The sequence below is a fragment of the Solanum lycopersicum genome, chromosome 1, assembly GCF_036512215.1.
Source record: "Solanum lycopersicum chromosome 1, SLM_r2.1".
Taxonomy (NCBI): Eukaryota; Viridiplantae; Streptophyta; class Magnoliopsida; order Solanales; family Solanaceae; genus Solanum; species Solanum lycopersicum.
The window spans coordinates 9,923,266-9,995,354 of NC_090800.1; the positions used below are offsets into that span (position 1 = coordinate 9,923,266).

The 72,089-nt window shown below is 33.9% G+C and overlaps 1 protein-coding gene and 1 long non-coding RNA gene across 5 annotated transcripts; one reads left to right on the top strand and one right to left on the bottom strand.

Moving 5' to 3' along the window:
* The first annotated feature begins 10,206 nt into the window (after positions 1-10,206).
* LOC104647268 (uncharacterized) lies at positions 10,207-13,037 on the top strand. 2 transcript variants are annotated; one of them, XR_003244980.2, is made up of 4 exons: positions 10,207-10,411; positions 11,445-11,848; positions 12,227-12,559; positions 12,649-13,037. It is a non-coding gene; the product is annotated as an uncharacterized lncRNA (long non-coding RNA). The 2 variants fall into 2 exon arrangements; XR_003244979.2 differs by lacking the exon at positions 11,445-11,848.
* Positions 13,038-14,207: 1,170 nt separating this feature from the next.
* On the bottom strand, positions 14,208-48,257 carry LOC138348249 (uncharacterized). Of its 3 annotated transcripts, none has more exons than XR_011220541.1 (5): positions 48,013-48,257; positions 40,327-40,423; positions 34,908-34,950; positions 34,715-34,811; positions 14,208-14,648 (listed from the first exon to the last, which is right to left on the bottom strand). XR_011220541.1 is itself a non-coding variant. In XM_069296987.1 (5 exons), exons 4-5 carry the CDS (start codon positions 34,764-34,766, stop codon positions 21,191-21,193), a joined length of 573 nt encoding a protein of 190 aa, XP_069153088.1. In that variant the 5' UTR covers positions 34,767-34,811; positions 34,908-34,950; positions 40,327-40,423; positions 48,013-48,257; the 3' UTR covers positions 20,414-21,190. The 3 variants fall into 3 exon arrangements, 2 of the variants coding, with proteins under 2 accessions (XP_069153088.1, XP_069153090.1); XM_069296987.1 differs by lacking the exon at positions 14,208-14,648 and adding an exon at positions 20,414-21,711; XM_069296989.1 differs by lacking the exons at positions 14,208-14,648; positions 40,327-40,423 and adding an exon at positions 20,414-21,711.
* Positions 48,258-72,089: the final 23,832 nt, after the last annotated feature.

Consider the following 72,089-nt stretch of genomic DNA (forward strand, 5'->3'; position numbering starts at 1 on the left):
AAAATGCCCACTGGTAGTTGTTGTTTCCTTCCGAATTGCTAAGCATTGTTTTATGTCTCGTTATCTGTGAGTTTGCAACTTTATCGTACACTAAGAGGGAGATTTGTTTATTAATGTTGTTCTGTTTGCTCCTAATTGCCTTTCGACTAAGGACCAGTTACCTTATAGATGCCCCTAGATTTTTTGCCATTTTCGCTTAGCCCTATGAGAACATAAAGTGCATCTTTCTATAGTATTTGGAGTTCACTGTTGGTTAGGAAGAAAGGGATTTTTATTTTTGGCTATCTTGTGTAATTTCAAATTAGCGCTTGTTCATTTGGCCTAATTTCTTATGTTTCAACCCTCTCCTATCACATTTGTTCATGTTGGTTAGGAAGAAAATCATTGTTTTAGGAAGAAAAGCATTGTAGGATAAATTGAATATCCATGATTGTTAACGTTAATCTAGTGCCTCTTTTTTCTTCCTTCTCTTACTTGTTGTGAAAGCATTGTAGGATAAATTGAATATCCATGTGAAACGCGCGTTGAGTTTGCCATGAACACCCATCTTCTCTCCTTGCATTTCTCGTTGGGACAAAGGCCCGACTTTACCTTTTATCGAGTCAGCCAAAGCAATAGGATGAAGATATAGGGGCTGAAAATAAAAAACGTGGTTCCAGAAAGCTGTAAACAGTTTGTATACACTAAATATACACTAGTATACAGATTCAGTGCAATAAATACTAGGCAAAAACAAAGATACAGATTTACGGTGTCAAGTTGGACTATATATAATCGATATATGGGTCTATATGTAGGAAATGGTCCTGATTTGCAAGTTGTAAACACTGATATACGGTCTTTGTATACAAAAACCGATTTTGGGTTAAACCCCAAAAGTAGCAGTGAATTCGGCCTAAATAGGTCAAATTGAACTCCTTTCCCTTGCTCTTAAATTATTTCATTGTGATTATTCATCTTTTTGTCTATTAACTCTAACCTTTATTTTGTTTTGGCTTAACTTAATTAAATTCCCTAAAAGATCAACTAATTTCTTTTATGTTAGTTTGTCTGACTAAATAAAATTTTCATTTCATCAACTCTTGAATATATTTAGCCAAGAACTTTTATTTATTATTCAATTAATTCAAAATAGTTTGTGTCTTAATTAATCAAATTGGTTCAATTGTTATAAAATGATTAAAAAATGACTTTTAATTAATCTAGTTTTGCCAAAATTATAATTAATTGCAATTTGATTAAGAGATTTCAACTAATATCTCATTTTCTTAAAAATAAAAATTGCTCTATGTTTAACAATGGCTTCAAGTTAATATTGTTAACTATTGTTTCTTTTACGGTAAATCATTATCCTATAAAATAGTCAAAATAATAATTAATCTAAGTCGTCGGATAATCGAGTGTTAGCGGACGGTTCAAATGCCTTAAAAACCTTCTTAAAGCATAAATGAGAACCTCTTATCCATTTTCTCTAAATTTTTAAGATTTAATCTGCTAATTTTTTTTTAAAATTAAGTTTTCTTAATTTCTTTAAAAAATAAAGTCGCAACTCTTTTCTAAGTATTTTCCAAAATTGTTTTATACTTAGAACATTTCAAAAAGTAATTTTTCTAAAGATAGATAAATTACGGCATAACAATTGTCTCTAGTTCTATATATTAAACACATACATATAGTAGCTATATTGATTGTACAAAAAAAATTATTCTACTCAGTCTTAAATGTGTTTTTTTTTACGAAATGCCTTTGTATATATATTTTTATTTTCTTCTTTGTTTTTCTTTTAATTTTTATTAAAGAACCAATGATTTATTATTTCGTAATTAATTCATTCATTAGAAGTTTTTGAGTTATGTGATATGAAAAATAGTCAACTTCATGTTGTAAACACTATCTTTCATTATTTTTAATGTATAGATATTAGTAAAGGATTATTTGCAAGTTCAATGCAATTATCATTTTTGCGCGGTCAAATTACCTAATATATAAGCACACACGTGTTAGTTAAATAATTGAAATTAATGTGACAAAACACATTGATTTTCTAGGTTTACCGTTACCAAGTATTAGTAAATTAAAATACATTGATTAATATTTATTTTTTTTTGTGTAAAATGTTACGTAGGAATTAGTAAGTTAAAAATAATACATTAATAGATATTTAAATTTGCCGCTTGATATGTTATGTAGGTATTTGTACATCAAAAAAATATATTAACTGATATTTAAATTTACCGTGTGAAATATTAGATAAGTATTAGTGAGTTAAAATATATTAGCATATGAAAGAGTTGGTTTTGGTTCTTGTGGAATCAAACTAAATGGAAGATGAATTAATATGAATATTTGGTAGGAAGATAATTAGTAGGAAATACAAGTCAAAGATTGTATCTTGGTAGGTGAAAGTTAGGCAAACCATATAATGATTTGCTATCTTAACCTTGACAATTTTGACACATAGCAATGTCATGGATGACATCAATAGGATGAATTTATTCCTATAAATAGGTAGCTCTTAATTCATTTTCAAACCATCCTTTCACTTGCCTTCTCACCTTCTAAGGCATTGTGTTCTCTCTCTTGTAGTATTTCACTTATATTCTTTGTATAGTGAAATAAATATTGGTGCAGTTGTTCTTTGGTGGACGTAGGATCATTTTGATCCGAACCACATTAAATATTGTTGTTCTTCCTTGTTCTTTAGTTTCACGTTTCCGCTAACAATTGGTATCAGAGCAAGGTTCTGTCTGAGTATGCTCTGTGGTTGCAGCACAGTCTGAACTTCCACATCAGAAAAGGATTACTTTGGTTTTCTGTAGTTCCAAATACATTGTAGTAGAAAAGGAAGAACAAGTAAAAAAAATGAGTTCCATGAAGTTTGAAATTGATAGATTTAGTGGGCGCAACAACTTCAATATCTGGAAAATCCAGATGATAGCGTTACTGCGGAGGGAAGGTTCAATCCATGCTATTGACGGAAAGTATCCTGATAAGATATCGGAATCCGACAAGGAAAAGATTGAAGGAGATGCATTGAGTGCAATCCAACTGTCCCTTGCACCTAACGTACTTTGTAAAGTGAGTACAAGTACCGAAGAGACGGCCAAAGAGTTATGGGAAAAGCTGGAAGGGCTTTACCAGGACCAGTCAGTGACAACAAGGATGTTGTTACAACGGCGTCTTCATACATTTAAGATAGATTCAGGTACTTTGTTGCAAGACCATCTAGATGCGTTCAATAAACTTGTGATGGACTTACAAACTGCTGGAATTAAAAAGGATGAGGAGACACTTGCATGTTCTTTACTATTTTCATTGACTTCAAAATATCGTGATATTGAGAATTCAATGATGTATAGCAAACAACCTATTAAACTTGAGCAAGTGCGGCAAGCACAAAACTCTTGTGATGTGCGGATGCATTTTGAAGGAGACAAAAGTGACGAAGCTAGTGGACTCTTTGTAAGGGGTCGTACTAGCCAAAAGGGAAGGAGCAAATCGAAGTACAGAAAAAGTCTCGTGTGAACAAAAAGAATGCGGAGTGTTGGGGCTGTCACAAGAAGGGGCACTTTGAACGAGATTGCCCTATGTCGAAGTCCAAAGAAAAGGCGAGTGCATCCATTGTTGAGAAAGTACATGATAATGATGATGATTATGTACTAACAACATCATGCAATAATGGAGTCTATAACAACAAATGGATCTTAGACTCTGGTTGTACTCTGCATATGACATTCCGAAAAGATTGGTTCAACAGCTATGAAACAAGTAGAGGAACTGTATTAATGGCCAATAATGCAACTTGTAAAATAGTTGGCATTGGTTCAGTTCATGTTCGCTGCCATGATGGAATCATGAGGACTATTACAGAAGTCCGTCATGTTCCCGATCTAAAGAAGAATTTGATCTCCCTGGGTACTTTAGATAAACAAGGCTATAAGTACATGAGTGAAGGAGGAACTATGAAAGTGATTAAAGGGTCTTTAGTCATGTTGAAGGCCAAGCTGGAGGATGGCCTCTACACACTTGCGGGAAGCACCATTATTGGCTCTGTAAATGCATCTACAGTGCAGTTATCTAATGATGACAAGACAAAATTATGGCACATGAGACTAGGCCATATGAGCGCACGAGGATTGGAGATGTTGAGCAACCACAACCTTTTAAATGGTGAGAAGATCAACACACTTGAATTTTGTGAGTACTGCGCCTTAGGGAAGCAGAAAAAGGTCAGCTTCAACACTGGCAAGCACAAGACGGGACGGGTGCTAGACTACATCCATTCAGATTTATGGGGTCCCTCTAAGCTTCCATCAAAGGGAGGAAAGAGGTATCTTCTCACATTCATTGATGATTTTTCACGAAAGGTTTGGGTGCATTTCCTGAAGACCAAAGGTGATGCTTTTGAAGCATTTAAAGAGTGGAAGATTTTGGTTGAAAATCAAATTGAGAGGAAAATCAAGTATCTTCGCACGGACAATGGCTTGGAGTTTTGCAGTGAAGAGTTCAATGATTTCTGCAAGGTTCATGGGATCGCAAGACATAAGACGGTCAGGCACACACCACAGCAGAATGGAGTTGCCGAGAGAATGAACAGAACTCTTCTTGAGAAGGCTTGTTGTATGCTCTTACAAGCTAAGATATCCAAAGTATTTTGGGCTGAAGCAGTTCATACTACTTCTCATATTGTCAATCGGTCTCCAGCATCAGCGATTGACTTTAAGACTCCGAATGAGGTCTGGTCAGGTGAACCCTCTAACTATTCATACTTGCGAATATTTGGGTGTCCAACTTATTATCATGTTAATGAAGGTAAGCTTGAACCAAGGGCTAAAAAGGCCATATTCGTAGGGTATGTTGATGGAGTAAAAGGGTACAAACTATGGTGTTTGTCTTTACTCAAATTTGTAGTTAGTAGAGATGTTACCTTTGATGAATCCTCTATACTTGATCCTCGTAAAGTTTCTGTGGAGTCATCTAGAAACGAGAACAACGAGCAGGTGGAGCTACCGGTGGAGCTTACCGAGAAATGGGATCAAGAGACTCAAAGTGATGAGTCAAAAGATGCAGAAGAACTTGCTTCCAATGAACCATACACAATTCGAAGGGAAGGGACAAAAGGCGGATACAGAAACCGGAACGTCTTATAGAGCAAGAAAATCTGATTGCACAAGCGTTCGTAGTTGCAGAAGAAGAGATTAAGGATCTCAAGCCCTCTTCGTATATTGAAGCAGCTTCTTGCAAAGATGCCGCACAATGGCAGTTGGCCATGATGGAAGAGATGGAGTCTCTTCACAGAAATGAGACATGGGTCTTAGTTAAAAGGCCAAAGGGGATAAGGACAGTTGGATGCAAATGGGTCTACAGAAAGAAAGAAGGTATTCCAGAAGTGGAAGCTGCTAGGTTCAAGGCGAGATTGGTTGCAAAGGGTTTCAGTCAGAAGGAGAGATTTGACTACAATGATATCTTTTCTCCAGTCGTGAAACATAGCTCAATTCGCGTGCTCCTAGCATTGGTTGCACAGTTTGATTTAGAGCTTCAACAGCTTGATGTCAAAACTGCTTTTTTACATGGTGATATAGAAGAGACAATCTATATGGATCAGCCTGAAGGTTTCCTAGCTGAAGGAAAAGAAGACCATTTATGCTAACTGAAGAAGCCTTTGTATGGTTTGAAGCAATCCCCTAGACAGTGGTACAAGAGGTTTGATGCATTCATGACTACACATGGATTTTCGAGGAGTGCATTTGATAGTTGTGTGTATCACAAGAAGATGTCTGGTAACTCTATGATTTATCTTTTGTTGTATGTTGATGATATGCTTATTGCTGCTAACAACATCACAGAGATAAATATTTTGAAGAAACTGTTGAGCAAGCAAGAAATTTGACATGAAGGATCTAGGAGTTGCAAAGAAAATCCTTGGAATGGAAATTTCAAGAGAAAATGGTGTTGTACATCTTTCTCAGAAGAGTTACATCCGAAAAGTTCTTGAAAGATTCAATATGGATACAAGCAAGCCTGTAAGTACACCTTTAGCTTCTCATTTCAAGCTTTCAGAGTTACAAATGCCTCAATCTATGGATGAGGTGGAGCATATGTCAAAGGTTCCTTATGCGAGTGCAGTTGGTAGCATTATGTATGCTATGGTATGCACACGTCCAGATATTGCCCAATCTGTAAGTGTAGTAAGCAAGTACATGGCAAATCCAGGAAAAAGGCATTGGGAAGATGTCAACTGGATATTGAGATATCTCAAAGGAGATCCTGATGTTGGCCTAACCTTTCGGAAAAGTGAAGGTATTTCAATTCTCGGTAATGTTGATTCTGACTATGCAGGGGATCTTGATCGAAGGAGGTCCACAACTGGATACATCTTTACTCTCGTTGGCAGTGTCGTTAGTTGGAAATCGACTTTACAGTCGATTGTCGCTTTGTCTACAACAGAGGCAGAATATATGACAGCAACGGAGGCAGTGAAAGAAGCTATCTGGTTGAAAGGTTTGGTGGCAGAATTGAGTTCAGCTCAGTTTAAATCAATTCTAAAATGTGATAGTCAAAGTGCTATTCATTTGATTAAAAATCAAAGATTTCATGAGCGCACCAAACACATTGATGTCAAATTTCATTTTATTCGAGATGTCGTAGAAAAGGGAGCTATCAAGGTTGAGAAGGTTATCACAGACGATAACGCTGCAGACATGTTGACCAAAATAGTCCAGCTTGCCAAGTTTGCACACTGCAAGGACTTGGTGGGAGTATGCATCAATTGATGCAACTCTAAGAGAACAACTGCTAGGTGGAGCTGGTATGTTCAACAAAGATTTGATTCTTCTTGTTTCTTACAATGGGATTGCCCAGTAAGCTTAGAAGTTTTGGCCGGAGTTGTTTATACGCATGCTTGGAACACAAACCAAGGTGGAGATTGAAAGAGTTGGTTTTGGTTCTTGTGGAATCAAACTAAATGGAAGATGAATTAATATGAATATTTGTTAGGAAGATAACTAGTAGGAAATACAAGTCAAAGATTGTATCTTGGTAGGTGAAAGTTAGGCAAACCATATAATGGTTTGCTATCTTAACCTTGACAATTTTGACACATAGCAATGTCATGGATGACATCAATAGGACGAATTTATTCCTATAAATAGGTAGCTCTTAATTCATTTTCAAATCATCCTTTCACTTGCCTTCTTACCTTCTAAGGCATTGTGTTCTCTCTCTTGTAGTATTTCACTTATATTCTTTGTATAGTGAAATAAATATTGGTGCAGTTGTTCTTTGGTGGACGTAGGATCATTTTGATCCGAACCACGTTAAATATTGTTGTTTTTCCTTGTTCTTTAGTTTCACGTTTCTGCTAACAGTATATATTTAAACTTGCCAAGTGGAGTCTTATTTTTACCTAATATAGAATTGAGCGATAAGACGGAAAAACGATCTTGTGTCAAGAACCAAGTTTAGTTATGAGTTTACAAAACCGTCAATGTATTATACTAATAAGCTTTAATATAATACAAGGTTTTGAAAAATTTACTTATCTGATACCATGGATCATTTGTGTTTAATCTTCAATTACTTGAGATACTTTTGGTCTCTTTACTTATAATATAGACGAATTTTCAGAATGTTTGTTTTATTATTTTATTATTCATGTGAAATAGTATACTCCTAATACTACTCCATTATTCAGGGCAATATCCAGATGAAAGACAGAAATTGATGAGTAAAAGAGTATGATTGCCCACCCGCCTGACTTATATTTATAATATTGAATAATCAAAAAAACAATCCTATTACAACTACAATACATAGAGATCAACTCTAACACGAACTCTAACATATCCTTCTAAAAATAATCTAAATATAACATATTTCTCATATAAAGTAATCAAAAAGACATATTTTAATTGAAGGTTAAATGTTTTGAATCAAATTTCTCAATGTGAAGAAATGAATTTAAGGTCCCTCAAAAGTCAAATCCTTTTCTTTTAAATAAGTAGGAAAATATTTTTATAAATAAATAACTATTCAATGTCCATAAATTTTAATAATAAAAAAAATAACAAGATAACTAATTTCATTATAATTAAATCCATTATATATTGTGCTCAATTTAGCATATGCCAACAAATAAACACTTCAAACTAAAGGTGAAAGGGCCATTATCTAGTTCTTGTTAAGTTTAATATCTATTTTCCCAGTAATGTATTTTTTTCTTGTTTCTTATTAATATTTTTGGAGATTAGGGTTTTACAATTTGGTCTGTGTGTGTTTGGTGGTGGTGCTGGGGGGGGGGGGAGGAGGAGCTAATAGCTGCTTGTGAGGTGTGCGGAGGGTACAATGTAAGTAGACCTTTACTTTATGGGGGTGTGAGATAAAAAGGCTGTTTTTTCATAGATTGAGGTGGAACCATGATTTTTACTAGCTAAGGGGTTCAAAATGTGAATAACTATATACATGATTTAGCTAAAGAGGGGTCCGAATATATTCTATATACATAAAAATAATTTTAGCCATGTATATATAGCATAATTTTTTATTGAAGGATTCATATGAATCACCTTGGCCAAAGTTAGCTCCTCCCATACCAATAGACCCTTAGCTCGTAAAAAAGGACTAATTTCTTAATGAAATTGACCTATTGAATAGAAGTATATCCAATGCAATTCCACTAGTAGGGTCTTGGGAGGGTAAGATACCCCTACCTTTGTTTGGGGTAGAAAAGGCTGATTTGGTAGATTCTCGAATGGATAATGAAGACGATGAATTTGAATCATGGTAGTAAAAAAATATGACAACAGAATAATAAGATACGAGCAACATATAGTAGTTTTATATTGAAGAAAAACAAACAAATGGGACAACATTCTCGATCGACTCTACTAAACTTCTAGCCTAATGACAGATCCTCGACCTCCATACCTTATTGTGTAGATACCTCTACTAAAATGTTTGAGATTCTTTGGAATTTTAATTCGAATAACAAATCTGTTTATTCTATTTATTTGTAAAGAATGCAACTTTTCATGCTAAGAGAAGATGGATGATTGATTTAATTTGAACGAGACACGCCCTTCCAGCTCTTCTTACATTTATCACTTGTTAATTTTACAATGTGACCAATGTTTTATCCAGATAGTTTGGAGATGTAGTATATTTCCATGCTTCTTAAATCATCAATAAGCTGAAAAAGTAAAGTTTTGATACATCGTTCTTAGGTGGAGTGCGATGATAATAATATACCAGACCTTAAATCTCTGGAAGTGGAACACTTCTCTGATGTGACGTTTAATCACCTTAGGGAAATTAAGCTACTGCAAACTAATGGCACAATCCCTGAGATACATCTTATTAAGCTTCTGTTAGCCAAGTCTCCCCAGCTGACAAAAGTTTTAATCGAGCGATGTCTAGTTGAAGATAGCGCAATTGTCAAAATACTTACTGAGATAATACAGTTTCAGCGGGCATCAACCAAGGCTAAAGTTGTCTATAAGTCGGATAAGCATCCAAGTCATGGTCCTGTTGGATTTTCACGCGTCTTTCGTCGATAGAACCAAGTGTTGATACAGTAGCATAACACTACGTTTTGGGGATATACACTAATATGGATGGATATATTGTTTCTTCAACTTTTTTGTTATAGTAACTTCTTTACTTCCATTGTTTTCTCGAACTGCTTTGTTATACATTTATTTGAACGAGAATGAAACAACCTCTCTACTTCCCAAGGTAGGGATGAGGTTTGCGTACATACAACCAACCCTCTTCAGACCTCACTTATATGATGACGCTGAGTATGTTTTTGTTTCTTATGCTTGAAATGAGACTTGCAACAAGAATTACTATTGTTTGCTTATTTCATACTTCAAAGTTTGCAATTAAACACTAAAAACTTCCTTACCCTTTTTGCCGAAGCCCAAAGCATCATGCCCCTACTTTTTAGAGAAGATTTGGTATTGTATCCATCTTTATAACTTAATTTACTCTATACCCACTTAATTTATTTTTGCTTTATTTTCTAGCGTTGGGTTTTTTCAAAAGGAAAAAAGTGGGGTCATGGATGTCTTTGGCCTTTAAAACTTGGGATATATTTGTGAATATGGGGTCATTGGCTTGTTTATTATTTTTAAAACTTGGGAAAAAGATATAACTTTAGAAAAATATATTATAATCCAATACATTTTTAAAAATATTATTTATTGATGAAAATTGAGGCACCTTTTCTGAATATTTGTTTCGACGTTTCTTCTCCAAGTGCAAGGGCTTTTAATCTTCCTTATACACTTCTGTCCCATGGTAATCAAACCATACTCTTCCCCATACACTTCTCTTCCATTAGCTTATACAATATTTTCATCGTCCTATGTTTTTCTCAATATCTTCCCCAATTTCAATGCCCTCATCTCTGGTAAGTTGAACCTTCTCTAATGGTGTTCTTCGGTAATTATTATCCATATTTGTTTTTCTCTAATGGGAGTACAATGAATTTAATGGCCCCTTTTTGTAGACTGTTTTTTATGTTCTTGTTTGGGATGATGTTTTTCGCCGGATTTGGTGTGCTTGTTGTCTCTAATGACGTTTTTATTTGTACATAAATATTTTTCCCTATTTGGTTACTTATTTTTTTTTAAAAAACTTTTATGTTTATTTCGCCTATTGATTTTGAAATTTTTACTAAACTTTGATCGATTTTAGTGGAGATTCTGTCAATCTCATTGTTGACTCTTGAATCTGCTATTTAATTTGCATGTTTTATTTTAGGATTACTCTTTTTATGTTATAAACTATTGGTAGATAAATATGTTTTCCCTTGTAGATTAGAAAGTGGCTAAAACTAGAGATGGAAACACTAAACCATCTGTTCATGTTGCTCTTACAAGTATGAAACGAAAGGCTGAAGAAGTTTTAAAAACATGTCAAAAAGAAAAAAATTGTAGTCAAAGAACACGAGCTTGATTCTGAAACTGAAAAAACGTCGGAGATTGACATCTACCAGGATAGTAGTGTTGATGTTAGTGATAATGTTGAGAGAAGTTAAGGAGAAAGTGATAGCGAGATGAGTAGTAGAGATGCTAGTCAAGATGAGGATGATCCTCTATCATTGCCAATTTGTGCAAGAGATATTTGTGATGAGTTGTATGACCTAGCGACGTGGTTAGATGAGGAAGGATCATTTCCAGCAAAGATCTCTCTAAGATCAAAGATGACAATTTTTCATGACTTTAGGAAAATTTTGGGTGAACAAAAACTTTATAATGAATTTAAGGGTATTTGCTTCGGAGATTTGATACATATTCCCGATTATTTAATAGTCAATGCACATATTGTCCATTATATGTTGTTACTACATGTGAGAATTGACAAAAATTTGCATGAAATTCGATTTTGTGCGAATGATAAGACTTCATGTTTTGACTTAAAATAATTTAAATTGATTACAGGCTGAATTGCTCAGCATACTCCGTGAATCAAAACTAAACAAAGTCCTTAGAAAATTTGAGGATTTTCATTTAAAGGTGACAAGGAACAAGAACATCATTGGTGCAAAGTTGTTGAATTAATAAATAGTAACAAATTAAATGAGGAGCGGAAATTGAAGTTCTCTTTAGTTTGGTTTATCCACTCGATATTGGTTTCCCATGATCGGTCTACGATTGTGGGTTTAAACGACATCAAGACGGTAGATGATTTGGATTTCTTCAACAGTCATCCATAGGAAAAAGAGTCATTTGATTAGACATTAACCTATCTAAAGAATCAAATTAATTTGTGGAAGCAGGGGAAAATGTATACTGAAAAGAAGAATGCATCTTATGGTCTGTACGACTTTCCCTGGACATTAATGGTACTTATTATCAACTATTTATTTGATTTATGATATACTCTTATTCATTTTTGTGGTACCTCATAGACTCTATTTATTTGTTTGTTACTCTATGAATATCTGGTTTGGATATATCAGATTTTTTCATTTCTTGGAAAGTATACTGGGAAATCCTTGAACAATCCACTACCCATTCCCCTTTTACTCAGATGCTACACATCAAACAACGATAATATAGTTGAAGGTGATTTATTTAAGTACAAAGGAAGACGCATGAAGTTATACATATATTTGTTATTACATAACGATATTTTTAAATAAGTCAATATTGTATACTATTTATATATTTTTTAGTTTATGCACCCATACCTTACCCCTACTGTTTGTGAGATGGAGCAGAATTACATGGCAACATTTAAGTCATATACAGATGAAGATAAGGTCACAATCATAGATATCTTGAAGGCCCAATTGAAAGGCGTGACCGTCCTCACTTCAGAAGTAGAGAGCGCGGACGATGAATATTTTGGTGATCAAAATATTATTCAACGTTGTGTGAATTCAGTTTCTAGTAAATGGAAAGATGTATTGAGTTCTTCTAATGATGGAAATTTGGAAAATCTGAGTAATCGTGTTGTATCCCTTGAGAATTTAATGGTGGAAGTTGTTGCTTATGTACAGGAAGAAAGATTGAGGAGAGTTGTTTAGAATTAAAAAAATAACAAGAAAAAGGTAAATTAGTATATACGTTGTTAGTGTCAATTATTTTATTCCTATGATATTTTGTTAAAGTAATACAGTACATGTCGACCTTGTAGCAGTTGATGAAGATCTTGCAGAAAGTGATGAAGAACTTTTTGCAATTGATGAATTCCTTACAGATGAAGTTAATGAAGTGGCAGATGATGTTGTTGATAGAGTTACAAGTGATCTAGTTGATGAAGTTGCAATTAATGCAATTGATAAAGTGACTGGTGTTGTAGTTGAAGAAGTGGCAATTGACATTGTGGCAGTTAATGTAGTTTATGATGTGGTAGTAGTTCTACTTCCGTGAATATTAATATTGATTTTGTAATGTCATATTTGAAGGGTCTCCTTCAATTCAGATACTTTTGAAAGTAGGTTCTTAGCGGCTACTTTAAGCCGCAATTATCCCTGTATGCTTAACTTTTAATATTAATAATATTGTATATCTTTTCAATAAAAAAAATTAGTCATTGACATTTGGCAAGAATAAAGACTTAGGGTGTGTTTGGTATGGAGGGAAATGTTTTCCATGAAAAATATTTTCCTAGAAAATGTTTTCCTGAAAAACAAGTAGATTTTGGACTTAGTTTCTCATGTTTGGTTCATGAGTACAAAATATTCTCAAGAAATGATTTTTAGTGTGTGATTTATGAATGAAAATGTATTTGAGAGACATCTTTTATTTTTACAAGATTAAAAATAATTTATGACATTGAAAATATTTTTCAAAATCAGAATTATTATTTCTTGGGGTGGTGGGTGTGGGGTGGGGCAGGGGTAGGGGGAGGGGAGGGTATAGGAGTGAAAAAATAAAAATTTGAAGTTGATAGTATTTTTAAAAAATAAAATTAATTTTTTTGGGGATTGGGATGGGTGGGGGCTGACCGGGGGTGGGGGGGAGGGGGAGGATTTTAAAAATAAAAATTTGAAGTTGAAAATATTTTTGAAAAGCAAAATTAATTTTTTTGGGTGGGGGTGGGGGTGGGGTGGGGGGCTGGCCTGTGGGGGGATAGTCAACGATAAGGTTAAAAAAATAAAATTTTGAAATTGAAAATATTTTTTTAAATTAATGTTGTTCCCAAAAAAAAATGTAATTTGAAATTGAAGGAGTGTTATGGAAAATGTTTTTCTTAATTTTTGAAGGGAAGTTATTTTCCTTAATTTTGAGTAAAATGAGTTGATTTGGAAAATATTTTCCAAAACTTTTGTTCCAATCAATCATGGGAAAATTATAAAACATTTTCCAGAAAATATTTTCCTTCATACCAAACACACTCTTAATGAGCTCAAATTCAATCGATTGTGTGAGCCCAACGAATAGATTATGGGCTCCTAGGATATTTAATCTGATAAATCATGATGTAGATTGAATTCTTACAACAAAACTATGAACCGTAGAGGAAATGAATTGACAGAAATAGCCTAGTTGATGTTAAATATATAATATTTCAGAGACATGTCCTAGTGATGAAGCACATTTAACACTCCTTACAAAATGTCACTAAAGCATATAGTGGCAATAAATCAATTGACACTTAACTAGTATAAGTGAAGACTTTCACATTTTTTGTTAACATGTATATTTATTGTTGCTAAAAGTTGTCTTTATTATAATGAATATAGCAGTTGCGGATGTCAAAGAACCAACTGTGATGTCTTAACAATTCCAATATAATAAATTCATGTTCAAAGATCAAACCAACCATAAAAGTAAGTCTGAGTAGATAACAATACAACATTTACATATGGATTACGAAACACATATTCTGTTTTGATAGTCTGCCCAACTTTTTTCTGCTTGTGTCGCAAGAGAATCAGCCACATCTTTCTTTAATGAAGGAAATTCATCTCTTAGTTCTTCCAATTTAGCTTCCAAGTGAGAAAGTTTGGTTGTTAAATTCATTTCTAGTGCTTCGATCTCCTTCAAATTTGAGATGGAAGCATCCATTCCAACTAGGTCTTTGAGTTCAGTGTGAAGCTCCTGTTTTTTAATAAGATCATTGACCAACGTTACCTTCCTGGCACTCTCTTTATAATACTCGTCCATCTGCTTCTTTGCCTCCTGAAAATTTGCCTGTAGAAATGGAAGATTTCTTCTGAGTTCCTCCAAATCATGTGCTTTCTCAACCGAGAGATCAGGTGATTCAACATATATAGGAAGAGCAGCTTCTAAAGATGAATAGTTTTCTGGGATAAGCACTTATTGCAGGTGACTTGACATCGGAAGATAAAGGTTCAACATTCTAGAAAAAAGATTTAAAACATAACGTCATTTCTACTTATAAACAAACATATTCTCTACAAGAATGTGTAGTTACTTCATCAGCGATAGAATTCTCATGATGATTAACAGTCAAGTGACTTAAGCCAGGTACACCAGCATGTTCGACATCCTTAAAAAAGAAAGAGAGGAGATTAATATTAATCGACAAAAATTGCATTTCTAAAGCAACATTTTGACTTCATGCATTTAACTTACTGGAAGGACCAGTTCCCTCTTTGCATTTTTCGAAGGCCTGCCATCTTTTTCTTGCCGCAAAATAGAGTCTACAAGAACTATAAGGAGCTTAAATGTATTATACATGGAGGAAACAATTTCGTATACAAAACCTTTATTCCTTCTAATTTTGATTGCTTCCTCGCTGATAATCCTCTCTAGGATCTGCCCATCTGATTCGTTCCGTGTTCTTCTTATGTAAGTTGACCACCACGACTCAAATGATGGCGTACATTTTGGATTAGGATGAAATTTGACAACTGAGAAATTTCTCTTCAGTTGATCAAACTTCGAATCCACTTATCTAATTCTACTTTCTGAGTTTAAAACGCTTCTTTCGACCGGTGAAGCATTGAGTGATCGATGAGCAGGTAGCGGAACTGTATGTGTCAATCCAAACTGCCGCGAACTGATTTGGACAGTAATATTCCACTCCTGATTTTCCAACACTAGAGTTGCCTACTGCAAGACCATATTGGAGTTCTCGAGGAATAAGGAAACGAGACCAGATATAGTTTAGAGCTAGCTTATTTACTAGAATATGCTACCTCAATAGCAGCCATCCAGATTAATATGGAGTGAACTGGCTAGGAGATATGGAGGAGCATGAGTAGAATAACTCAAAACATTTTCGGAAGCTGCTCTGTTTTAAATTCCCTTGAGCCAGGGAAATCCCTGAAGTCTTATAGTTTTGTGTATTGTATGGGAAAGGTCTGTACTGAGGAAAGTATAACTGCAGCCAGAGCTGTAGGATCCAGAAGGGGCCCCCTGCAAGAGCAAATCCTCGGGTAACTAAGCTTATACAGCCTCAATATAGATGAGATAGTATGAAAAGAGCCAAAGCAACCTTTCTGCATGAAGCAAGAGCTATGGCTTGTCGATTATACTCCTTCACTACCATAGATGAACCAACACAAAATACAAATTTGCAGAGCCACATATTGAGGAATGCCAAATGTCTCTCCTCTGTTACGTCCTCTCTTTGTGTCTTCACTTTGATGAACTTCTCAGAGTTAATTTTCTTACTCTTCTCCCTCTTTGGACACTAGATGTCGAGGACTGAGCTAATTGCCTCACCATGAGGCCTGATTCCTGTCAAAGCAGAAATATCGAACACCGTTGGACTCATTATCCAAAAATTGAAGTGGAATGCATTACCCGATGTAGACCAAAAGCATAATGCATAGTACAAAAGATTGCGGTTACAAGGTATGTTGACTTTGGATAACTGTATGGTATCATATATATTCGCAATCTTCCAGGTCTCCCACTTAAACTTCTCCATTCTGTCAACCCAACTGATCCATCCTTCCGTTGCAGTTGGCCATGACTTCCACGTGTCGTTCATCTGCCAACTAGGTTGCAGTGAGTATCCGAGGTTTGATTTGGAATATAACCTCCCAGGGTAAAATGATCTTAATCAGTAGAGTATAGATACCAAAAACTATACTGTCAGCGAATAAATCCACAACAAGAAAGTACATGAAGAAATATGTGTTTTTAAGAAGAAGGAAGATCAGAAAATTTGTAAGGAAATATTCTGAAGACTGAAAGGTATTTATAGGCAAGAAAAATATATTCTGAAAGGGTTGACACGACCTTTAATGAAAGGTTGCAAACTTTAAAATGGTATTGACTGTTCCTGAAAGTTGCAACCTTTCAGAACAGTCATGGCGAAAATTTTTAAATATAACAGAATTTAAAACGGGTCACGCGGGATCCAATTTGGGTCGGGTTAACTAAAAAGTTGAAAACATTTCGGTTAACTTCTGTTATCAACTAATTAATTGAAAATAATTTTTGGCCATTAAATTAATTAAATAAATAATTAAAATAAATTTGTCCAAACAATTATCTCTCAATCATTTGCCAAAGCCAAAGCCAAAGCCGTAGCCGAAGCCGAAGCAGAAGCGAGCGAGCGACGACGACGACGGCACGAGGGGGGTCCCTCTTTCCAACCCTTTTAACAATTAATAGGAGTGTTTATTTATTTAAACTCTCCTATTTTCATTTCCGTTACCGATGAGGTACTATTGCATTTTTCATTAAAGCATTAGAGGACTTTTCAAGTTCCCAACCTTTCAAGTTCTAAACTTTTCAAATTCCTCTCCTTCCCTCTATTTCCCATTAAATCTTGCTACATACCCAACAATCCCCCACATTGATGGGGAATAGTTATAACATAGGAATGCACGGACAATTGTGTACTTTACAAGCAAAGATTAATTGCATCTGGATAAGTAGGTTTCCCCTTGGACTTTCCGTAGTGAACATACGTCGGATATACTCGGTCAATCGGTAGATGTGATATCTTTGAACCGTCGAACTTTGGTGTATACCTAGACAACCATATGTCACACAATTAACCCTTTACTGTTTACGATTCTTACTGTTGTGTTCGTTTCAGCCATGAACACCTCCTGGTTTCATGAGTATATAGAGAATAGGCTTTTGACATAAAATTCTCTTTGAAGCGGCTTCCACTTCACGCTCACATAAGTGATTTCTAACCGTGTCATCTAGTAGATACACTATTTGGTCAAATCTACCAAACATAGCAAATCATTAAAAATTTTAAGCTTTATTACCTCATTAACAAGCCTTAGAGTCTTAACCTTTTCCTAAACATTGTCTTCATCATGAGAATGGATTGAGTTAATTGATAATGTCGAACCGTCAGCCACAACTTTGTTTTTCTCCTTGAATCTAGCTCTTGGGACTTCCAGTCTGCTAGATAGAGTTACTGTCATGCTGACTTGTCCTAAGCCGTAAACCCATTCCCTTAGATGATCTTTCAACTGCCTCTCTCACTAGGCCTTTCGTTAGTGGATCTGACACTTTATCGCTTGACTTTACATAGTCAATTGTGATAATTCCACTAGAGAGCAGTTGTCTTACGATGTTATGTCTACGTCGTATATGACGAGACTTCCCGTTGTACATAACGCTCCCTGCCTACCTATTGCTGCTTGACTATCGCAGTGTATGCAAATTGGTCCAACAGGTTTGGTCCAGAATGGAATATCCTCTAGGAAATTTCAGAGCCATTCCGCTTCTTCACCAGCTTTATCCAAAGCAATGAATTCAGATTCCATTGTGCCAAAACATGTCTGTTTGGAAGATTTCCAAGAGACAGCTCCTCCACCAAGTATAAATATATAACCACTCGTGGATTTTACATCATTTGACTCGATGATCCAATTTGCATCACTATATCCTTCAATCACAGTAGGATATTTATTATAATGCAAAGCATAATGTTGTGTCCATTTTTGATAACCCAACACACATTTCATAGCCATCTACTGAGTTTGATTCGGATTACTAGTGTACTGACTCTGTTCACTAATAGCACATGCTATATCTGGTTGCTGCAATTCGTAATATACATCAAAATTCCCAACACTCCTGCATATTCCAATTGAGAGTCACTTTGACCTTCATTCTTTTTAAATGTACAACTTAAATCAATTGGAGTTTTGACTACATTGAAATTCAAGTAATCGAACTTATCCAATACTTTTTCAATATAATGAGATTGAGATAATTCTATTCCCTTGGGAGTTTTGATAATCTTGACCCCTAAGATCTAATCAGCAATCCTAAGTCTTTCATATCGAACTTGCTGGACAACATGCGCTTAGTAGCATTTATATTGTCAATTTATTTACTCATTATTAACATGTCATCAACATACAAACAAACAATGACTTCATGATTCATAACGTTTTTAATGTAAACCATTTATCATATTTGTTAATCTTGAATCCATTTGCCAACATTATTTGATCAAATTTAGCATACCATTGTTTGGGTGCTTGCTTGAGTCCATAAAGTGACTTCACAAGTGTGCGCACTTTTGTTTCTTTACTAGGAACTATAAACCCTTCAGGTTGTTCCATGTAAATTTCTTCCTCTAACTCTCCATTTAAGAAGACTGTCTTTACATCCATTTGGTGGATTTTAAGATCATGCACTGCTGCTAGTGCTATTAACATCCTAATTGATGTTATCCTGAGTATGTGTCAAAGTAGTCCAGACCTTCCTTTTGTCTTTACCCTTTGACTACCAGTCTAGCCTTATATTTGTCAATAGTCCCATCAGGTTTCATTTTCCTTTTAAAGATCCATTTTGATCCTAAAGGTTTATTTCCCGGAGGAAGATCAGTCAATTCCCAAGTGTGATTGCTTAAAATTGATTCAATCTCACTATTGACTGCTTCTTTCCAAAAAGTTGACTCTGACGAAGACATAGCTGCTTTAAACGTTTGAGGCTCATTTTCAAGCAATAGTGCTACAAAATCTGGTCCGAAAGAAACAAATTTTGGTTGTCGAGTACTTCGCCTAGGTTCCTCACTAGTTAGAATATTTTCCATTGATTCTTCTCGTGGTCGTTTAGGTCTTTCACTTGTTGACTCACTTTATGTTTTTTACGGATAAATGTTTTCAAAAAAATCTGCATTATCTGATTCAATTATCGTATTAACATGAATCTCAGGATCATCAAATTTGTGAACCAAAAATCGATAGGCTTTACTATTCACAACATACCCAATAAAGACACAATTTATTTTTTTGGGTCTAATTTTAACCCTCTTAGGTAAAGGAACCTCTACCTTGGCTAAACACCCCCCCTACTTTAAAATATTTCAAGTTGGGTTTTCTTCCTTTCCACAACTCATATGGAATTGATTGTGTTTTTCGATGGGGTACTCTATTGAGTATTTTATTAGCTGTAAGGATGGCTCCCCCCCAAAGATTTCGCGGTGAACCAGAATTTATCATTAAGGCATTCATCATTTCCTTTAATGTTCTGTTCTTCCGTTCTGCCAAACCATTTGACTGTGGTGTATAAGGTGCAGTAGTTTGATGAATAATACCATATTCCAAACATATCTCTGCAAAAGGAGATTCATATTCTCCACCCATATCACTCCGAATCATTTTTATCTTTAGATTTAATTGGTTTTCCACTTCATTTTTGTATTGCTTAAATGCATCAATTGCTTCATCCTTACTATTAAGCAAATATATATAAGAAAATCGAGTGTAGTCATCAATAAAAGTTATAAAATACTTTTTTCCACCACGAGATGGTGTTGACTTCATATCGCATATATCTGTGTGAATTAAGTGTAAAGTTTTAGAATTTCTTTCAACATACTTGTAAGGATGTTTAACAAACTTACTTTCCACACAAATTTCACATTTCGACTTATCGCATTTAAAATCAGGCAATACTTCTAGATTAACCAATTTTTGCAAGACTTTGTAATTTACATGTCCCAAACGGGCATGCCATAAATCACTAAACTCCAATAAGTAAACAGAAGCAGAATGTTTATTAATACTGTCAATAACCATTACATTTAGTTTGAAAAGACCCTCATTGAGGTAGCTCTTTCCTATGAACATTTCATTCTTACTTATTACAACGTTATCACTAACTAGGACACACTTAAACCCGTTCTTAACGAGTAGTGCAACAGAAACTAAATTCTTCCTTATAGTAGGGACATGCAGAACATTTTTTAAAGTCAACACTTTGCCGGATGTAATTTTCAATATTACTTTCCCAGTTCCTGCAATCCTTGCTGTTGCTGTATTTCCCATGAATAAATCTTCATCGTACTCAGCAGGGATGTACGTTGCAAAGGTTTCTTTTGCAGAGCAAATATGTCTAGTGGCACCTGAGTCGAGAAACCACTCCTTGGAATTTCCAACTAAGTTACACTCCGATATCATTGCACACAAGTCAACTGCATCTTCCATTTTTTCCACAATGTTTGCTTGACTTTTGCTTTTGCCTTTGTTTTTGTTCTTTCTTGGAGCATGACAATCAGAAAATCTATGACCAGCCTTGACACAATTATAACAGTTGCCTTTGAATTTCTTCTTGGCCTGTTCTGACTTCTGCCCGTTGGACTTCTTTCTCTTTTTGTCTTTGGTAGGAGCTTCTTCAACAATATTAACTCCAATGATTGTTGAACTCTTGCGCAACTTCGTTTCGGCATTTCTGTTATCTTCCTCAATCTTGAGTCAAATCACAAGATCTTCAAGCTTCATTTCTTTACGCTTGTGCTTTAGATAATTGAAATCATTCCATGAAGGAGGCAACTTCTAGATCATTGCAGCCACTTGAAAAGCTTTATTTACTACCATATCTTCAGCAATTAGATCATGTAGAGTAAGTTGAAGTTCCTGCACTTGTGATCCAACAGTTTTACTATCTACCATTTTATAGTCTAAAAACTTTGCGACCACAAATTTTTTCAAGCATGCATCTTCTGTCTTATATTTCTTCTCAAGTGCATTCCACAAATCTTTTGAAGTTGTTATTGCACTATATACATTATATAAGTCATCCTCTAAAGCACTCAAAATGTAACCTTTATATAGGAAGTCTGACTGTTTCCATGCTTCAACAATCATAAAATTTTCCCTGTCTAGCATATCATCAGCAGGAATTGGAGTATCTTCACTTGTAAATTTCTGCAGACCAAGAGTGGTAAGCCAGAAAAATACTCGTTGCTGCCATCCTTTGAAATTCACACTTGTGAATTTACCCGATTTCTCTGCTTGTGATACAAGAGTTCGGGTTGGTGCAGCAACAACTACTGTAACACCAGTGTTTTCCATTTCTGATAAATAAAATTGATACAATATAAGTAAGCAATAAATTATAATTGCAGAATTAAAGTAGTATAAAAACACAAAGATTTTTGTCTCCACCAGAAACATAGATCTAAATAATTTCCTTAAGATTGTTGTCAATCTGTGTTATGAAAATCAGAAATTATTGGTTGTAATAAATCAGTCAGAAACACGAAGTAATTGATATTTTTAGAATCAGTAAATAAGATGAACATAATCTTATTTGTAAAAAATAATTAAATCTGTAAAACTTACCAGAATCTGAAATACTATTTTTGATAATTTAGGAAGAAAATCAAGTCCACTGAATTCACCGTGTCCCCTTAAGGAAATTATTCCCCTCTAATATCCGAGGTTTGATTTGGAATATAACCTCCCAGGGTAAAATGATCTTAATCAGTAGAGTATAGATACCAAAAACTCTACTGTCAGCGAATCAATCCACAGCAGGAAAGTATACGAAGAAATATGTGTTTTTAAGAAGAAGGAAGATCAAAAAATTTGTAGGAAAATATTCTGAAGACTGAAAGGTATTCATAGGCAAGACGAATATATTCTGAAAGGTTGCAACTCTTTCAGAATTTACACGACCATTAATGAAAGGTTGCAAACTTTAAAATGGTGTTGACTGTTCCTGAAAGTTGCAACCTTTCAGAACAATCATGCCTGGAATTTTTAAATATAACAGAATTTAAAATGGGTCACGCGTGCGGATCCGAGTCGGGTGGGGTTAACTAAAAAGTTGAAAACATTTCGTTTAACTTCTGTTATCAACTAATTAATTGAAAAACATTTTTTGCCATTAAATTAATTAAATAAATAATTAAAATAAATTTGTCCAAAAAATTATCTCTCGATCATTTGGCAAAGCCAAAGCCAAAGCCAAAGCCGTAGCCGAAGCCGAAGCGAGCGACGACGACCACGGCGCGAGGGGGGTCCCTCTTTCCAACCCTTTTACCAATTAATAGGAGTGTTTATATATTTAAACTCTCCTATTTTCATTTCCATTACCGATGAGGGACTATTGCCTTTTTTTATTAAAGCATTAGAGGACTTTTCAAGTTCTCAACCTTTCAAGTTCTAAACTTTTCAAATTCCTCTCCTTCCCTCTATTTCCCATGAATTCTTGCTACATACCCAACAATGTGTGTAGAAGTAATTTCTCCCTTTCTGCTAGTTGATAAAATTACTCGAGCTCCGAAGGAAACCCATCCTTGAAGCACGGGCCTAGCATAAACTCTGGAGAACTTGTAGAGTAGGGAACAAATACCTCATATAAAATATCACTGTCAAACTCCTTTATTATTTGCTCCATAGTTGTGGTTAGAGGAAAAGATTAGATTCATAAGTTAAAGAAACTCAATACAATCAGTGGCTTAAAGTAAAAACTAAGTAAAAATTATTGTTGGGTTTTGTACCTTTTTCCCTTCCCATGTGGATAAATAAAAGTCCAATTTGGACCAACCAATTTTTTCCCATAAGCCCATTCTTATGAGGCAAATATAAGCCTATTTAGGTCTTATTTTCATATATAACAGGGAGTTTTTGAGCAGCCAAAAAGAGAGAAAAAGAGCAGTTTTTTCGCAGTCAAAATTCAGCCCTAACGCCAACTTCAAATTGCTATTCCCGCTTCGTTTCTTGTTCGATTGAGCTGATTTTTGGACAGCATATTATATTCATCTCAATATTTGATTAGGACCTAACAGAGTTGGATTTGGTTTCCTGCAGCTTCAGTTTTGCTGTCGTGAACAGTAGCTGCGAAATTGGTGATTTTGCTCCTTTAATTCTCTAGATTTGGTGCAATCTTATTTTGTTGTTGCTCGTTGTTTGGCACTTGTTTTGTGGCCAATTTTGGAGAACAATATTGTAACTCTTGGTTATTATAGTGGAGCTTTTGGTCCCGTGGTTTTTTACTCTTCACATCGAAGGGTTTTCCACGTAAATCTTGGTGTCTTGTATGATTGGTTTATTATTGTCTTGTTATATTTGTTTGGTTGAATTACTTGCTGCCTTACAATTATATTGCTTATAGTTTTTTGTCTTCTCTTGGTTCAAATCGAGAAGGGAAAGTATAGACTTGGGTATTCTTCCGCTGTTATCCTGTCAGACATTCTTTGTTAGTGCCTTGTCTTTCCCAACAAAGTGGTATCAGAGCATTGGTTATTGTTGATTGTCGTTTTGAATGATGGAGGCAAATATGAGCAAAATGGTGTGTTTAAATGGTAGTAACTATCATATTTGGAAAGACAAGATGAAAGATCTTCTATTTGTCAAGAAGATGCATTTACCTGTGTTTGCTTCTAATAAGCCTCAGTCTTTGAATGATGAAGAATGGGAATTTGAGCATCTGCAGGTTTGTGGCTATATTAGACAATGGGTTGAGGATAATGTTAGAAATCATATTGTGAATGAGACACATGCCAAAAGTTTGTGGGACAAGCTCGAGACACTTTATGCTTCGAAGACTGGCAACAACAAGTTGTTCCTATTGAAACAATTAATGAATATCAGGTATAAAGAGGGCATTCCTATTTCTGATCATATTAATGATTTTCAGGGTGTTCTTGACCAGCTGTCTGGAATGGGTGTAAAGTTTGATGATGAGATACAGGGACTTTGGCTTCTTAATACTCTGCCAGACTCTTGGGAAACTCTTCGTGTTTCTTTGACTAATTCTGCTCCCAGTGGTGTTGTAACCATGGAATATACTAAGAGTGGTGTCTTGAATGAAGAAAAGAGAAGAAGATCTCAAGCCTCATCTTCTTCAGCTTCACACTTCGATGTTTTGGTTACTGAAGATAGGGGAGAAACAAGTCCAGAGGTCAGAATGATAGAGGTAAAAGTAGAAGCAAGTCAAAGTATAAATACAAGAATATTACATGTGACTATTGTCACAAGAATGGGCATATCATGAAATATTGTTACAAGCACAAGAGAGATATGAGACAACAAAAGAGAGAAGGCGATAATGAAAATCGTGTTGCTGTTGTTGCTAATGATGATCTTCTTGTTTCTTGTGATGCACATGCCATTAATCTTGTTCGTGATGAGTCTAGCTAGTTTGTGGATTCTGGTGCTACTTCTCATGTCACGCCAAAGAAGGAATTATTTTCTTCTTTTACTCCAGGTAATTTTGGTACGTTGAAAATGGGCAATAATCATGAAGTTGAAGTTATTAGCATTGGGATAGTTTGTTTGGAAAGTAACAATGGTTCCAAACTAGTTCTCAATAATGTCAAGCATGCTCCAGATGTTCGCTTGAATTTGATTGTGTTGCTTTATGTTGATGACATGCTTGTTGTTGGTCATAATACTTGCAGGATTCAGAAGTTGAAGCAAGAGTTGAGTAAGTCTTTTGCTATGAAAGACTTAGGACCAGCAAGGAATATTCTTGGCATGCAGATTGTCCATGATAGAAAGGCCAAGAAATTGGTATTATCACAAGAGAAGTACATTCAGAAAGTACTTCGCAGATTCAGCATGGACAAAGCTAAGGTTGTCAGTACACCTTTAGCTATGCACTTCAAATTAAGCACAAAACAGTGTCCTTCTAGTGATGAAGAGAAGGAAGATATGAAGAAAGTTCCTTATGCTTCAGCTGTTGGTAGTTTGATGTATGCGATGGTTTGTACAATACCAGATATTGCTCACACTGTTGGAGTTGTTAGCCGTTTTCTTTCTAATCAGGGAAGAGAACATTGGAATGCTGTGAAGTGGGTTATGAGATATCTCTGTGGCACTTCTACTCCGAGTTTGTGTTTTGGTACAGGGAAGCCTATTCTTTGTGGTTATACTGATTCAGACATGGCTGGTGATGTTGATACTCGCAAGTCTACTTCAGGGTACTTGGTTACTTTTGCAGGGGGAGCTGTGTCTTGGCAATCTAGGTTGCAAAAATGTGTTGCTCTATCTGCTACAGAAGCTGAGCTTATTGCTGTCGTTGAAGCTTGTAAAGAATTGCTTTGGATGAAGAGATTCTTGGGTGAACTTGGTTGTGCTCAAGAGAGGTATGTGTTTTATTGTGACAGTCAAAGTGCTATACATCTTGGCAAGAATTCTACTTTCCATGGTCGGTCTAAACACATTGATGTGAGATACCATTGGATTCGATATGTGTTGGATTCTAAGTTGCTTGAGCTTGAAAAGATTCATACAAATGACAATAGTTCCGATATGATGACTAAAGCTTTGCCAAGAGGGAAGTTTGAAGATTGTTGCATGGTCGCCGGGATGGCGGTCTCCTCCACATAGTCGTGAGGGGGAGAATTGTTGGGTTATGGACCTTTTTCCCTTCCTATGTGGATAAATAAAAGTACAATTTGGACCAACCCATTTTTTCCCATAAGCCCATTCTTATGAGGCAAATATAAGCCTATTTAGGTCTTATTTTCATATATAACAGAGAGTTTTTCAGCAGCCAAAAAGAGAGAAAAAAGCAGTTTTTTCGCAGTCAAAATTCAGCCCTAATCGCCAACTTCAAATTGCGATTCCCGCTTCGTTTCTTGTCCAATTAAGCTGCTTTTTGGACAGAATATTATATTCATATCAATCTTTGATTAGGAAATGACAGAGTTGGATTTGGTGGTCTGCAGCTTCAGTTTTGCTGTCGTGAACAGTAGCTACAAAATTGGTGATTTTGCTCCTTTAATTCTCTAGATTTGGTGCAATTTTATTTTGTTGTTGCTCGTTGTTTGACACTTGTTTTGTGGACAATTTTGGAGAACAATATTGTAACTCTTGGTGTTTATAGTGGAGCTTTTGGTCCCGTGGTTTTTTACTCTTCACATCGAAGGGTTTTCCATGTAAATCTTGGTGTCTTGTGTGATTGGTTTATTATTGTCTTGTTATATTTGTTTGGTTGAATTACTTGCTGCCTTACTATTATATTGCTTGTAGTTGTTTGTATTCTTTTGGTTCAAATCGAGAAGGGAAAGTATAGACTTGGGTATTCTTCCGCTGTTATCCTGTCAGGCATTCTTTGTTAGTGTCTTGTCTTTCCCAACAATTATAAATATTTTTAGTATACAATTCACTCTTTTATCGTTTTTACAGGCAAAGCTATAAGTTATCCTTTTATGGTTCTTTCACATATTGGCTTGTATAAAAACAAACCCTGCTCCCTTCTCTATTACTAAGATGACTTGAATGGCGAAGTTAATTCTTCAATGCTATGATAAAGAATGCAACAAAAAGTCCTCAACAATGACTAGATACTGTGATTTGGTTCACCGATCCGTAACACAATGCGGCAAATTGTAGGCAGCCAAAAAATGAACTTAAGTACTCAAGCAATTGTTCAAAAGGAGGTTCCGTGTCTGAACACTTTTGACGATCTTTTGAAGAAGAAGACAAGAGAAAAATATTACCTTAAAAGAGCATAAGTCTTCTTGTAATCACTAGAAAATTATCCCTATATGTATAATACAATTAGCGTATAGTGTGTGCCTTCGTTAGCATAATCTTATTTTTAATGAAGCACTTAGCTTCAATAACACACAATTGTAATTGGGGTTTTAGGCCAAAGAGCAAGAAGATAGGGAGTTTGAGAACGATGTTGTACATCATATATGTGCCAGTTGGATGAGATTGAATCTTGTATATGAAGTCTTGTGATAAGATGGTGCAACCTAATATTAGACACAAGTTCTTCAAATGGTGGTTAGAAGTACTAGAATGTATGAATCAAAGTGTTGTCCACTAAAGAAATTTCATATTCAGAACATGAAAGTTGTGGAGATGAAGATGTTTCTTTGAATGAGTGGCCATAATATGAGTGATGATATTAGAAATAATGAAGATATCTTGGACAAGGTAAGAGTGGTCTCGGTAGAGGAGATGGAGAAAATAAGACAGATGGTTCGGATATCCGAAGAGCCGATACACAAATCCTCCGCTTTGGATGTGTGAGAAATGGATTATAGATTGTTCGGAAAAGGACCTAAAATACCCTTGAAGTATTTAAAATGGTACAAAATTACCTTCCATCCACCTATTGGCTCCAAAATGCCCTTTTCATCCACCTATTGGCTCCAAAATACCCTTGTCATCCACCTTTGGGTTCAAACTTGACCACTTTTTTAATTGTTTTAAAATTAAACTCTTTAAATATTTTTTAAAATATTTGGCGTTCAACTATTGGTTATAATTTTAATTTATTAATATAATTTATAAATCAACCCACTACTCACTCATTACTAACTAAACCACACCCAATTAATAATCTAATAATAATATCAAAATAGTCATAAACACTACTAAAACACGATGAAATTATAGATTCCTGAAAATGACATCCAAAATTATTCGAGTCCGAATCTAAGCCCCAATTAAATTTAGGTTGAGCCGCTTATTTAGGAGGACATTTTCTTTCCAAATTGAATTAGAAATTTATGATTAAAGGTAAATAAGTATATACATCCCGAATGAATTCCTGCACTTTTTTAAATATAATTTTATAAATATTTATGATTTGTTTTAAAACCTTTAATATATTATTTTGAAAAAAAAGTTACCTATGAAGTAACATCACATAATTGAGACGTAAGAATAATAAGATGAACATAGTCAGACTTTTACGTTTATCGGTGATTTTTATTTAGCCACTTGAATGTATGATAATTTACTTCTATAATTTTTAAAAACATTCAATTGGTAGTAGCTTGCATTAATAATGTGATATGTTTATTATTTTAGAGGGATTTGATTAGTAATGGGTGGGTAGTGGATTGATTTATAAATTATATTAATAAGTTAAATTATAATAAATAGTTGAGCCCCACGTATTTTAAAAAATATTTAAATAGTTTAAATATAAAACCGTTAAATAAGTGGTCAATTTTGAACCAAAAGGTGGATGACAAGGGTATTTTGGACCCAATAGGTGGGTGAGAAGGGTATTTTTGAGCCAATAGGTGAATGGAGGATAATTTTGTACCATTTCTAATACTCTAAGGGTATTTTATGCCCTTTATACCAGATAATTATTGCCCAGACTTTATTAGACAAAAAATGATGCACTGTCATATTACTGAGGACATGCCTTTAGAAAGGAGGTGGTGGAGGACACACAGACATATATGGTTGGAAGGCAAGTAGGTATAGAGCATTGTCTCACTAATTTTTTCATACTAGTAGTCGTATTATTACTCGAGGAGTTTCTTGTCCTTGGATGTATGTTGTTTAAATTATCATATTATTTTGTTGTAGTTAAGTCATTTTTCAATATGCTTTGTAATTCTCTCTCTAGTATTTTGCTAAGACTTCGTCACACTTTTCGTTTCATTTGGTTTCGTTTCTTCCTTTTTTGAGCCAATGGACTATTAGAACAACGTCTCTACCTCCCAAAATAAAAGTAATATCTTCGTACACTCTATCCTCTTCATACCTCACTTGTAGATTTACACTAGATATATTATTTTTCTTATAGTATCCAATGGTCTATAGATTTTTAAAAAATGACCTTTACAAACTAACATCATTTTGCGAAAACTTTGAGAGCCATTTTGACATAAGATCAAAATGTTATATTTACACTTGATTAAACAATACTCTATTTATCCTAATTTAGGTGTCATACATTTTTTTGGTCTGTTCATTAGTGTAATTCTTTCTAGATTTAACAAAATTTTCAATTCCAACATTTTACATCACATATCTATGATCTCAACGATTTAATCAATATACTTATTTTTATTTGATCCCACATAACTTAAGAAAATTAATCTACTAACCTAAAAAGATAGGATTGAGAAATGTCGTCAATTGATATAAGCGCAGACAACCGCACACAAAATTAGAGGGAAATATTGCCAAGTAACACCTTATATATCATATATCATATATTTATATAAAATAGAGACCTGGACCCGCCGACGTCGCACCACCACAAGCAATAATTTCCTTTTAAATTTATTTATTTCCAAAACAGTCTTCCTCTTTTATGAAAAGATGTGATTTTCATGAAAAGTTGTGACTTTAATAAAGATTGAGACTTTTATTAAAAGTTATAACTTTTATTAAAAACTGTGATTTTAACGAAGAGTTACGACTTTTATGAAAAGTTGCGACTTTATTGAAGAGTTGCGACTTTATGAAAAGTTGTGACTTTTATGAAAGGTTATGAAATTTCCAAAGGATTGCAACTTTACCAAATAGATGTAACCTTTCTAATAGCACACAATAAACAGTTGTTCACACTATCTTTTATTGTCTATAAATTGAGGGATTTTCTGCTATTTTAAAACAACAACACTTCTAATATTCTTCTTTTACTTCCGCAAAATTAAGTGTACTTTCCTCTGGTTGAGTGACTTACTGACGCCATTATTTTTGTATCAATAAGTTGGTGAATAAAATTATTTCATCCTGAGAGGATATAATTCTTAAAACCTTTGGTATTGTAGGGGGATAATTTTTTTATGGAGACGTTATGCATTCACTGACATCAATTTTTCCTTTCCATTTCATTCTATTTTTACATATCCAGGTATATTTTTTACACACATTAATTTAGGCTTATGATACTAATTTTTATTTTTGAGTACATGTTTTAAACTCTGTTTTGCGTTTCTGCAATGTTATTGTCTTCAGTTATATTGAACTTATACGCATATAGTACGTATATTCATTGTGCAAAAAATAATTATTGTACTCTGTTCCAAAAATTTATGTTTTGATATTCTATTTTAAATTTTATAGGAAAAATGCACAAGTACCTCATCAACCTATGCCCGAAATCCCAAAGACACACTTATACTATATTAAGGTCCTATTACCCCCTTAAATTATTTTATAAGTAATTTTGTACCCCTTTTTGGCCAACATGACACTAATTTGAAAAAAAAGTCAACCAACGTTGGTCCCATAAGATAGTGTCACGTAGGTCGAAAATCGGTAGAAAATTATTAATAAAATAAGTTTAGGGGGTAATAGGACCTTAGTATAGTTTAAGTTTGTCTCTGAGATTTCGGGCATAGGTTGAGGGGTACTTGTGCATTATCCCAATTTTATACGGAAAAGGGTCAAAAATTGCCCCTGAACTTTGCGAAATAGACGACTTATACCCTCCATTACATTTGGGATCAAAAATACCCCCACCGTTATCCTAGGATATTACAAATACCCTCAAGAGTTAACACCCCAATTTTTTAGTGATGTGACATGCCACATGTGACTAATTTCTCCACCTAAGCGTTGTCACTAAAGTTTATGAGTGATTTTTAGTGACGACTAAGGCTCGAACAACCATTCGCTAGTAAAACCTATTTTTTCACCAATGTGATAATTAATTTTTGATTGCAACCTAATTTAAAATAAATAACTTGCAATATCAATACTAAAGAACACCCAATATTATTATGAAAAATCATGAAAATTGCTTCTAGATTCACATTTCCTACTATATAATGCATAATTGTTCATTTTATATATTTACATGTAACATAAAAATAAACAATACAATGTCTTCAAACTCCTAATTAATTGATATCATTTATGTTTTTTTAAAAACAATGAAGAAAAAAAAACAAAATTAAAATTTAATGTTAAAAAACTTTAGTGACGATTTTTCGAACATTTGTGGCAACTATTGTCGCCGGTAAAGGTCTAGTTCTTTTATAGTGAATCCTAGTTGGCAGTGCTTAGGTTGAAGGATTAGTCCCACGTGGCTTGTCAAGTCAATAAAAATATGGGTTGTTAACTTTTGAGGGTTTATGTGGTCTCTTAGGCTAACAACATGTGCATTTTTTATCCCAAAATGTAACGAAGGATATAAGTGGTCTATTTCAAATAGTTTAGGGGCAATTTTGATCCTTTTCTGAATTTTATAACTTAAAAGTAATATATATATATATATATATATATATATATATATATATATATATATATATATATATATATATATATATATATATATATATATACGTTAACATATTGTCTATTTTTAGACAAATATGAGATTTCACTTATAATGTATGTAACTTAAATGTTTCTTTATATTACGAAATGACTTTGTATATATATTCTTATTTTCTTCTTTTTTTTCTTTTAATGTTGATTAAAGTATCAATTATTTATTATTTTGTTAAAACTTCAGTCATTAGAGGTTCTTGAGTTATATGATAATGACAAATAATCTAATTCTTGTTGGACTATTGCTAATATTTTTTCATAACCCATTTTCCTATTATTTTTAATGTATGAATATTAGTAAAAACATAATTGCATATTCAATGCAATTATTATTTATAAATGCGTGAAGCGCGGGCAAATTACCTAGTAATAGCATAAAAGACATCATCTGCAAGTATAAACATCATATAAGTCATAACATCACATTTGGACAATATCAACATGGAAACCCTTATCTTTACCCTAGACTTTCACCTCAAGAAACCCTTATTTTATACCTTGTGTAATGTATGGATAGCGTCCCATACCACCATTCACACTAAGGTACCACATTTAGGACACCTAATGTAAATATACCATTCATTTCCTTTCACCTTTACCCCACATTCATACATATGAAACATGACATTTCATAAAGCAAGACAGGGGAAAATAACTCATAATATAACCCAAGTATATCATGCATATCACATTAAACATTTAAGAGTCAACATTCTTCAATTACTTCATTTAGGATACATTCGTAACATTATTACACCTCGGAAGTTCAATGACCTAGTCTAGAGCCTCACTCAACGAACAATGCCTTAAAATAGTGTTTCTAAGCTTAAACAAAGGTAATTAACTTTAGTAGTAAGTGTTAGAATCAAAACATCAAGAAACGACCACGACGTCCGGAGACTATGAAAGTAACCTATTGTGCCTTAAGGTGTTTCAAGGGGTTTAAAGGGTCGGACAAAAGTCAAACTTAGTGAAAGGTCTTAGGATATACATAAGATTGTCTTTAGGGTCGAAATGTTCGGGTACAATACTACAAGGACCACCTTAAGGGCCAAAAAGGAAGACCCTAACATATGACCCTAAAAGCTGTCAATTCACAGTGTGCAATCGACGAGGTGAACAATGAGTCATCAATGGGAGTACTTCTCTCTAGTTTCTCTCACTACCCCAAAGACCCCCATTGAGGAACAAGTTAAAGATCAAATAAAGATTCAAGATCAAGGATTTCTTCTACAATTTTCTATAATTAACAAGGTATAGAGCCTATTCACTCTTGGGACTCTTTTCCCCAAGAGGCTCTTCAAAGATTTGATTTCAATGTTCTTCAAAAGCCTTGTTTTCATCCAATTTCGTGGGTCTACTTTCTAGATGGAATTTTGTAGTCTTAATTCAATTATTATTGATTATTTATGTGTATTTATGTGTGGATTGATATAATCCGTAAAGATTTGATCTAAATCTCTACAAAGACCCATGAATCCTCTTTTTCCCATAACCCTAACTTGTGATCTAGGTTGGTTGTGATTGTGGAAGATATAATTGAATGTATTCTTGTCTAGCTTACTATTGTATGATGATAGTGATTGAATTGTTGTTAAGGATCATTGAATTGAGGCGATGGTAAGACTTTCAAGATCATGAATACATTACTTCAATTATGTTGATCTATTCTTGATGTTGTTGATTCAATTGAAGTATAATAGGGATATGATGATATTATGAATATGATAGAATGTTATGCATATGATGAATTTTGAGATGATGATAGGTGTGTTAGTATGAGGGATTGAAGGTGATTCTTATATGCATCTTATTACCATGATTATGATGTAATAGTCTCACTTAATGTTGGGTTCTGATGAAAGGAATTTATCATTCTATAAGCTAAGCTCTATGATCATGTTATACAAGAGGTTAGTCTCCTATGACCTATGATATAATCTAATGTTCAGAAAAACCCTAAGATACTTCAAAAGGGGAATATGTAGCTTAGCACCAAGTGAACTTGACAATGAGAGTTGTTCGTTCCAATGTTGAAGGTAGGTATACCAAAGGGTCTAATGAGATGGAAACTACAATGTGAATTAGAGAGGGTTTCTATAAACAATCTACTTGTTCCTTAACTATGTATCCCCATAGGAAGACTATCTAGTGGATCCACGTGAATGTTATTATGATGTATATTTCAAACCTTGGCAAGTAGGATACCCTCCTTTCGGTGTGAGGGGTTGACACCGGATTCCATGTTTACCTCACATGATCTGTTGTCGGTTATGGCGAAGTTTCCCTAAAGTAAAATGAATGAATTAAAGTAAAAAGATGCATAACAACTAGGATGACTTGAGAGGTGTACTAGTGTAGGTAAGGGAATGTGACTTTATATATACATTGCACATGTGGACCTTGAGGGGACTCTTAGGATAGTTTTTTTTATATATATGTTATGAATGAAATGCATAATGTTGATTTGATATAATGTTGGTCTCATATGATGTTACATTTATTAGATATACATGTTGTGCTCTATGTTGCCTTGTATGAGATTATGAACACTTGTTAGGATGATATATGATGTAAATGGAATTCTTTTGGTCTCTTTGATAGTTGCCTTTGCTTATGTGGGGTTATAGGGATTTACATAGGTATTGCACTAGTTGACTTGAATTGGTATGGTAGATAAGTTCTTATAATGTACTAGGTTTTGAACACGTGCGTTGCACGTGTATACCGTGCTAATCAGTATAAATACTTCTGAAATATAAGTGTACGATGTGTAAAATACAAGCTCGAATTAATGATCAATGAGCATATTCAACCGATATTATGATCATTGCAAGACACATCATACAAAAAAACTGTTATAAAGTGAATTTGAAAACTAATACTATGACAACTTTAATTATACAATCCTTAAAATATACCAAGTAGTCAACTTGTTATAAGGTCTTTTTTAATACGTTAGAATACATGATTTATATTCAACATTATAGTAACAAAATATCTAATGCCAAAGTTTTTGTCTTCTTTTTAAGGAATAATACCCTCCATTTTTTTACAGAAGCATATATATTGAGAACTTACCGTCGAAGGAGAGTGGTGTTTTGTAATAGTTGTAGAGAAATTCGGTCAACATGTATTTTCATTCTGATGGTTAGTAGATCACTATCGATTTCATAGTCTACACCCACAAAATAAAAATATTAATTTGTTATAAAATAATCATTGTTTAAATATTTAATTGACATTTATAAATAATAATTACATGCATATGTACCTTCCGTCTTCTTTGGCTTATTCGAAGTTATTAACTCTGCCATCTGTAAATTTTGACAAAAGAAATTTTTGTCAAGTTATATACATATTGTTGAATTATGAAATACAACACAATCATTTGTGATATATTAACAGTAAGGTAGAAAAAAATAATATAAACAAAATTTTATATGGTGCAATAAATAAATGCATATAAAAAGGCGATATGCAAATTAAAGAAAAACAAAAATATAATAGGGTGATGAAAATATTATGCGAGAGGAAAAACTAACTTGTTCCTCGCTATTATATACAAATATTTGTTCTGTGGTGACAAGAAAATGAGTGATGTAGGGAAACAATGGTGGAACTTATCGACTATAAATATTTATATTTTCCTCTTTAATTAAGCACCTAAACAACTTATGCGCTTTGCACTTGCAAGATAAATTATTTGACTAATCAAACACAAAAATTTGTTTTAAAAGCCTTAAGTTAAATGGACATATACCCAATCAATATCAAAAGAGAACTATTTAAGAGCTATTACTTGCAATAAAAAGAAAGTCTATGAGAGGCAAATATTAACTTAATCTTGGTATATGTTGATGACATTCTAATAAATGGTGACAATGTAAATCAAATTGAAGAAATATATTAATTCATATCTACTGCTTTAACTCAATATGACTTTACACTTAACCATGTCTTTTAAGTAATATCAATTTCTCTCACCAATCTCTTTAATTTACCAAAGAGAAATATACAAATATAAGAATAAAGTCTATGGAATGCTAATGGCAACCGGACTCCGCGGGTAATAAAAAGATAAAAAGTGAAGCTCATTTTACTAAAATCCCACCACAGTAATGTCAATAAAAATAAAACATGAATGTTCCAAAGTAATGAGAAAATGACTTGTAACCGTGGAGGTACCTATATGTCTCTTCAATTACCATCACCATTATACTCTTTTAAGCCACACAACTTTCACAATAAATTTCAATTATAAATATGAAAACAAATGAAAAGATAATTATTCATTAATAATAATCTTTTAAAAGAAATTAACATATATTTCAACAATTCATATTCTTTTAATTAAAATACTAAGTTAGGACCACGTTTTGTTCTGTTTACTTGGTTTCTTTTTAGCCCTTCTTTATAATTGGAAAGAACCTCAGCAGAGAGGTCTACTTACATTGTCCATTTGGACAAGTCTTTTATGCCTAAAATCTTTTCTAGTCACCAAAACTAACATTCTTCCATTATTGATATCATCAAGATTGAAGCTCCCACTATACAAAATGGCCACCATCCAGTTCTAAAACTTCTTTATTCTTATGACAATGTCATCCATGGATTCAGTGTTGTATTGTTTTAATTTTTAGGCATGCAATAAGATCAACATAACATGGTATTGCCTGTTTGCATTTATGTTGTATTATCTTCAATTGTCCTCTAGCTTCATCCATAAATTTAGGTACTCACAAACTACAAACCAAAACAGTTGGTTTGTTTGATTTGTTGGAAGCCCGAACAAGAGCCGAATCTTTGGAATTTCATAAACAACAAAATTTATGCGAAAATCTAATTATCCTCAATTTACGAAGAATTTATTTTAGTTTCTTAGAAATTTCTAAAAGTCTACTGAATCTTAAATTGTTTACCAGGTAGCTATATCCAACTCAGTGGAAGCATTGCAAAGCTTATCCGTACGGACAAAAGAGATGATGTGTTTTCACATGAGACATTTTATACATTATTTCGCTTCAAATATGGTTGTCCGCACCGCAAGAGGTGTGATGTGAATTTATCCTAATGCAAGCATTAGTGGCTCCATCTTTGGCTTATTAGCTTATCTACTTAAGCGAAATTTATACCCAAAAAAATGAAGTAGCAAGGTCTAATCACTTCAAAAGGATGCCTATAGAACTCAAATTCCCAAATCTCCAATTCATAGACCAAAAAAATAAACAGAAGCATAAATAAAAAATAAAAAATAAGCAATATTTATACAACAGACAAAAAAGAATGACCTTTCACATTCTTTGCTAATGTTACTGATCCATAACCAATATAAAAAACAAATTTAAATCACCCACTAAACCAAAAAATGTTTAAAACGAAGGATCTTCTAGATATCTAACTAAGAATAAAAACATACCTATTGTAGTCCCACAAGTGAGATCTAGGGTAGATATCCAACTAATCATAGAGCAAAATTGCAATCAAATTTCTTTTATTAGAACACTCACAATGTCAACTATTTCAACACATAAAACTTATATTCAATTAGTAAAAATGGGAGGAAGATAATAGACCATCTACTTTCAGTTCCTTTTTCTCACCAACAAACTGAAATGTCAGTGACGTTTCCGAGCAATAGAGGATACTTTTTAGATAAGATTCTAAATGTGTACCATTTCATGCGCGAGCAATAGAGGATACTTTTTAGATAAGATTCTAAATGTGTACCATTTCATGCGCCAACAATTGACCAATTATGACCAGTTAAATTATCTAAAAAGTATACTCATTGAGTATATCTTCTGCCACATGGCCAATACCGTATAAAATGGAAAATATAATCACCATTCAACAGCATAGCTATTGAGATGGAATATATTTCATCTTGTTAAAATTTGTTTACTTTGGGATTTTTTTGTGAGCATTACACTTATAGATGTCAGATGATGGTAAAATGATACTATCACTGTCGTTACTGGTTCAAACAGAGTAATAGAATCTGAAATCGCCCATCAACCATACAATGGAAAATATAATGTAAAGCTGCACAATATTACACACTTGACTCATACTACTGAAACCTATCTATGAGAATCCATGTTTGCTGTAAACAAAATTATTTTATCTATTTAGACTTACTGGGAAAATATTAATATTCTTTTACACATATTCAACCATTACATATCCAATTTAAACTACTATATGAAATATTCAATGAAAAGTGAATTTAGACAATTTTCCCACAACAAAAGACTCCAGCTTTAAAACATAAGCTAGATAAAGACATTCACAGCAAACAGAAAATTCAGAGCAGCTATTTATAAATAAAGAGGAGATAAATAAATTACCTGATTGATACACATAAAAGAGTAACAAATAATTGGATAATAACATGTTGTTGGAGAGATTTATATCAGATGAACTTGAGCGTCCAAAATGGTTTGTCGCTTGAGCAGTAACTATACGTTGGATGAAGCATTTTTCGAGAATTAAATTAGGTTTCAGATTATAACGAAATTTAATTTATAATAAATTAATATTTATTAAAACTGTAGGGTTAAAACTTAAAATCATTTTTGGGGTTAAACTCTTCCCACTTATAATAATATATGATTGATGAAGTGTTGCTTATGTCTTTACTATGAAGTTGCTCATGAACATATAATATGAAAATGTCTCATTGTTGCTATGTTATGGACTTGGCTATATTTTTGGAATGTTCATAAAGGCTTTCAAGTTAAGTAAGCATGCTTATAAACCAAATTTACTTTTTGGCATGTTTCTAAATATTTTAATTGCCTATGACTTCATACTTAGTACATGTGGTTTGTACTAACCCATATTCTCTCTATTTCTACAATGATGTAGGTTTGGTCCATTGAAGAGTTTCAACGCCAGTTTCGAGGAAGACTTGAATAGTTCCCAAGTTGTTGGTGAGTCCTCAAGTCCGAGGATGAAACCCAGTATTCTAGTTCTAGCTATTTGCCTATATCTAAGACAATGTTCATTTCCTTATCTTTGAGACTTTGTTGTAAGTTCTACATGAAACATATAATAGTGTAAGGGCTATGTCCCAAACCTTGTATTTCTGTCATAGATGGTTATGTGTGAGACAATAATAGACTATGTTGATAAATGAGAAGTCTATGTAAACTTCTATGTAAAGTTTTAATTCTTCCGTATTTTTATTGACCTATGTAATATGATGATGTATGATAAGGTCTTGTTTTAGGACTCTAAGAGGACGAAGACAGCGATTACGACTAAGGAATGCTCCCTTGTCGTGACAACTATAGTCATTAATATTTAGAGTGCTATGACCGCTTTCAATCCTACATATGCAATGTATAGGTAGCATCCCATACTACTACCTACACTTTGTAGAACCTATCAAGAAAGCACAATGATATCTCACATGATGGATATAGGCATTTAACCAACATAGACCAAGAGAGCTTGTCATGAAATGCGGTGTCATAAATCCCCACACCATACAGAGGTGGTATACTTGCATAAGGAAGACTGATTCATATGGCTTAGGTGGATCCACTAGCTAGACCTATGCGGGCACATAGTTTATAGGATAAGGTAGACGATCATTTAAACTCATGCTTAACTTTGGGGGAGTTTCCATGTAACCAAATCCATTAAAAGCATAGCCTACATTCCCATAGAATTGTTCATTACTTTAACATCTTCACATATAAGAGGGAGTGTCATTGGCCTACCGACTCCAAGTACATTTATTAACACATGAAGGGGTGACTTAAGCCTACTGATTCATGGTACATTTAGGAAAGTTCATTAACTACTTTTGAAAGGGTGTCATGATCCTACCTATTCAAGGCTCATCATTAACCTTCATGGAAAGGTTCCATAAGACTACCAATTCTAAGGTTCATTACCATCATTAATGGAAGGGTGCCTTAAGCCTACCAATCCAAAAATTCATTAAAAGCATGTGTGGAAGGGTGAATCTAGTCTACCGATTGAAGGATTCAACAAACAACAATATAATCACTTATACAATAAAAGGATGCATGAACTCTACCAATTCGAGATATAAATATATTGAAGAATCTTATTTTCTATCATCAACATTCATAAGTGTTAAATTAAGAAATAGTTTCAATAATAACACATTTATATTTAAAAGATGTTCACATTAGCTTCATTGAATTCTCATTCAAATATACAATATCCTGATAACACATCAATTCCTCATACTACTCCTTCAATGCGATGATCACAATGTATATAATAAGTAAACACCTCCATATTTCATGTGGACCAACATAAAGTTCACGATTCTAATTCAACAAGTAATTTCTCATAACTTTCCTTCAACCCCATAAATCTCAAATATCAATACACAAACAATTCACTATAAATAATCGAAATCCATTTAAACAAGTTCTATTCACATGCATTCATTATCAACCAACCCACTACATACGGGTACAAATTAGGAATAGAGAGAAATCATGGGTTCGAAGACTATTTCATCTTAATCATGAGTTTAACAATAATATAACCATAAAATGACATTATAAACCTTTTAAAACTTTTTGGTGAAAGAACTCACGAGATTGAGTAAAACTCTAGATTTTTCATAAACTTGAAAAACATGAAAATTTACTTCGAAGTTGACTCAAGGGTGAAAGATAAACCTAGATAAAGGATCACCATACCTTGCTTAAGATTCCCCAAGAAATTTGAAGAAGAAAGCACCTTAAATCCAAATGAGCATTTGCTAAAGGCTTTATGACATCACTTAATACCTGATACCTAAACATACAGCTAGAAAGTAATTGCTTAGTCCACTAACAGATGTAACAAACAATTAACAGCTGATAAATACTTGACATTCCCTCACTTAAACTGAAGACTTTTCGATTTATTTTTAAGAAGCCAGATCCAAAAAAGTACGAACTTTAAGTAATTCCCTAAGCTTCACAAATGATGCATATTTGAGGGATTTAGTGAATATGTCAGCCACCTGGTCTTAACTTCTGCAAAACATAAGATCAATTACTCCATCTTCTGTGATATTTCTCAAGAAGTGTAACCTTAGATGAATATGCTTACTTCTATCATGGAAAAATAGATTTTTCGACAACTTTATTGCAGAACTGTTGTCGCAATAAATTGTTGTTGCTTGAAATTAAGCCGAGTAAGAATATTTATAAGCGAAATAGCTTGTGACACACATACACTTGCAACAATAAATTCAGCTTCAGTTATTGACAAAGTTGCGATTGGGTGCTTCTTGTTGGGTTATGGGTCTTTTTTTTCCTTCCTATGTGGATAAATAAAAGCCCAATTTGGACCAATCCATTTTTTCCCATAGGCATATTCTTATGAGGCAAAAATAAGCCTATTTAGGTCTTATTTTCAAATACACAGAGAGTTTTTTAGCAGCCAAAAAGAGAGAAAAAGAGCAGATTTTCGCAGTCAAAATTCAGCCCTAACAGCCAACTTCAAATTGCGATTCCCACGTCGTTTCTTGTTCGATTGAGCTGATTTTTGGACAGCATATTATCTTTATCTCAATCTTTGATTAGGAACTGACAGAGTTGGATTTGGTGGCTTGCAGCTTCAGTTTTGCTGTCGTGAATAGTAGCTGCAAAATTGGTGATTTTACTCCTTTAATTCTCTAGATTTGGTGCAATCTTATTTTGTTGTTGCTCGTTGTTTGGCACTTGTTTTGTGGCCAATTTTGGAGAACAATATTGTAACTCTTGGTGATTATAGTGGAGCTTTTGGTCCCGTGGTTTTTTACTCTTCACATCGAAGGGTTTTCCACGTAAATCTTGGTGTCTTGTGTGATTGGTTTATCATTGCCTTGTTATATTTGTTTGATTGAATTACTTGCTGCCATACTATCATATTGCTTTTGGTTGTTTGTCTTCTCTTGGTTCAAATCGAAAAGGGAAAGTATAGACTTGGGTATTCTTCCGCTGTTATCCTGTCAGACATTCTTTGTTAGTGCCTTGTCTTTCCCAACAAAGTGGTATCAGAGCATTGGTTATTGTTGATTGTCGTTTTGAATGATGGAGGAAAATATGAGCAAAATGGTGTGTTTAAATGGTAGTAACTATCATATTTGGAAAGGCAAGATGAAAGATCTTCTATTTGTCAAGAAGATGCATTTACCTGTGTTTGCTTCTAATAAGCCTCAGTCTTTGAATGATGAAGAATGGGAATTTGAGCATCTGCAGGTTTGTGGCTATATTAGACAATGGGTTGAAGATAATGTTAGAAATCATATTGTGAATGAGACACATGCCAAAAGTTTGTGGGACAAGCTCGAGACACTTTATGCTTCGAAGACTGGCAACAACAAGTTGTTCCTATTGAAACAATTAATGAATATCAGGTATAAAGAGGGCACTCCTATTTCTGATCATATTAATGATTTTCAGGGTGTTCTTGACCAGCTGTCCGGAATAGGTGTAAAGTTTGATGATGAGATACAGGGACTTTGGCTTCTTAATACTCTGCCAGACTCTTGGGAAACTCTTCAAGTTTCTTTGACTAATTCTGCTCCCACTGGTGTTGTAACCATGGAATATACTAAGAGTGGTGTCTTGAATGAAGAAATGAGAAGAAGATCTCAAGCCTCATCTTCTTCAGCTTCACACTCCGATGTTTTGGTTACTGAAGATAGGCGGAGAAACAAGTCCAGAGGTCAGAATGATAGAGGTAAAAGTAGAAGCAAGTCAAAGTCTAAATACAAGAATATTACATGTTACTATTGCCACAAGAATGGGCATATCATAAAATATTGTTACAAGAACAAGAGAGATATGAGACAACAAAAGAGAGAAGGCGATAATGAAAATCGTGTTGCTGTTGTTGCTAATGATGATTTTCTTGTTTCTTGTGATGCAAATGATATTAATCTTGTTCATGATGAGTCTAGCTGGCTTGTGGATTCTGGTGCTACTTCTCATGTCACGCCAAAGAAGGAATTATTTTCTTCTTGTACTCCAGGTAATTTTGGAACGTTGAAAATGGGCAATAATCATGAAGTTGAAGTTATTGGCATTGGCACAGTTTGTTTGGAAAGTAACAATGGTTCCAAACTAGTTCTTAATAATGTCAAGCATGCTCCAGATGTTCGCTTGAATTTGATTTCTGTGGGATATCTTGATGATGAAGGTTATGTTAATACACTTGGTACTGGCCAGTGGAAGCTTACTAGAGGTTTGATGGTTGTGGCCCGTGGTGACAAGTTGTCTATCTTGAATGTATTTCAGGGCTCCATCTCCAGAGACTTAGTAAATTTTGTGGAGAATGATACTTCATCAGAGTTATAGCATAGAAGGCTGAGTCATATGAGCGAGAAGGGGATTGATAGTTTGGCTAATAAAAATTTGCTTTCTGGAGTGAAACAAGCAAAGTTGAAGAAATGTGTTCATTGCTTAGCCGGTAAACAGAAAAGAGTTTCTTTTCAGAGTCATCCGCCTTCAAGAAAACTCGATTTGCTGGAGTTGGTACATTCTGATTTGTGTGGTCCTTTTAAGATAAGATCTCATGGTGGTGCACTTTACTTTGTGACTTTTATTGATGATCATTCTCGCAAACTCTGGGTATTCCCTTTGAAGTCCAAGGATCAAGTACTTGATGTGTTCAAGGGTTTTCAGGCCTTGGTTGAAAGACAAACAGGGAAGACATTGAAATGCATCCGCTCAGATAATGGTGGTGAGTATATTGGTCCTTTTGATAGATATTGCAGAGAGCAGGGTATTAGGCATCAGAAAACTCCTCCAAAGACTCCTTAGTTAAATGGTTTAGCAGAGAGGATGAACAGAACTCTAGTTGAGAGGGTTAGATGTATGCTTTCAGATGCTAAGCTGTCAGATTCCTCTTGGGCAGAAGCACTTAATACTGCTGCTTATGTTATCAATTTATCTCCTGCTGTTTCTTTAGATGGTGATGTCCCTGACAGAGTTTGGATTGGTAAGAATGTTTCTTATGATCATCTTAGAGTCTTTGGGTGTAAAGCCTTTGCACATGTTCCTAAGGATGAAAGGTCAAAGTTGGATGTTAAAACTAGGCAGTGTATCTTCATTGGTTATGGTCAAGATGAATTTGGCTATCGTTTCTATGATCCTGTTGAGAAGAAACTTGTTAGAAGCCGTGATGTTGTGTTCTTTAAAGACCAAACAATTGAAGATTTTGACAAAGCTGACAAGACTGATTTTCAGACTAGTGAGAGCTTAGTTGATGTTGATCCAGTTCCTTTGACTATTGCACCAGAAGAAAATCTTCATAATGATGAAAATCAAGTTGATAATGAAGATGGTGATCATGTTCAGAATGACCGGCATGATGTTGTTGATGCTCCAATGCAAGATGATGTGGTTGTCCTACAACCAATTATAGATGCTCCAGAGAGTTCTCTCAGACGATCTAGTAGAGAGAGAATTCCTTCATCTCGTTCTTCTCCCAATGAGTATGTACTCTTGACTGACGGGGGAGAACCTGAGAGTCTTGATGAGGCCATGGAAAGTGAAGAAAAAGAAAGGTGGTTTGATGCTATGGAAGATGAGATTAAATCCTTGCATGATAATCATACCTTTGATTTGGTTAAGTTACCTAAAGACAGAAAAGCTTTGAAAAACAGGTGGGTTTTTCGGGTGAAACATGAAGATGGTAATCCAGTTCCACGGTACAAAGCTAGATTAGGATTCAAGGGATTTAATAAAAAAAAGGAGTTGATTTTGATGAGATATTCTCTCCAGTTGTGAAGATGTCATCCATTCGTGTGGTTCTAGGCTTGGCTGCAAGTCTAGATTTAGAGGTTGAACAAATGGATATTAAAACTGCTTTCCTCCATGGTGACTTAGATGACGAAATTTATATGGAGCAACCGGAAGGTTTTGAAGTCAAGGGTAAAGAGAATTATGTTTGCAAATTGAAGAAGAGCTTGTATGGTTTGAAACAAGCTCCCAGGCAGTGGTACAGGAAGTTTGGTTCTTTTATGAGTCAGCAGGGCTTCAAGAAGACTTCTTCAGACCATTGTGTTTTTGTGCAAAAGTTCTCTGATGGTGACTTTATTATTGTGTTGTTTTATGTTGATGACATGCTTGTTGTTGGTCATAATACTTGCAGGATTCAGAAGTTGAAGCAAGAGTTGAGTAAGTCTTTTGCTATGAAAGACTTAGGACCAGCAAGGCAGATTCTTGGCATGCAGATTGTCCGTGATAGAAAGGCCAAGAAATTGGTATTATCACAAGAGAAGTACATTCAGAAAGTACTTCGCAGATTCAGCATGGATAAAGCTAAGGTTGTCAGTACACCTTTAGCTATGCACTTCAAATTGAGCACGAAACAGTGTCCTTCTAGTGATGATGAGAAGGAAGATATGAAGAAAGTTCCTTATGCTTCAGCTGTTGGTAGTTTGATGTATTCGATGGTTTGTACAAGACCGGATATTGCTCACGCTGTTGGAGTTGTTAGCCGTTTTATTTCTAATCCAGGAAGAGAACATTGGAATGCTATGAAGTGGGTTATGAGATATCTCTGTGGCACTTCTAGTCTGAGTTTGTGTTTTGGTACAGGGAAGCCTATTCTTTGTGGTTATACTGATTCAGACATGGCTGGTGATGTTGATACTCGCAAGTCTACTTCAGGGTACTTGGTTACTTTTGCAGGGGGAGCTGTGTCTTGGCAATCTAGGTTGCAAAAATGTGTTGCTCTATCTACTACAGAAGCTGAGCTTATTGCTGTCGTTGAAGCTTGTAAAGAGTTGCTTTGGATGAAGAGATTCTTGGGGGAACTTGGTTGTGCTCAAGAGAGGTATGTGCTTTATTGTGACAGTCAAAGTGCTATACATCTTGGCAAGAATTCTACGTTCCATGGTCGGTCTAAACACATTGATGTGAGATATAATTGGATTCGAGATGTGTTGGATTCTAAATTGCTTGAGCTTGAAAAGATTCATACAAATCACAATGGTTCCGATATGATGACTAATGATTTGCCAAGAGGGAAGTTTGAAGATTGTTGCATGGTCGCCGGGATGGCGGTCTCCTCCACATAGTCGTGAGGGGGAGAATTGTTGGGTTATGGGTCTTTTTTTCCTTTCCTATGTGGATAAATAAAAGCCCAATTTGGACCAATCCATTTTTGCCCATAGGCATATTCTTATGAGGCAAATATAAGCCTATTTAGGTCTTATTTTCAAATACACAGAGAGTTTTTTAGCAGCCAAAAAGAGAGAAAAAGAGCAGATTTTCGCAATCAAAATTCAGCCCTAACAGCCAACTTCAAATTGTGATTCCCGCTTCGTTTCTTGTCCGATTGAGCTGATTTTTGGACAGAATATTATCTTCATCTCAATCTTTGATTAGGAATTGACAGAGTTGGATTTGGTGGCTTGCAGCTTTAGTTTTGCTATCGTGAATAGTAGCTGCGAAATTGGTGATTTTGCTCCTTTAATTCTCTAGATTTGGTGCAATCTTATTTTGTTGTTGTTCGTTGTTTGACACTTGTTTTGTGGCCAATTTTGGAGAGCAATATTTTAACTCTTGGTGATTATAGTAGAGCTTTTGGTCCCGTGTTTTTTACTATTCACATCGAAGGGTTTTCCACGTTAATCTTGGTGTCTTGTGTGATTGGTTTATCATTGCCTTGTTATATTTGTTTGATTGAATTACTTGCTGTCTTACTTTCATATTTCTTGTGGTTGTTTGTCTTCTCTTGGTTCAAATCGAAAAGGGAAAGTATAGACTTGGGTATTCTTCCGCTGTTATCCTGTCAGACATTCTTTGTTAGTGCCTTGTCTTTCCCAACACTTCTTTGATGACCATGAGACTAAACTTAGTATAATGCATAACCCAATGTACTCTTTGTGATCATCTATATCTTCAGCATAATCACTATTACAGAACGCAATCAAATCTGCCATATCACCCTTTTTATAGAACAAAAAATCTATGATACATTTTAAGTACCGAAGGATCCTATTTGCAGCCAAAAGATGCAATTCTTTTTGATTCTCCATGAATTTCATAATGAGATTTACGACATATGGATGTCTGGCCTAGTTGTTTTCAAGTACATTACACTTCTCACAATTGTTCGAAAAAAAGTATCATCGACCTTTCTCTCTCCAATATCCTTTGTATGCTTCAAGACAATATCTAACGGGATTAGAATTGCTCATGCGGAACCTGATTAGAATTTTTCGTACAAACTTCTTTTGAGAAATAAATATTCCATCAACAGACTGCACTATTTCTATGCCAAAAAATAGTGGCAGAGCCACATATAGTTAAGGGGTGTCGACCGACAACTCTTCGTCGGAAGATTACATTACGTAGATAGAATAAAAATTATTTTTTATGTATATATATTACATATTTGTCACTCCTTGGCTTCTACACGATTTTATTTCTCCATATTTTGACACACCTTAGATAAAATTCTAGCTCCGTCACTGCTTCAAATGCAATATTAATTATTTATTTAGTATATTCTTCAAATACAATATTAAATATTTATGAATATTTCAATTTATTCAACACACACGCATGTTTATGTGTATAGACATATATGTATAACATAACAAATTTTTTCTATTTTTTCAGAAAGTGACCCTCAATATGCTTTGTCAGATTAAGAATAAACCCCAAGAAATTAAGGGGCTCTGGGTTGTTTTCAACTCTCTTTTCATACTCAAATGTCCATGTTATCCATTATTGTTCACAGGATGATATGATCGTAAAGGAACTATAGAACTCTAACAAATCTCCATCAATCACTTTCCGGCTTATGGATTTCTAGTAACAATCAATGGCTTCAATTTCATACTTGCAAGTCTTTTCTTGTCCATATGTATTCATTAAATTTAGCAAACTCAAAGATGTTACTCCTACTTCAACTGCACAATTTCTCATGAAATACTTAAAGCATTTATAGAATAAATTGAATATATTATATTTATTTCTTTTATGGTATTCTTTAAGTTTTCTCCAAAATTTATCTATCAATGCACTTGATGATTTGATTTTACCTTTACTGAATGGAGTAGTCTTTAAAATCTCAAAAGAAGAGCTGATATTTTGGGGAATATGAGAATTAGTAAGGAAAACTATAATTAGATTATATTATGTTTGGTATGTCAAAAGTAAATTCCCATCCTTCTTGTTGACTCGAATCACAACCTTTTAGGTTAGAAGTGATGGATGCTTATTATCCGAACAAACTCCTCTTATCCAAACATCATCACTAAGTTTTTAATTTATGAAGATTATTTTCTCAAAAAACTAATTTTGATACTACAAAATACAGCTAAATATAAAAAATTGATGCAAGTAAATTAAAATGAGAGAGATAGAGATAGAGTGGGGATAAATGTATTTTACCTTCATTATATTTCAAGTTAATAATCGTACCAATGTTTCCTATTTCACCCTCATGAACCTCGAAAAAGTTGATAGTAGGACTTATGTTGGCTGCTTGATGAGTATTGGTGTGCAAAAGATCATGAATCAAGTGTCCTCTATACTTTGACCTCCATTGAAGCAATCAACTTGCCTCTTACACCCATATTTTCTTTTCCTCAGAATAGTAACAAGGTGTGAGAATGAATTGGTGACAAAATGTTAAGAAATGGTAGTCTTTATATAGATTTTAGTTAGCTGTGAAAGACTAGTGAATAGAAACAGTTTCAACCACATACATATATCACGTGTTATTTCATTTTTGGAATTAGGTGCAAGTCTAGTTAAAAATTTTATTGGGAAAAGGTTTAAATATTCTATTGAACACTGAGAAAAGACTCATTTATATAATTCGTTAAAAATTTGGGTTATTTGTGCCATTTTTGTTTGAGAAAAAGACAAATTCATGTCATTATTTGTTAATTGAAATGACGTAAAAGAACCACACTTTAATTGGATACTTATATGATTCTTTTCTCAAAGTTTGATGGTATATTTGAGTCTTTTCACTTTTTAAAAAAAACTTATTTAATTAATGCTGAATCATAATTGATCACATGTAAAAAAAATAATTTTACAAAATTGAAATTGGTTTCAGTTAATTGATTCTTTTCTCAAATGAGATGATATAAATAAACTACACTTTTAACGGGTGACATAAAAAAGTTTTTTCTCAAAGTTTGATGAAATATTTTAGTATTTTCCCGATATAGTTTTCCAATAAAATTTAACGTACCCATGGTAATTATAATAAGGTCTATGTACACAGGTTTACAAATAAGGAATTATTGGCATATTTATAATTTTCTTTCTTGAGGATTCAGGTACACAATTTAATTAGAGTGTGTCAAAAGTCAAAATGTAATTCAATTATTACCAAACAAACTATTAGATTTACCAGAACGAGCTAAGATGCATTAATTAACAATTTTTATACTCAAATGTCCATGTAATCCATTGTTGTTCACAGAATGATATGATCGTATAGGAACTATAGAAATCTAACAAATCTCCAACAATCACATTAGTTTTATCGATTTCTTGTAACTAACGATGGCTTCGATTTCATACTTCATAGTCTTTTCTTGTCCATCTGTATTCATTAAATTTAGCAAATACAAAGGTGTTACTCCTAGGTCAACTGCACAATTCCTTATGAAAGACTTAAAAGCATTTACAAATTACCATATTTATTTATTTTAATTTTTTTCATTTTTCTCCAAAAATTATCTATTAATGCACTTGAATATTTGGTTTATCTACCTTTACTGAATGGAGTAGTCTTTAAAATCTCAAAAGAAGAGCTGACATTTCGAGGAATATGAGAATCAGTAAGGAAAACAATAATTTAGATTATATTGTATTTTTGGTATGACAAAAATAAATTTCCATCAAACAATTTACTTTTATCCCTCCTCCCTTGGAGACTCTATTTTATAACCTTATCATCCGAGCAACTCCTTCTTGTCCAAACATCATCAGCTAAGGTTTATATGAGGATTATTTCCTCACAAAAATAATTTGCATTCTATAAAATAAACCTAAATATAGAAAAATGATGCAAGTAAATCAAATTGATAGAGAGGATAAATGTATGTTACCTTCATTATATTTCATTAGAGCTGTCAATTTTGGGCCGGCCTAGCCTAACCCGAAATTTAGTAGGGCTGAGCTAAGATTTTTGGAGCCCATTTAAGGGCTTTTTAGCCTGACCTGAATAAACCTGTTGATTTGAGAGGCTTGAGAAATATCTGTAGGGTCGGCCCGTGGGCCAGTAAAATTTAATTAAAAATAAAATAAAATTAAAGAGAGGCTTCTATTTAGATATTCATACTTAAAAAAACTTAATATTTTTTTAATGAGAAACTTTCACGTATAGGCACTTAAATAATTATTTTACTCTCCATAGCTATAATTTGATAATTACAATTTGTAGCTATATGTTATTTAGAGGAGAGAGGCGAGTGAGACTAGGAGAGATAGGAGAGAGACGAGAGAGAGGGGAAAAAGAGTTGGAGAAAGGTTAATTGTATATGTATATTGGTTAGATGATTGTATATTATACATATGTAATTGTATATATGGCACGAGAGATTGCGAGAGGGAGGACAGAGGTTAGCGAGACTAGGAGAGAGAGGAGAGAAGCGAGCAAGATGGTGAGCGACTGAGGGCAGAGAGTGGGAGAGAGGTGAATTATATATTTATATAGACTAAAAATTATATATTATACATATTTATTTGTATATCCTGGCGAATTATACATATACAAACATGACTAATTATACAAATTCGAAGTCAACCCACGTAATAAATATATAATATTAGTTGCAAATGGTAATTATTGAAAACTATAACTGTGATGAGTAATTAAATAGTATAAGTTTGCTTATCCGCATAATTTTCTCTTATTTTTTAAAAAAGTGGTAACTTAACTTAACAAATATTTTATAAAGACAATTTTATTTGTGAATTTGATTTAAAAGTAGTAACATTAACATCATGTGATAGTTTTGTCGATATTTATGATAATATTTTTAAATTATAATTTATAATTTAAATTAATAATAAAAATATTTATAGTTTTTTAAAAAGTGGGCTGGCCCGGCTAGCCTGTAGCCCACGTACTTGTGGGTTGGGCCGACCATTTTCCAGCCCACACCGAAAATGGGCTAGCCTGGCCTGACCCGTAAAATGTCAAAGCCTGTATAGGTTAGCCGGATGGGGTGGACTATCCCATATTGACAGCTCTATATTTCATGTTAATAATCGCACCAACTTTTCCTATTTCACCCTCATGAACCTCAAAATGTTCGATATTAGGGCTTATGTTGGCTGCTTGATGAGTATTGATGCGCATACAATCATGAATCAAATGTCCACACTTCACCTCCGTTTTTAAGATATAATGAGGTTTACAAATACATGATTCTTAATGACAAAATTATGAAACTTTGTTATCATCAATCACAGTGAGGAAATGCAATTCTTTTATTATTGAGTAAGGATAAGACTTGTACATATCATCTTTCTCAAACTCCACTTATTTAATTTCATTTTAAATGAGTTTAGACATTTCGAGGCTAATTCACAAAAATTAGGGCATTCCCTTAATTTTTCGTGTGTATTAATTAGCCTGTAAATATTTTGATGATATGACTACCGGACAAGTTTTTTGCGAATCCTTTATGGAACCATCCTAGAGAGTTGGGGAGTACTACGACAGTCTCATTATTTTATCAAATAAGTGAATATTGTAACAAGGTTTTTCATCTCCGAGATTTTGTTCGCTACTTTTCTCACGGGTAGGACGACCACAATCGATAACCATTAGAAGATTTCAAGGAGTTTAGGTATTTGACTTAAACATTTATTTTAATGATTTGAGTTTTTTGACTAATTTACAACGTTATATATTTCTGTTTAATTTCTTTAGACTAATACCCATTTTGTGTGAGGGAGGATTATAATGGTAGATTTTATACTAATTCTGCACCTCCGTTCAGGATTTTAAAAGTATGAGAAATAGATCTTTTTTAGTTTTCAATCAAGTTGTGTCATGATCCGATTTCTCAGGTCATAATGGAACCAAGACATCCCATTAGTAGGTAAGCCTAATTCACAGCCCGGAATACGAAGTAACGACTATCACACGGAAGAACAAAAATTGGGCCAGTGACAAATAACAAGGAGGAGAAGGGGAGTAAACAAATAAAAATACAACAAAACTATCTCAAAACCTGACATCAATTATTAATCAAGCATCTAGTCAAACATAGAAGTACAAGGGATTTCAAACTCAATAAATATTGAATTGTCTCCCAAAGGAAATAGAGACTAGTCCTAGCCAACATACAGGAAGATCGACGATTTTCAATAGAAGGAGCTCACTATAATTTTTGAATTTATGAATCTACTATGCACGCGATCCAAATTAAGGTGAGAACTCGTACTATGATCTATATGGTGCAGAAGTATACCATGGATATCAACAAGTGGTACTCAATAGGCGTAGGCCGATAGAGCTCCAAAGAAAAAGCAAATATTAATTGTTATGAAAAATAACACGAAAACAGAGAGAAATATTGAAGGCAAAAAGAATTTCAATAATGTTGTAGATGAAACCAAATTACAGGACTCTGAAAAAGATAAACCAAGCAACAAACTACCTTCTCCATCTCTTAAAGGAAAGGAAATAACTTAACCGCAGGATCTAAACTCTAGACCCTTTACCTTAGGTCTTACATCCATAATTCCAATGAAACCCTACACCATTGGGCCTAAACCTTAAGGACAATAGATACCCAACCCTATGCCTTAGGGTTAAAACATTAAACCCTAAAGCTTAGGACCAAAAACCTAAATATTAAGGCCTAAAATCTAAACCCTATGCCCAAAGAAATGCTAAAAATCCACAGAAACCCTAAACCCTAAAAAAACACCTTAAAACTACTAAAAATCCATAAACCAAAAAAACACCCTAAAGTAAACCTTAAAAAATCCCTAAACCTACATAACTCGAATCCTAAACCCTAAACCATAAAAAAAAACCTTCACTATAAAAACTCTAATTTTTAAACCCTAGAAACCCTTATAACCCCTTAAAACCCCCCCAAAACTATTAAAATGCAAAATTTTAAACCCTTAACCATCAAACCTAAAATTGATTACCTAAACCATATAGTCTAAATCCTAAACCCTAAAGAAATGTTTTACTGTAGGGCCTAAACCTTATGGACTATACCCAACCCTATACCTTAGGACTTAACCATAAATCCTAAGTCATAAACCGTAAAGATGAGGGCCTAAACCCTAAACCTTAAGGCGTAAAGTTTTAACCCTAAGCCCTAAGAAATCCAAAGAAACCTAACCCCTACAAAAACCCTAAAACAATCCTAAGAAAATTTTAATCCTAAAAAACAACTAAAAACCCTAACCTGAGAAACACTCTTAACTTTAAACACCCGTGATCACCATCATTCTATCAAAATATAGATCATAAGGTTGATAAAAGATGTTTAGACACCAAAATCACAATAATTGCAGATGAACAGAAAATTGAGTCAAAACGAGAATGACCACACAGAGAATCCCAAAATTGACTTTGTCAAAAGGAATTGATCGACTTACTGAAAGTTTTTCCTAAAATAGGACACAATTTGATTCTCAAAAGGAAGTGAATAAAAAATGTATCAAAATCTCAACTAAATCACCATAAAGAGCTTCAGAAGCCCCTTTAGAAAAGAAATCACATTTATACGAAGTCCCCCACACTTCCACAATCACTACAATATGTAGCCACACCAATTCTATAAAATTTGCAACTCAAATCACCTCAAATAGTGGTCGAGGGCTCTCACAATCGCATTTTGCAAATGGGAGAGAAGGTTGAAAATCATAGGGGACTAACCTTAAACGGGCTTAAAATTGATCATTGCTATCGCAAGCCCAATAGGCTATGACCGTTATAAAGAAAAAATGATTTTTATATTTTTCGGTGAGGCCAAGGGTTGCGATTGCAATGAACAAAATGATAGGCACTAGCTAAGCCAAAAAGTTAGATAAAGCTCCAATGTTCGATTCGGTGCTCTAGATTGATCCAGGACCCCGTGGGCACAAGAAAACTAACCTACCCAACCTAATTCAACTTTTTGGGACACAACATAACCATCAAAACTTCTATTCGAGGTATTCTTGTCTAGAAGTGGTCCCCCATCACATAGAATTAGGCTAAAATCTACAAAGAAGCTTGAATGATCATCCCCAAAACCTCATGACTCAAACCAAAGGTCTAACTAGATCAAACTCGATGTTTCGGATCTAAGAAACTATCGTATTGTGTCTTAGAAGAAGATTTGATTTGCATATCAGACAGTCTCTTAATCGTAAAATTCTGTAAAACCCAAGTTCTCAACAAGCTCTTAAGGTAATACTTGTAATTCAAGTGGACTGGCCTAGGCTCTATATCGATGATCCGAACTAGTATAAAAACACTTTGTTTTATTTAATTATTGCATTTTATTATTAATGTTTATTTATTTTACTAAATTGCAGAGTCGATTAACCAGAGTAGGAAGTCGACTGAAGGAAGTTATAATTACCCCCCCCCCCCTTCCTCTTGACTTTCAATTGGTATTAGAGCAGGTCTCACCTTTTAAGTAGTTAACCACACATGAGCAAAGATCCAATGGCACATTATCAGATTCCTGGTGCTCTACTTCAAGATGGACATTCTTCACACCGACCACCATACTTCAATGGACAATTACTCTCACTAGAAAGACAGATTTAAAATCTTTATTTCTTCAAATAATCACCACGCGTGGATAGTGATCAAGATGGGTCCAAAGCCTATTTATGGTCTGACAGACAAAGATGGCATTGAAAAACCAAGGAACAACAAGAGGTAATTCAAACTTATGCTAGAGTTATAAGTTTGTTATATTGTGCATTGAGCGGAGCTGAATATGACAAGATATCAGACATGTGAAACTTCAAAAGAATGTGGGAAAAATTAGAAGTGACAGATCAAGGAACCACCAAGGTGAATGAGACTCGAATCAGTTTATTAGTAAATGAATATGAGCTGTTCAAAATGGTCGAAGATGAAAATGTAGAGACTGTGTTCTCAAGATTTAGTAAATATTTTTGCGAACTCTTCACTTGGAATGGCGTATTCAAATGGACTTCAAGTTATAAATCTTATTAGAAGTCTACCCAAAGCTTGGGAAACTAAAGCCTCCGTTCTTGAAGATAAAGATTTGCAGAAAATGACTTACGATGAACTTTGAGAAAACTTGATGGCCTATGAACAATATCATATCAACAGGTACAATAAAAATGATAAAAAGAAAACTATGGAATTTATGGTTGAGGCATTTGAAGTTGAAGAAGAAGTCGAGGAAAATCAAGATGAAGGAATGGATTTTATAAATTGAGGAGTGAGACAAAGCTTAGACAAAGAGGATAGAGACCTCAATAGGATTTTAAGAACAAAGATTTCAAAAGAAATGATAATCGTTGCTACTACTATCTTTTGGGCTTCCGGGAGTTCTCCTTTCATATATGTTCACATTTTGGACTCAGACTTTTCTAGTTAGTTATTAGTTCATTAGATTGGGATACATCCCTTCTTGTTTAGACTTTGTTTCACTATTAGATATTTTTGTACATTTACTTTCAGGTTCTAGGCATTACTTTTGCAATGTTAGTTATTATTAGACTTTTATTTGAAGTTTATGGGAACTTGTGTTTTAGCCATTATTCCTATTTTTGTATCCTTAAATGCTTTAGTTTTTTATTTAGTTGCTTGGTTTGGGTTGTAGTAGTGATTCTCCCACCGGAAGGTTAGTGTGGGTGTCAATCATGATTGTCTGGGTCATGACAAAGTTTGTATATGAGCCTAAGTTCATTGATCTCGATGTACCAAAACAAGTCTAGTAGATTTTTGCGGAGTGGTGCGGAGACATCTGTATTTTTTCTTGTATCCTTCGTGTTATAACTCGATTCAAATTGGTATCTATCGATTCAAATTGGTATCTAACCACCTTCACTATTCTTTCAGCAGATGGTTAACACTAGATTAACTGACATCAGGCTTGTAGCTCCCATCAATGCTCCAGCTGAGAAATCTACAACAAGAGGTTGCAGTCTAGGCAGAGGTAGAGGAAGAGATAGGGGTAGAGCCGAAGAAGAGTGGCACCTGCTAGATATGGCGTACTCTCGAAAATGCTTCCCAAAATGAGGCATCTTCTATACATCATTAAGAGATAGAGGAGAATGTTGAAGAGTTATGATAATAGAAAGAGGTGTAGGCTTAGAGTACCAGTGTTCCCTCCATAAATCCAATGTTAGATCAACAGATCTTTCCTTTTATGAAAGGATTAGATGGTCCTAGAGTGCTTCCTTTTTCTAAAGCAACTCAAGCTCCCAATAATCCTCCTATTTATATCACTACTCTTAAGATGGGTGGAAATGCAGGTACTGATGTTTTCTTCCGTCCTTTGCTAGGTTCTGTTATGACTGACAATGATCATGAAATGTTGACTAAGTTTTTCATGCTAAAGCCTCCTGTTTTTCTTGATTCTGAGAGTGAGTATGGTTATGAGTTATCTTAGACTGCTATGAGAGGCTTCATAAGTTAAGAATTTTCCATCAATATGTAGTTGAGTTCTTGACTTTTCAATTTTAAAGTGAGGGCGAACAGTGGTGAAGAGCTTACATGGAATGCTAATCTTCAGTTTTACCTCCACTCACATGGACTCTTTTTCATGCTCTATTTTTCTAGAAATATGTGCCTAGGATTTTGAAGGATCGTAATAAAGATGAGTTTATGGCTTTTGAAAAAACTGATATGTATGCGACTGCTTATGAGGCCAAGTTACATGCTCTATCTGGATATGCTACCAATTGGTGACGACCGAAGAGGACATGATGTCTCTATTCATCAGGGGACTAAATTTTGAGTTGTAGAAATTATCGATTTATATGACTTCTGGAGGAAGGAGCTTTAATGAGGTAACATACTATGGTAATAAAATGGAGGGGGTGAGGCGATATGGTCAGGCTAAGGCATTGGCTAAACGGGCCAAAACTTGGGTAACTTTCAAGGTTCTTACTCCAAGGGTCCAGGGAGGCCAACATTGAAGCTAGGCCAATTCAGTATACCATGCCTGCCTCTTATTACAATTACTCGGGAACTGTACCTCATATTTTGATTCAAGATAGCTAGGGAGTCATGCCTTCGACGGACGGAAGACCACCAATTGATCGTACTTGCTATAGTTATGGAGGACCTAGGCATGTAAGAAGAGATTGTCCCCACCAATGTGTATTGGATTTACTGGAGTAGCAGACTAGAAAAGTGATACGCGCGAGGAATGGTAATAAAGGTCGAGGGCATCCAAAAGGTGCGTGCGGAGGAAATAAGTGAGGCCATAAAGCTAGACGAAATGGTAACACAAGCATGGGTAATGTTCAATCAGGCTAGGAAGTTGTGTAATATAAGGATATGGCTTAGTATTATGCTTATGATGTCTGATGCGGTGATCACAAGTACTATTCTTTTTGTGACCGAATGACTAATGTGTTATTTTATCCAATTTCTACTTATTCTTATGTATTTGTGCAATGCGCCACAACATTTGCTATGATGCGGGATATACTTGATGCCCCCATCCATGTTTTTACACAGTCGGAAAGTCTGTCATAGTCACCCATTTCTATCATGCTTGTCCTATTTTATTTATAAGTTTTCTGACTTGGTTGTCCCCTTATTATGCTGTGTTAAATTGTAATAACATTTTGGTAACTCTAGAAATTATGTGAAGGAAAAAGTTAGAGTGAGAAGAGGTGTACAAGCCTAAGCAAGCTAAGATCATATCCTCCCTTTAGGCTAGAAAACTAGTACGACAAGGTTGTTTGACTTTTTGGCTCATATTAGGGATGTTGAGGTTGAGACTGAGTTTATTCTTGTGGTATCAGAATTTAGAGAAGTGTTCCCTACCAATTTTTTTAGTATGACTTTGGATAGAGATATAGATTTTTGCATTGATTTGGAACCTAGTACTCGTCGCATTTTCATCCCTTCATATCGCGTTGACCTTGAATAATGAAGAGAGCTCAAGGCTCAAATCCAAGATCTTCTTGATAAAGGATTCATTCATCCTAGAGATTCTCTAAAAGGGTGCTACAGTCTTATTTGTTAAGAAAATGGATGGTAGTATAAGAATGTGTATCGAATATTGAGAATTTAATAGGGAAACCATTCGAAATAAGTACCCATTGTTACTAACAAATGATCTTTTTGAACAATTTCTAGGTGTAACAGTTTTCTCCAAGATTAATTTAAGGTCTGGCTACCATTAATTGATTATTAGGCTTGAGAATGTGCCCAAGACGACGTTTAGAACCCGGTATGGGGACTGTGAGTTTCTAGTTATGTCTTTTAGTTTGACTAATGCATCTGCATCTTTTATGAGTTTAATGAATAGGGTGTTCAAGACATTTCTTGATACTTTAGTCATAGTCTTTATTGATGATATTTTGGTCTATTCGAAAAGTGAGAAAAAACATGCCAACCATCTTTGTGTTGTTCTGGGTCGGGAATCAAAGGTTGTATGCTAAATTTAATAAGTGTGTTCAAAGGTTGTATGCTAAATTTAATAAGTGTGAGTTTTGGTTGACTTGTGTTTCATTTTTGGGACATGCAGTTCAAAAGAAGAGCTGATGGTAGATCCTCAAAAGATTGAGGCGGTTAAGAGTTGGGTTTGGCCTAGCTTTGTGAAAGAAGTTAGGAGTTTTGTGAGGCTCGCTAACTACTACAATCATTTTGTGAAGAACATTGCTTCTAATTACACTCACATAAAAAATTTGATAAAAATGGAGATAGCATTTGAATGGAAAAAAATGTGAGGATAGATTTCAAAATCTCAAGACTCTATTGACCACCACACCTATTCTAGAATTATCGGTTTAAGGTAAAGATTTTATTCTTTTGTTATGATGCTTCACATTCTAGTTTGGGTGATGGGTTGATGCAGGATAAGAATGTTATAGAATATGCCTCGCGTCAATTAAAGGTGCATGGGAGGAATTATCCAACACATGATTTGGAGTTGGAAATGATAGTGTTTGCTCTTAAGATCTGACAACATTACCTTTATGGTGTTAAGTGTGAGGTATTTACTGATCATCGTAGTTTACTGCATTTGTTTACTATAAAAGATCTGAATTTGAGATAAAGAGGGTGGATAGAGTTAATTAAAGATTATATAGTTACCATTAAACACCATCAGGGCAAGGCTCATGTAGTAGCAGACAATTTGAGTCAGAAAGTTGTAAGTATGGGAAGATTAGGTTTCTTGAGTGTAACCAAGAAACCATTGTCCAAGGAAATTCAGACCTTGGAGTCTAAATTCATGCTGACATCTCAGAAAAAGGTGGAGTGTTAGCTAGTATTGAAGTTAGGGAAACATTCATGGAACAGATCAAGGCCAAACAATTTGAGGATGAAACTTTGAGTAAACTTAAGAAGAAAACTGTGATGGGTAAGGCACAAGACACCACTCTTAATGCCAAAGGTGTACTTAGTATTGAAGGAAGAATTAGTGTCCCTAGAGTTGATGATTTGATTCAAAAGTTGTTTATATAGTCCCATTATTCATGATATTCAATTCTAGCAGGTGTGACCAAGATGTATCGAGATTTGCAGCAAATTTATTGGTGGTGGGGAATGAAGAAGGATATAACGGGGTTTGTGGCTAAGTGTCAAAATTGTCAACAAGTGAAGTATAAATATAAAAGGCTTGCAGGTTTGCTTCACAAAATGCCAATTCTAGAATGGAAGTAGGAGAGGATAGTCATGGATTCTGTGGTTGGTCTTCCCAAGACATTGGAAAAGTTTGACTCTATTTGGGTAGTGGTTGATAAATTGACCAAGTCATCCCAATTTATTCCGGTATGTGTAGATTAAAGTGTTGAACAATTGGCTAAAGTTTATGTGAAAGATATGCTACGGTGTCATTTTGAATGAAATTACATGATAAATTGGGCACACAACTCACTTTTAGTAACGTTTTCATCTTCTGTGGACGGTCAATAAGTTTTGACTATTCAAGTGTTAGAAGACATGTTTAGGGCATGTGTGACTGATTTTGGAGGGCATTGGGACAAGTTCCTACCTTTGGGTGAGTTTTTCTATAATAATAGTTACCACTCCAGCATTGAGATTCCACTGTTTGAGGCATTATATGGGAGGGTATGTCTAGCATCGATAGAATTGTTCGAGGCTAGAGATGTGAAACCATTGGGGGTAGATTTAGTGAAGGGTTCTCAAGATAAGGTCAGGAGTATATAAGCTAAGCTTCTAGCAACCCAGAGTAGACAAAAGAAGTATGCAGATCAAAAGGTAAGAGACATGACATTTCAAACAATGAGAATGTTCTTCTTAAGGTACCTATGAAAGTGGTGATGAGATTTGGCAAGAATGGTAAGCTAAGTCTGTGAAACATTGGTCCCTTTGAGGTTCTTGAATGCGTAGGATCGGTGGCGTATGAATTGACTTTACCATCTTATTTATCGGGATTTCATTTGTTATTTCATGTGTCCATGTTAAAGAGGTATCATGTGAGGGGGGTTATGTAATTAAGTAGGAATCAATTGTGTTAGACAAAGACCTCGAATATGAGGAGCAACCGATTCAGCGCAACGTGAGTAAACTAAGGATAAAGGAGATTAAGTCTGTGAAAGTTCAATGGAGGCATCGTCCTTTTAAGTAAGCTACGTGGGAAATCAAAAAAGACATGCAAGACAAATATCGCCAGTTGTTCCTTGATTCAGATGCTACTCCATTGCTTCCTAATCCTATTTTCCGATGTATTTCACTCGGGGACGAGTGATGAGTAAATTGATATATATTGTAACAACCGATTTCTGTTGTTATAGGAAAGCCAACGACAAAATATTTTTGGTCAGAAAATTTTTTCATAGTAACTTGAATTTTCCAACATAGTCCGGATTCGGACGAGAATGGAGTAATTAAGATGTAGAGAAATTTATTAACAATGGGTGATGTATTTATGATTTCAATTAAACAAGTATATAAATAGGTCATTAAGGAACCCTTCAGACTTTACGAAATTGAATTCGGGTGAGTAGACACCCTAGAATCGATCTTAGCGTGAATTGTACTTTCTGGGTGTCGTTAGTTATAGGTGTGTTGCCAAATGGGGGTCTTGGAATTTTTAAAGTAGTCCATTCTTTCTTGCAAGCAATTTTGGTGGAGATCTTGGTCACTCTAGCGGGGCTGTTTTTGCAGGGTGATCATCATTGTGGCAGACCAGACGTGGCTTAAATTCATAAAGAAACCCCAAAATGTCTTTATTCTGCATTTTTCTGTTTATAGAGCTAAGGAACGAATCCTAGGCGATTCTTGACAGTGTTTCACTATTCTTCAGGCCAAAGATAAGATTTAAACTCCCCTAATCTGTTTTCGATCTGTAGAACATAATATAATAGGTAATTACCAATGGAAGGAAATGTTATCTAGAATTTATGGTGGAAACAACCCTAATTTAGATATTGGGATCATGGGTTCGATCTAGGGTTGTTAGAATTTTTAGTAATTCGGATAATTAGTAATTGCTTATTGATTTCCATGTTATTATGGTTGTTTGTAGACCAAAAACAAGAGGAATGAATCCAAAAAGGAAGATACAAGTTTCTTAGGGTTTCAAGACTGTTTCGAGGTAAGGGATAGTTATAATTTTAGGATTGTGTGATGTATGTTTGCTCTTACTTCATTATGATAGATGTATGTATGTGAAAGTTGCATTATTGATCATACTTGTTGTAAATGAGAAAGATGAATAACTATATGTTATAAATCACTTCTCGATGTTATGATGTTGAGAATATACTTGTGGTTGTGATTGTTTTGTGTTGACTACATCGGTTTTCACATTCCGGCATAACTCATTGGGATCGGTTGCAATTTTCAAGCATAACTAATCAGGATCGATTGTCAAGTTCCGACATAACTAATTCGGACCAGTTGTCACATTCACTACAAGAAAAGTGTGAATTACATGGGGATTTTCTTATGAATTATGTATAAAATTTCGCTTTAATACAAGTTTCCTGCGGATTTTCATATAAAATATCCGAAGGTAAAACCTTCCTAGGTGATTATTTCCTACAAATTTCTAAATCTCCAACTAATTTACCTAGGGATTAAATTTCGCAGGTTAATTACTTGCGATTTTTCTTGCAAAAAATACAAAAGATGAAAATGAATTTTTCTTACCAATTTATTTGCAAGTAAAGGCTCAAGAAGATAGTCAAATAAATTTATTCAAACGATTAATTTTTATCGCTTATTTGTTTGTTTTATTATTCACTGAACCCCTAAACCTACCTATCCATATTTCTCAAAATACTATCCACCCAATGCGCAATTTCATAAGTGCCCAATTTCCCATGAGATTTCATGCCTAATCATTTATAGTTGCTCCTTGAAATTCCATTCTATCGATATTTTAAGTCATAACATTATCAATGTTAAATTTTTACAGTCTTTTTCCGATGTGATACAAAAGATACCATGATTCTATATTAATTTTTTTTTGTGTTTTTCTTCAATTTGATTGATTTTTTAAAGCAAAATTAGATTAATTTAATTGAGTATTTTAAATAAAATTTAGAAATACATAAATTCTACAAAATTATTCTTTCTTTATGTCATATAAATATTGTAATGAAATATATATTAAATATTGGCTAAAATTCATGTAATTTGGCTCTTAAAAAGTGAAACATGAGAATTGTTTATATATTTAAAATAAATCACTACCACCCAACATTCCTGAAAATGTTATGATCACACTTCCTATGAGATAATGTCTATAGCTAAGCATATTAAACATAGATAAAGTTTAGATTATACTTACAAAGTATTTATAAGTAAGTAATTGAAAATATAAATAAAATTAAAGTGCAAGAAAGTTATAACCAATAACTGATAGTATATGTTACTAGGTATTTGAGGTATTTTAAATTTTAATTGATATTTTAATAATTATATTTTAACATACTAATTATATATTTGAAAATAAATATAATCTAATAACTTACCATATATAGAGAAATTATATCACTTTTAATGCTTATAAAAATATCAATTAGATATACAAGTAAAGTTTATTTATTTTCCATTCAATATAATTTTATCAATGAAGGGTAATTAAACTTCACACTAATAATAGATATCATCAAATTTTTCTATACTTTAATATAATGCTTCAACTATTCAATAATATACAATTTAATATAAATAATATTAAATCAAAGTTAATTACATTTATGATAGTTAGTTTTCTATTGGGTAAATAACTTGTCATGTAATTTTAATGTTTTCTATCTTTTAAATTGAAAACAAACAAGAAAAAAACCCGCATCATTGTTTTTTTGTGATAAGTTAAAAAATTATTGAAAATGACATTTGTAGTAATGTCCCAACACCATATTAGATTGATATTATTATATAATAATTTAACAAATCTAAAATTAGAGTAAATATTTAACAATAAATTCATTCTAATGTCATTGATATTTTTTATATTATTGTAATTTTTTATTTTGTTAAATATAATTTGATGAAAATATTCCTCAAAATTTTCAAATAAAACAAGTTCTTAAATTCAAAAAAACTTCTAGTTAAATTATATTTAAAAAAATTTCAAATATGCATTCCTCAAATATCTCCAATCAAATTCACAATAATAAAATCCCCTAGTAATTCTACAAGTAAAAAGGTTCCCAAGTAAATCCTCAAGAAATAAATTCCCAACAATATTCATAGATTAAAAATGCCAGGTAATACCACAAATAAAATTATTTTAAATAAATTTTTAAGTAATTATTTCTAATTGGATCGTCAAATAAGTTTATTTGGGAATTTTCTTTCATACAAATTAAAAAAATATATTTTTTTCATAAATTTGGAATTTACCTATGAAAATTGTACTTGCAAATAATTTTCCCTAAATAATTCCCCAGGTAATAGATTTGCAAAAATAGCATCAAAATTACCTACCAATTTTTTCTGGGGAGATAATCTTTCGCAGGTAAAAAAGTTCAGAATTTAGAAACTTTTTAATTTCACATGAAAATTCTAGAAAATTTCTGCGAAAAATAATCCCTAACTAAAATCTCGAGGTAATTTATAGTTTTCTAGTAATGATTTTGACATAAACATTGGATCGGGTACTACGTTGTGGTGTGTTAACTGTTTGAGTTTGGATTTCATGAGAGGACCAACTACTTGACAAAATTGTTTATCTTGAGAAATTTGAAACATGTACCTTGTTCGTAATTGTTAATGATATTGTGTTTGTTCGATATATGAATGTGATTATATTGTGGTAATGACTTATATATGTTGCACTTAGTGGGATAGTCGAATGATCCTATCAGTACACGGTGGTTGTGTAATAATACTGCACTTGCTCTTTCTTTGTGGAGTACAGGGCATCTTCAGGCGGCTATTGACATACCTCGTTTAGAAGATCAATGATCCCTTCGAATTCAAGGGTAAGCCAGTTCTTCCGGTCTGCCATGAGTTCTCCTTTCATCTATATCCATATTTTGGACTTAGACTTTTCTAGTTAGTTAGTAGTTCCATAACTTTGGATGTATCCCTTCTTGTTTCAACTTTGGTTCATTGTTAGATGTTTTTACACATTGACTACTTCCACAATGTTAGTTGTTATTAGACTTTTGTTTGAAGTTATGAGAACTTTAGTTTTAGCCATTATTCCTTTTTGTATATCCTTAAATGCTTTAGTTTTTGATTTAGTTGCTTGGTTTGGGTTGTAGTAGTGGTTTTTCCATCAAAGGGGTTCGTGTGGGTGCCAATCACGATTGTCTAGGTTGTGACATCGGCAGACTTATTCAGGTTAGACTAAAAAAACCTTTCCAGAAATCATAGTCCAGCCCTATCAAATCACGGGTTAGGCCAAACCGGCCTGACGATCCTAGCCCGTATTGATAGCTCTAGGTAAGATGTCAATATAGTCACTAACGAAGATAAATACATCTATGGAAACATTTATCTGTTCGCTAAATGTTTTAAATTTTAAGATTTATTTCACCTAACCAACCCCTACCACCCCTAGCTCCAAAAAATTGTTTTTGAAAAGTATTTCAAATTTAATTTTTTTATGTCACTCCCCCATCCGAAACAAGGCAACCCTCTCCCCCATCCCAAGCTTTTACATCACACATCTTTACGACACCCCTTACCCCTCGCCCCCCCCACCTTGTTACCTCCCGCAACCACCCTCATTAGAAAAATAAATCAAAAAAATATTTTTGAAAATATTTCAATTTTTTTAAAATTTCCTCTTTTTTATGCCACCCTATCCCCACCACCTAGTTGGATTTTTGAACGGTCATTGGGGTCTTGTCCTAGTTTGGGTGTCAAGGTCGGGTCATGGATTAATTATCGGGATTGATTTTTGAATCATAAATTTGTTTCATAGGGTGTATCTTTTAGTATCAAGCCAATAATAATAGATATTTAAAAAAATCATTCACCAATGAAACAGTAAAAAATCTTTTACAAGAAATAGTTTCTATTCGCCCTCAACTTATGAGAAAATAATTTAGAAATCCACTTGTTTTCGAAGAAAATATTTTCTAGGAAAACATTTTTCTTCCTACCAAACACACCCTAAAATATTCATATTTACCTCGTATAAAGTAAAAAAGGAATGATTCTTTTTTCAGTAACACGGATTGTGGTGGAGTAGTAAGTACTCCTTCATCTGTAACTAAGAGTTCTTGGGTTCAAGCCCCCTTGGGTACGGAGTCACCTTTGTTAGGGAGTGCTTAACTCCCATTGTGGGACTTTTCAACGCGAATCTAGATTTAGGCGGACTCCAACGTGAGTACTGCACACCGGGTGGAAAACAAAAAAAAACGAATGATTTTTTCTGATATCGTTCTAAACCATGATACATACTATTGATTTAATTTCACGTGTTATCATTTAAGTTTACCAACATCAAATCACCTATATTCAATTGAACATACGAAACTCATCCAAGACCATCTAAACAAAAACTAATCATAAAGCACATTTTGAGCGAGTTGGAATTATCAAACAACTGTCATCTTAACATTTTCGAATGAAAGTAGCTTCGACGATTATTATCTATTTATTTTTATTGTTAGTTGTGACCTCTTAAAAATTAAAAATCATGACATTGTTCTTGTCTTCATTTAGATAATAATGATAAAGTAGGAACCATTAGGAAGTAAATAAAGTATTGTTGTTAATTGAATAAACTAGAAAATGAGATTTATTTTTAGCAATTCAGTATTATTTTATTGGATTAGAAAGTGTATGTTTAATTTTGACGTTAACATTCAGAATAGTAAAGAATAAAATTATATGAAAATGATCAAAAATTTATTCTATAAGTTTAGTATTTTACTTTATTTGTACGTTTGTCAAAGCCCAGCAGCACCCCCTAGAAGTAACATGGCGTACTTGACCTCTCGGAGGTCTTATAAAAGACCACTGTTACCATTCATTTCATCGACAAAGTAAATTAAGCGAAAAATTTATAACTTTTCATAGCACCTCATATGCTAGAAACTCTACTTCATATACATATAAAATATGTCATAATACATATATAGACTCTAAGTCTCTTTGACATCTTAAACTCAATAACTTTGGAGTACATTAGGGACACGACCCTTAAGACATAATACAAAAACTATACAATATTTAATAGGCTTTACAATAAGTACACATTAGGACATCCTTGGACTTAAGGATTCCTATCCTTGATCTTGGGAATCACCTGTCAAGCTCTTCACTATTCAAGATATCCTTTAAGAATTCATAACCTACAGTTTGTGTAAAAAGTAGAAAAGAATGGGATTAACACAAGAATGTACTAAGTATGACAACCATGCAAAAACATGCATTTAAAAAGGACATTTTCTTTTAAATCATACTTTATGCCATTTTGAATAAATCATAATAAAACCTTTATCAATAACATATATATCATTTTCATACTTCATAGAAACACAATCAAAGGCCAAACATCATAAAAAATACTTATAGAATTTAAGTCCAATTTGAGGACACTTTACAGTGAGCTCATTCCTCTTTACAATGAACTCTTTCTTTGAATTCATTAGTCTCCCAAGTAATCCTTTAGGGATACTTGGTGCAATGTATCACCTTAGGATCACAAGGAAAATCACACATATCATCTACACAAGACAACACATACCATCATAAAAGTATAATACCACATAGACATAGTTAAGTCAAGACCTTCATCATATAGTCAACAAGATCAACATCATGCATAAAGACTCATATCATGCACATCTTCATAACAAGTAGACAAATGCTACAATGTCATGCATAGGGAAGATATACATAGTGACATGCATTAGAACACCTTCCTAGAACTTCATACGGAGCTACGTGTGCAATGTCTAGATGGGTTCATTACTTCCACCTATCCTAAGTAACCTCCCTTAAATCATTCTATTTAGGGTCCTAGTCATTAACTTCCATTGTCCCTTTTACATTAGGGAAATTATAGCCTTGACCGACATAGACTATGTGATTCAAAACATGGAATCTGGTGTCATAGAACCCACACCGAAAGGAGCTGGTCTACCGGCCAAAGAATAACCAAACGTGACATAGCTTTCTAGGTGGATCCACTAGGTAGTATCCTATGGTGGCAAAATACTTATGGAACTTGGAGGACATGTGAAAACCCTCTTTATGCCAGGATTAGGCATTGTAGTTATTCGCTTATGGAAACCCTATTTATGCCCATTCAGGCATTGTAGTTATCCACCTCATGAGATTTATGATGACCTACCTTCCTACCATGGGAAGCGACATACACTCATATTCAAGTTTACTCGGTGCTAAGCTAAGTTCCCTTCATTAAAAACCTTTATTATATTTTTACTTAATAAATCATAGGTTTAGGAGAGTCATCCCATCATATGCTTAACTCATATGTCATAGATGGAAGTTCATGAACCTAAATCTTGTAAAGAATTCATTCACATGAACATAGCATATGTAGGGTACACATGAATACACCATTCAAGACCCCTCTCTTGAGTAGATCTTCATACATGTGTGTGTATACATATATGTGAGCAAACCTTTCACATAACACATTAAGTGATACAAGTTCATATATCAATGCATGAGTCTATAGGCATAACAATATGATCAATACTTTCATAAACCCACTAAGATACTATGAACATTCATAGTTAATCCTTTCATACAGATCATATATCATAACATGTTCATATATTCATCTTTCATATACATAGAAATCAAACATAGGAGCTATCCTATCAACATAAACATGTGCAATGTATAGACAAGATCCCATACCCTTGCCCATACTAGTACAGCTCTCAAGTCATCCTAGAAAGGAATACATAACATACTTCACATACATATACTTTACATGCATAGTAGTAGACATTAGTGAATACGAGAACAACTTTTCATTTAGACACCATGACATATACTACTTGTAATATGCATGTGAGTGAGTATGTGTGAACATTGGTCAACATGATCAAATAATGGATATAAACAACATATTGATGCATCCACCCTCTTAGCCCATAATATACCTTCAAGCATAAACCACACAACACACAATAGCATAGGAGACAACCCAAATTCATATTACACTTAAGACTCCTAACTTGTGCTATTCATGCATTTACTTAGGGGTATATAGATAAGGGATTATTTAATCATTTTTACTCATCAATGGAAGCACCTATACTTCACCCTAACATGGATACACACATGCTTACACAATAGCTATACAATCTAAATCACAACTAGAATAGGAAAGTAGGCATAAGCTTCACATAGTATCATCATAAGTACATGCTCATATATTCATAAATTTGGCTTCATGGCCATGTTAAACACATATATAATGACAATAAAGTAAAAACCGCCACCATAAGTGGACCATACCACACAATTCCAGACAAGGCTTCATAAACATTTCTATAATGAAGTAGACAAGTAGAAGAGTAGAGGGAATAAGCATTCATACCAATTTCTCACCCTTTGATCATCATTGATCAATACAACTTATCCATAAATAAAACACATATATGGCAGTAGCTAAATGTACTTTAAACATATAAGAAACCATGTACAAGTTGCTACAAGATTATAATAGAACATAATACAACATATCAACATACTAGGAAAGTAGAATAACATAGATCATTAGCTAATTTCCCTTACATTGATTTAGATCATATTTCATACATATTATAAGTCTAATACAGTAGCTAAACCTGAATTTAACCATATTGAAATCAAAATCACATAACTTCAGTATGAAGGTTACAACATAGGCATTTAGGCTTATCGATTTGCTAGAGTATAGGAGACTTTACCAATACTATGAACTCTCTAAGGCTTTGATCATCATTCATATTTTATCAACAATACACGGAATAGATAATTAGATAATAAATGAAGACGAAATCATGCTTCATCTAATCATAATTCGAGATCCATCACACACTTAGATTTTAGACTTCATAGCCTAAAGGAATCTAGATCAATTCATGCAAACCTTTCTTAATTTCATCATTAAGGATTTATACCTAAAAAATTCATCCATTATATCAGCTTAAAACAGTAGCTACAACAGTTCATACATAATCAAAACTCTACACAACCAATCTCACAATTGATTTCAAGGAAACATGTAGAAACATAGGCTTTTCATGATCAAATATTCATACATGGATCCTTCAACATCAATTCAACATAAACTCATGTAAATAAAAACATATACAATCACTTCAATGTAATAAAATCATAATTCAATCGATAGCAATTAAAGATCACAAAGCCCATACAAGGCTAAATCGTTTTGGTTAAGAAGCCTAATTTCATCATGCAAATGGATTGAAAACCACTTCCAAATAAGTACAAAATCATCAATACATTCATATTATGACTTTGAAATCATTTTAATAAAGAACTCATGGCAGATTGAAGAAGAAACTATTTCATCATATTTTTCTCTTTTGAAATCTTTGAGAATGACTCTTTAGATGAAAACATAACTAGAGATGAAGATCACCATACCTTTATAAGGAATATTTTTTTGTTTAACATTAGATCGAGCACTTCGGCAAGATAAAAATATTTGTTTCAATTAAGAATGTGGTTAAACATATTTTTCTTGAGACATTAAAATAAACTTGAGGATGTGGTGACATACATTGTCCACTAATTTGATTAAATTTTATCAATTAAAGTAGAGACTTATAAAAAATAAGGTTATTAAGCGTGATGCAAAGAAAACATTTATGTCTCTAATTAAGAAGACCAAGAATGCGGTTATGTATCTAGGTCGAGACCAAATAAAAGTTTGAGAAATAAAAACAGCGAGCTCATGGCCTATAAAAATATATTTAAAATATAGTTAAAATAAGAATAAGTTAATAAAAGGTACCGTTCTAGAACCACATGACTCGAAGGATGCCTTATATCTTCCCTCAGTCAATATGATTCCTTACCCAAATTTCTAAGTTGCAGACCAAATAAAAAGTTGTTTTCTTTTGATTAGGGATTAAAAAAAGGTGACATGGAAGACCATAACTTAGTTCCTAGTGATAAATCTGAATAATTAAAATAATTTCTAATCAAGGATGCGATGATGCACCTTGACTGATTGTTTTAGTATTTTTTTTTCTTTTCTTCAATTAAAACTAAAATTTCTAGATAAAGAAAATTAGGTGAGACACTCGAGAGAAGAAATTAAATGTGTTTCTAATCAATTGTATGTCAAAATGGAGAATGCAACTATGCATCTGGTTTAAGACTTACAAATTTAACAATACAAAATAGGGAGAAAGGTTTGAAATATATCCGAACTTTGACCAAAAATTATTGTTACGATACCAAACTTTTGAAAGAATCTTTTACCCCTCTATATTATTTAATAGTGTATTTTAAAGGTATATATATATATACCCAAATGGACATCATAATATTGCAGAATTACGTATAGTGGTGCGTCCACGTGGGCACATACCTTTAATATACAGTATTAAATAGTTCAGGGGGTAAAAGATTCCCCGTAAAGTTTGGTATCGTATTAACAATTCCATGTTCTAGCCTTATTATTGTCCTTAGCCATTTACCCAAGCTTATATCCCTCAACCTGTTTAGCATGAGTCATAAGCCTAGAGATATTCATCTTCTCTAACATCATAACTTTTCTGCATTTTGTCTTCACCAAGTCAGATACCTCAAGCAAAAACATACTCGGTTGTGCCCTTGGATCGGTAACCATGTGTGGAGCATACTTGGAGAGTTGAGTGAAATTCAGCCCGTATTCTTGGACTAACAGCGTACGCTAATTCAAGTTCATAAAATCCCAAGCATTAGCTTCTCTCAACTTCCTGTGGAAGAACCTAATCAGGAAAGCTCTAATAAAACACTTCAAAGTCACAGGAGTTGCATCCACACTCATTTTGTCCTTCCATTGCATGAACCATATGTGAGACACATCATTAAGATGGTAGGGTGTCAACTCCACATTATCATTACCAATTCACTTGCATCACTCCAACAAATTTCTTAACCTCATCAATAATGTTTTTTGGGTCCTCACCAACTTACAACACTGGAAATTCAGAAGGATTCATCCGAACCAAATCTCTAACTGTAGTTTCAACTTACCCACCATTAGTATTCGTAGAAACTGGGATGTGCTGAATATTTTGATTGTAACACACCAGATTCTAAAAGGAACAAATTGTAATTTTTTATGAAATTGCAAGTGCCACAAATGTGGACAACCTATGGACCATAATAATAGGTGGGTCAGTGATTGTCTACCTGCAACTCCCTCCCTAGAACCCAAGAAAATTAAACCAAAGCACGAACCATGGGCCTACCTACGGACTACAGACTACAGACTGTAGGTCAGACCTCGAACCATGGTCCAGGTCCATGGATCATGACCCATATAAGTCATCCTCTAAAGCCGAACGTCAGCTTAAAAGAATGGACCTACGGTCCATCCACAATCCATTGGCCAGGAGCGTCGTTGGTCCCGATAGTTTTTAAGTCTAGGTCATTTGTCATTTTCCATATTGTTGGACATCTAAACTACGTCGCTTTGGTTAGTTTAAGCTTAGAAACTAAATCATAACTTACCCTAATCTATTCATTCTCAAAATTCATCCAATTAAACGAAAATAAGAGAAAGAAGTTGAACCTTCTCTAAGAACGAAACAAGTTTTCCTCAGTTCCAACCCGAAATCAATATAGTTCTCCATGAAATTCATCATTATGTATCTGGAATTTCACAAGTGGGTTCCTTTCACCCATTTAAGTCAATCTGAGAATGGAAGGGTAGTAGTATCTTAGTGCTTGT

Coding starts and splice junctions, on each gene's coding strand:
- LOC138348249 (XM_069296989.1), bottom strand. CDS start 34,766: ATGTTGACCGAATTTCTCTACAACTATTACAAAACACCACTCTCCTTC. Junction 21,712..34,714: donor AACACCACTCTCCTTCGACG/GTAAGTTCTCAA, acceptor TTTATTTATCAG/AAATGGAAAACACTGGTGTT.